Here is a 69283-nt window from a genome sequence, read left to right as displayed (position 1 = left end):
AATTCATTTCAAATCTGGAGACTGTAATTATTAAAAAGGTCCTGAAAACAGGCAAACTGTTGATATCCAAAACACTAATAAGAGTCAGAGGAACCAAATGGGGGTGTACATGGGACAAACATTTGAAATAATCAATGTCTCCATGTAGATAATACCTCTTTATTACTGACATTTGCTATATGAAAAACATCTGTAAAAGCCTCATGTAGCCACTGGTAAACAATGCAAGTGGTATTATGGATATATAGTTAAAGCCTGCAGTAGATATTATAAACCTGAGTAATGACTGAGAACATGTTATCCTCTCGAGAGACTGAAAACTGCACACGCCACGGAATGAAGTTAATTTAATGATAAAGGGCAACATCTGGAATCCCTTTGTTCCTCAATCTTGTTTACACAGTGCCAGTGATAGCAGCTGAATATCAGGTCTGATTTACTTTGTGAGAGATTACATGAGACAAACTATTTACTCTTCCTTAAACCATTAACAAATATCCCTCGGTAAATAAAGATTGACAACATACACAAGTCAGCAGTAACATTATATTTAGGCTTTTTGTCAAACACAAACTATTTTCAAACTACATGCAACTTGTAATCTTATATTTTTCTTATTAGCTTCAAGGTCATTTTTATGCTTATTTGCCCGCAGGAATCAACAAAGTTGCATATCATCTGAAAAGACACTGTCTTCATTCAGCTTTTTATTTTATTCCAGTCGAGAATTGATCTGGTTAATTCCAACACATGACTTCTCTTCAGTCACAAGCTTCTTTTATTTTCTCTCTGCATAGAAAATCTTACCCCTCACCACCTACACACTCCAAAATGATTACCATATCCATCAAACTTGCTATAAAAAGTAGCTTAAAAAAGGGCATCTCCTCCTGAAGACATCATCACACAGCACATTATTCAATAACTTTTATTCTAGAGACATTTTGAGGAAGTCTCTTAAAGGATTTATTTTGGCAATCAGAGCTACAAAGACCACATTTACCAGCGTACATTGCCCGCATGTACAGTGAAAACTTATTTTATGACTCAGCCGTTTTGTTCATCACTGAAGAATCGCTGCAGGGATATGGCCGTATCCTATTTGGATCTTTGGGTACACATTTGTCACAGCCATGAGGTCGACAGTAAGTTAAATAAGTCTTCTGCCAGGGATGTTTAAACTATCCACTCGCTATAATAAGAAACTGGTGAACTTATTCAGCTGTCCTCCTTTTTAATCCTGCCATTAGCCTTCAGTTCCAACAACATGCTAACTTATGACTGTGTAATCATTATTATCATGAGAATTTGGAACCTGGTTTGTACAATCCTTGTGAATAGCTTGGAATTGATAAAAGCATACAAAGAGTGCTTTATTTCACCAAGTGAAGACTGGAAGAGCTTCATTTGGAAGTCAATTTAACTGTCAGCACTGTGGCCAAATCTACTTCCATGCAAACCGAGAGGAGATAAAGTTCAACCTCTGAATTCAACATTTGTTAAACATAGCACGTGAAAAACAGCATGTGGTCATGTCAAATTGTAAATGTATAACACTGAATAATTAGATGACTGTCTCAGTTCATTAATAATTGTGTACGAATGATACAGATAGCAACTTTATGTGGAGATCTCCACCGTGATACTGCAAGACAGGCAGCCTGCAGGGACAACCTTGATTCTAAGTATTGTTTTAAAACGTTTTTTAAAAGATTTGTATTGAGAAAAATTGATTTTCTTTTCAGTTGGATATCTAGTATTCCAACTTGAGCGAATAAAGCAGCTTACATGTGTGACTTAGATTTAACTATCAACAAAAATAATAACACATTTGTGCAGTTCAAGTATAATTACATTACAAGAAAGGACTAAATGCAGGTGATGGGGTGGTCGAGGCCTCCAGTATACTACATTCAGTGTGAAATGAAAAGTAATAATAATAATAGAAGTATTCTTTCATGCAGACTTTGCCAAAAGCTTTGTTTGGCTCTCGTAAAGCAGCGTGGTCCACAGGTATGTCCATTGTTTGTGTCTGCTCCCCTGACCCTCACAGTATGTGTGTGTCTGTGTGTCTGTGTGTGTGTGTGTGTGTGTGTGTGTGTGTGTGTGTGTGTGTGTGTGTGTGTGTGTGCCACTGCTGCAAGTCAGCCTGAATCACAACACAAATATACTGCATGCACTAAATCCATTGCTAAATCCTGTTCCTCTTGCAAAATGTGTTTTATGTCACTGTAGTCTTGCTAAACAGGAAACAAAACATCACAGATATGAACGTAAGGGGGTTGTAACAAACGGTTTGACACAATGAGCTGCATGAATGAAAGTTAAAGAAATGTAACCACTCGTCATGAACGTAAGTAAACACTCATCCACACACTCTCTGTTTGAAGAGCACATTAAGATCCTTTGGTGAAGCAGACTCGTTATTATTTACAATTACTTTCCCTGCACTGCAGTCGACAATTTGACACCACAACACACCGACACCTGCTAGCTGTCAAACTTCCGCTAGCGTTACACACACACTGCTCCTCAATCCTTTTCCTTATGTCTGCAACTCTAGTATCCCTAATACATGGGGAGACAGAGACTAACAGACTGAAGAGAGACATATATTGTAAAGGAAGCGGACAAACTACTTAACATGTTAATTGAATTACGAACCTGCCCCGTGGTGACATAAATGAACGACTCGGTGCACCGTCAGTAAACGCTTCCTGCTCCAGTCACGTGATCCGGCACTGCTCATGCTGCTGCTGGTGGAGGCGTATGTGTTTGTGTATACGAATCGCAAATCTATACAATTGAAAGGATATGAATAGTATATCTGAGTCAAATTGATCCGTGGACTTAAGGCATGTTCCAGTTAAAAGTAGGCTTAGTTTATTTAATTGTAACCATGCATTCAGTAGCAGTGGAGTTTTCTCCTGGAGGCCAAGGGAAGCCAGGCTTCCCCTGTTTTTTCGAATTGTAGTTATAATTTTAATAAATAAATAAAAAACATTTCGTTTAGTTTCGGAAATTCTTCTTTGCTGTGTGTTGCTGCCGGCCCATCTCTCCCCCATTCTCATTGAGTATTTTTACAAAGAGTGAAACAGCGCCCCTCTAGATGTTATGGTAAAATAGTAGATTGCACTAACTGTTGCGAGAGGAGGCCAGCCGAAATTGGCTTCGCTTGGTGAAAAAAAATGGAAGGATTGAGCAATCAGACGAGGCCACGTCATGCCCCTGCCAACCTGTGATTAGTCAGGTCCAGCGCCGTATAGATAGGATATTTTTAGATATCTAGTATTCCAATTTGAGGGAATAAAGCAGTTTACATGTGTGACTTAGATTATCAACAAAAAATAATAACACATTTGTGCAGTTCAAGTATAATTACATTACAAGAAAGGACTACATGCAGGTGATGGGGTGGTCGAAGCCTCCAGTATACTACATTCAGTGTGAAATGAAAAGTAGTAATAATACTGGAAGTATTCTTTCATGCAGACTTTGCCAAAAGCTTTGTTTGGCTCTCGTAAAGCAGCTTAGTTAAATTAGACGTATGGATTTAAGGAATTAAATGAAGTAGTGGATGTGCGTGCCTGTCTTTTTCTGCAAAGTTTAATTGGCCTACAGTCATGTATTACAAGTATTGTTTAAAACAAGCAATATAGCAATTTCTCCGTAAAATAAACATTTATTTTATCATAAATTAAAAGGGTTAGAGTATTATATTATGACACATCTCTACGGTTGTTTGCACAATACCTTAAAAATAACAGATGACCTTTAGCACATTTAAATGAATGTACTTGTGTTTTTTCCTGAATAATTCACCAACTTCAACTCAAGTATTTGATATGATGTATTGTGTGTCTGTCACTGGGGGGCAGCTGTGCACTGCAGGGTTTTGTCCACACAAGAGGGACCTCTGTTGGTGTCAGTGTGCTATAGCTGCTCGTTGCCACTTCAGCCGTTGACTTTTCAGTTTGAAACTCATCAATCAAATGCCATCAGCTCTGAAGCACAGACGCAAACTGGCAAACAACAGCTGTACTCCGAGATGTCAACAACGGCCAATGCATAGAGACTGATCACGACAGGGATACATTAGCTGAGAGGAGCTAAAGTGACTCAGAAATGTGGCTGATTCAGATCCTATAAGTGTGTACCAAACACAACACAAACACTAAAAGTGCTTACAATTATTATTATTATTCTGTCCATTCATAGTCCATTCATAGTTTAGGTTATGATATGTTCAATGTTGTAAACGTATTCAAATGTAAAGCATGCACAAATCAAATGCATTTACAGCTTTTAAATGCAATCAGATTTATTTGTAAAAAAATTGACCTTATTCCAACTGTTGTGCCCAGTCAATTTAGTTAATAAGGTTATAGGTCAGTTCATTTATAAATAAATAATTTGCAGGTTACGGGCCATTCATTTAATCTGCGAACGTTAATGATGATTGTTTATTGACTTGCCCCCTGGCTTGTCATTTTGCAAAACTGGCCTCTTGCAAAACAAAATCACAATAGTACAAACTGCTGACTTTGAGTGGATAAACATTAGCTCCTGTTTGCTCTGCATTGTCCAGCTGTCTCCCTCTGAATCCAGACCTACCTCAAACAAAGCAGGTGCCCTTTTGGCCAAAGAATGATCCGATTGTTGTTGACCACACTGCCAGCCGCCCTCCCTGGTCCTCCCTTTCCTCCTCTGAACAGTTGTGGTCGTTACAGCGCATACCGTGACTCAGCAGCTATGGCCCTTATACACATACATATAGATAAGTGAGCGGCTGAAATTAGACAACCATTTAGAAACGTTGATGCTTTATTTAAGATTGTCAGACCGTAAGCTTTTTTCTTTTCCAGCAATAAGGTTTTGGATTGTTAGGAATTTTATTTATTAGTTAATTTAGCAGGGACAGGGCTCATTAAAAGGCATTTTTGTAAGAGTTAGCCAAGAGGTAACATTTCATCTGTAGGCCCTTGATGTTCTCATTTTATAAGAAAACAATCTTTACAATATGTAAATTACTTGCTAGCTAAACCAAATAATTGTAGGTCTATAAAATGTCAGAAGAAATTTGAAAAATGTCCATCTTATTTTCCCAGTGTCCAAGGCTCAGGTCAAAACTGTTCAACACTTAAATATGTTCAATTTTAATATTATACATAATAGGGGAAATCTCCAAAGAAGAGAGGTTACTTATTTTCTGCTGTTTCAAGAGCGGTTCTTCAGTTACAGCTAGATACTTTTCCAGTTTAGGAATCGAAATATAATTTGATAACTGCTGTTTCTAAGTTTCTAAATGAGTTTAACAGCTTAACAAAATGTTCTTGCCTTTCTAACACTGCTCTTCACACACACATACACAGACACACACAGACACACACACACACACACACACACACACACACACACACACACACACACACACACACACACACACACACACACACACACACACACACACACACACACACACACACACACACACACACAAACAAAAACACCGCTACCTTACAAACAGCTGTAATGCCTGTGATCAAATTGTAGCGCCCTCCCAAGTTGGCTAGTCAGTGTGAAATGTAAACAGTAAACAGGATGGAGCATCCTGTGTGTGAGTGCTTGTTTGAGTGTGTGTCTGCCTCCCTGACTGTGTGTGTGTGTGTGTGTGTGTGTGTGTGTGTGTGTGTGTGTGTGTGTGTGTGTGTGTGTGTGTGTGTGTGTGTGTGTGTGTGTGTGTGTGTGTGTGTGTGTGTGTGTGTGTGTGTGTGTGTGTGTGTGTGTGTGTGTGTGTGTGTGGAGGGAATGGGTTAGCTGCTAAGGGGAGAATGAGCACATGCAGAGCGTGCTACCCCAGCTGTCACTGCTATAACTTCAGACTTGAGAGACCACAGAACACAAGCTGTAGGGCCACAGTGTGTGTGTGTGTGTGTGTGTGTGTGTGTGTGTGTGTGTGTGTGTGTGTGTGTTGTCACCCACACCCCCCAGGCATTCCCCACAGCCCCTGGCTTCCTTCCTCCCCTTTGTTAAGCCTGTGAGGCAGACTTCGTCAAGCTGAGCACACAAACGAATGCATATGAATGTGTGCTGTCATCTTTATTAGGCCCCTTTGCCAACACCCATTACATTTAACACGGGTCTTTACTGAGGAGATTTCACTTTCAGTCTTGGCCTCGTCCCCCCCACTCCTGCCAGACGAGGAGGATTACAGTGACCCCAGCCTGGGATAGAGTTGAATACACAACCTGTTATACGAGAACATAATACTGAGCAATGAACAAAGGCAGATATTTTAAATAGTTTTTTATGACTGGTTATTTGATATGGGACTTTAAAGGGTAAGGTAATTTGTGGTGGTTTTATATTTCAAAGATGAGAAAACCTTTCTTTGGATTCTTACTAAAATATCTGCCTGTACCTGCAGCGTTAACTGCTCTTTGATGAGGTCAGTGCCAATGCAGGCAGCGATGAGTGATCAGGGCGATGCCACACATAGATGAATGTGTGACTAATGCTCCCTGTTTTCAACCACATTCTCACATTTCTTTCCATAATGAGAGAAAAACGTGTCGGAGCTTGTTCTATCTCTTGTTTCTGAACGCTTCACTGCACACAACATATCCCATGTAGACAACAGACACCCACCCCAAATTCCAGTGTAGAGAGGTAGTGTTTTTCACAGGTGTCATGTGGAGCTTTTCAAATGAGATGACTGGGAACATAGAGGGGAAAAAAACAATGGCTTTTCAGTGCAGACAACAGAGCACTGAATGAAGGAGCTTCCTCAACAGCCATCCTGTTTGTGGGGAACATAAAAGGAGGCTGGTTTGGGATTGGTTTTATGGTGTTATAATTATTGGCGCACACTTTTGTTGGCAGATTCTTTACAATGTGTGTTTTATTCAGCTTTGGAGAGATACATTAAGTACCTGTATTGACCTCACAAAGATTAGTGACTTCCTAGTCTCTGTTGTAGTTTATTTGAGTAAAGCTTATCAGTACATGGTTCCATACAGTGTCAATACACGCAGTAAATTGAACAGTGTCCTGTTGTTTGGCTAAGATAACTCATGTTTTTGTCGTCACACACAAGATTGTTTTGACCTTGTGTGATTTGTATGTTATCAGAAGGATTACACACTCCTTGTGGGTTGAATAGCTTTACCTCATAGGCTCCCACCGGATTATCTCAAAAATGCAATGTCTCCTTTAGTGTTGTTCCAGACCTCTGAATCATTTATTTTGTGTTGTTTAAATCCAGTCTGATTATCTGGCTAAAGTCAGATAGACAAGAATGAAAAGCAGAAACCTCCACATTATTTTATTGCAAGCAGACTTTTAAAATATATTATTTATAAAAATAAAAATGAAACCACTCTTTCAAGCAAAGGAATGTTGCTTTATTGAAAGGCCCAAAAGTATGTATTTGTATTTGAGACAAATAGGACTTTTTTAAAACGCTAACAAAATAAATAAGCAACTAATAAAAGCAGTCTAGAAATGTAATGTGAGTACATTTATGTAATTGCCATACTTAAGCACACTTTTGTTTGCTTCCTCTTTTTATTCCAACATCTTTATCTACTAGTTACATTTATTAGTTACTTTATTGGTTAAAAATACAAAATACATGATTATTTTATCAAATACAATACATTGTCATTAATACCAACCCAACATTATATGACATAAATACTTCTGACCTTTAATTAAGTGATAGTACTTGCAGCACATTTACTGGTAAATTATTACTATTGGTGACTGTGGATTTCTATTTTACTTAAGTAAATAATCTGAGTACTTCTTTCTTTACTGATGGTTAGGCCCTAGTCTTCAGAACGAATAAACAAAGGCGTGAATCCGTTAGTTCTTAACAAGGATTTTGGGGGCCTCACTGAGATGGTGGGAAACAGTAGGTGCATTTTGTGTTGGCAGTACACAAAAACTCCCCAGTGCTTTCTTTAATCCACCTCTCTGTTTGCTGATACCACGAGAAGTGTAAGGAAAGCAGGGGGTGTGAGGGGGGCAGGCTCTGAATGACATGGCGTTGCTGCTCCGGGCTGCCATTCACTGACCCACAAAATGCAGACCCAGCCCCCAGTGTGAAGTACTTTTGTGTTGTCATCACCCTCACAAGCCTGCGACCAGAGGAGGAGGGGGTGTTAGGGCGCTGATGTGAGTCTGCTCTCCAGCAGCACGCATGCACAGTTAGGTGGATAAAAAGAAGCCTGTATTGTAATGAAAGCATTTGCATACTTGTGTGTTAGAGAGGGTGTTAACCTTTGACTCCTTTGAGAACTGGGTGACAACAGAAACCACTTCTCAGGACCTAAGCATTAACACACTTGAAAATAACTCCTTAGCGTACCTCGTTGTGTATCAAAACCGTTAAAGTGAGGAGAGAAAGGCAGCGTGAGTGCGTAAGATGGAGAGTTTCCTTCAAGTGTCAGTTCACACTCAAAACAGAGTGTGTCAGACCATTTGCAAGTGAGGATTTCTGGATCTTCAAGCGTTGTGTTGGGCCTTTCTGGGTTTGAAAAACAGATCCCACTTTCTATATCCCGAAGATACAAATTGTGAAATATAGTTAACTAAAATAAGTGATACTTGAACGAGTACAACAGATATTTGTGGAGGCTTAGGTTGACAAACAGCTAAGGAAAATATAATTCAAACAGCCTTTTTTCTGCTGCAGGAACCATGTTTGAAATGTAACCTTTTACCATTGTGAGTAAAAAGTTCACCATGATATTCATTATGTAACATTAAAAAACAAAACAATCTACATGTCATTATGAGGTTAAGGCGCATCTTAATTTGCAGTGCATGATTTATTAAGAAAGGGACAGTTTTGTTCTTCTTTTCCCGATGTGTTGAAATTATCATGTCAAACTACATTTTGTTTTTGTAAGCAGTTTGATTTGAAGGTCAGAAAGCCATAAATCAGCCCACACTTAACTTGTTAATCTATTATTTAACCAACATCTTTCACTCCGTCTGTTGTATGATTAATGTCCGTGTATAGTAACGTTGGAAAAGACAATGTCCGCCTCTTCAGTTGATATTTTGGGAGGTCTTTGTCAGGGTGTCTGGCTGTGTTTGGCTCTCAAATTGAGGGGCTCTTCTTTCCAAGTACGCGGCGCTTCACAGCAAAGACTTGACTCTGAAATTCCTCAAGATAAGAGTTGCTAGGTGATGCTATTGTTAGATCTTCTTTGTGGACACATATTCATACCCAAATTGTAAGGTTCTCTATGAGGAGCGTCTCATTAATAGTCATATATTCATACCAGGCCACCCCCTCCTACTTGACCCCTCCTTTACCAGTCGTGGGAAAGACAAGTCCTGGGCGACATTTGGAGGATTCGGGCAATTACTTGGAGACGGTCGGAAAGATTGTCAAGCTTAAACACGCTTTCATATGGAAAGACTGGTAAAGCTCAAACATATTTGTACTGTAAACGAACACATATTGTTAGCTACATACAGAACTTCCCGTTCCCGTCCCAGCAGAGATAGAGGGTCCCTAAACGTATATTTAAACACCAAGTGCAAATGTACCCGAGCTGGACTGAGTTGGCATCTATGCACTGGTTCAGCTCGGTGCTCTGTTTTCAATTAAATTCCCATGCCATTTGCAAGACACCAAATCTACTGTTAATACAAATAAAATAAAAATCAGAGAGAGAGAGTTGAAGGAAAATCTTTGACATACTCTTTACTGTTTCATCTTTATTATAAACTATTTTTTAAGAAAAAAAATGCCTTTATTACTTTGTTTAAATATAGTCAAAGCTTAACATTTAATAATTGAACAGAGTAAAATTCAGTGTATTGCTCCACATTACTGTGTAGACAGGTCCATTATAACAATGCAAATACTAATTTGTTAAACAATATCAATTATCATTATACTGACCTTCAGAAAATCACATTTCAAAGTTACTACATATAAGTACACAAGTGCAATTTTATGGTACTTATATTTGACTTGCTTACTTACATTTTAATGGCTTTCTTAAATACAAGGTACTTGTACTTTGGTTGAATTGTTCTATACTTTGGTACTTTTATTTATTTCTTGTATTTTTGTTATAATTGTAGTATCTGTAGTTTTTCCCTGAGTGGCATCCTTGAGTCAATTTAAACACTTTACATACTGAAATATTATTAATACCAAATATTATATTTGTTACCACAAAGGTAAGGCCTAAGTGACGAATAAACAAACAAGAGCTGCACCCATTTTAGTTCATTGTACTGTAAATTAGCAAGGTAATGATGTATGTGTATTAGTCAGTATTAGTACATTGTAGTTTGTGTATTGTGTGATGTCTATTTCATTGTATTTTCATATTAGTATTATGGTTTTACGATGGTGTGATGACCCTATAAGCTTTATATTTGAATTACACTTTACTTGTGAATGACAGACATTCAAATTAACAATATGTAAGATTATATGTAGGCCTATAGACTTTGACATGATATGGATCTATTAATTAACAAATATTGATGAATTAAGGGGAAGCATTACAATTAAACAAGGTAAATTCTAACTAATAGATATACACATGAAAGTTACAGTTGATTGCCTATATTAACACAATACTTTTATATTCCAAGAAAACTGAATATACAAATTCGACATTATCTTATCAAATATGTCCTCATTTGAAAACATTTCCAGGACAGAAACCTGAGAACACCTTTGTCAAAATCATCAAAAGAAATCATCAAAAGAAAAAACACATATTGACAGAGTAAACATTAAAAGATTTGGGCATAAAACATACAGTTAACGCTGCAGGTACAGACAGATTTTTTAGTAAGAATCCAAAGAAAATATTTCTAACCTTTGAAATATAAAATCACCACAAATGACCTTACCCTTTAAAGTCCCATATCAAATAACCAGTAATGAATAACTATTACAAACAATCTGCCTTTGTTCATCGCTCAGTATTATGTTCTTGTATAACAGGTTGTGTATTCAACTTTATCCCATGGTCACTGTAAAACACATTTGATCAACACGTTTTCTGAAACTGTGTTTAAATGAGCAAGTGAAGCATTCAGCTAGCTGTTGGTGAATTCAAGAGACATCAAGAGAAGCAATTCGACAATTGAAATAAATAAAGACCCCTGACAAGAAAATAAATATCCAAAAATATTGAAGAGATACAATTTGGAATGTTTCTTTTCACTAATCTGAATGGGAACATGTTTTGGAAACAGAAAACAAACAAAAAAATACCAGTACATGAAAATCATACACACACTTTAAAATCAATACAGTGAGGCTGTTGCAGTACAGTTTATGAATGAAAACAGGTGCGGTCAAATACATCTGGCCCCGCCCCTAAATTACCATATTTTGAGAACTTCAACATTCCAGAGCGTGCGGGGCGGAGCTATGACGCCACCTGTTTGTGAATGGGCTCAGTGAGCCGGTAGAGTGAAGTTAGTGTGGGACAGACCGACGGAGGAGAGACTTCGGGATTTAAAAACACGACTTTTTATAAAAGTTGTGCGGAATCATGGAGTTATGTCGGGTCTACTTGTTTCTCTTTTTATTCTGTCATCACGTCTTTATCAGCCTCCAGTCGAAAGAACGTAAGTAGGCTACTTTTTTACGCGTTGTCTAAAAACTAAAATGAAGCCGAGCTGTTGCGCTCATCGTGAGTCAGGAGGTTGGAATTTGATAGCCGGTTTTAAGTTTTGCTTTTGATTTAAAATGTGTTTAAAATAGCGAATATAGTACCTTTTCTTTGTTGTGTTTTAGTCAGAAAGCCAGTGTAAAACATTATATAGTGCGGGTTGCCTTTTATAATATCCCTTCACGAAGCCTAATTAAACTTTGTCTCTAATTTTCAAATTGTTTTAAATCTTCAAAAAGATCGCATTATCACTTTTTCTTTTATACAGCCTACCAGTCTTTTAACAGAATTACGCTACGTTTAAGTTTGTAATGGCCTTTGCCAATTTAGGGTTAAAGGGCACCTGTGAGTTGCCTTAACATGTCAGACTTTTCTTTTACTTGTGGTTTAGATTCATGTATTTCGCTCGTCATGGCAATTTAAGTGCCCACGCCTTTCTCAGACATTATTAATGCTGTATCCTGGATTTGGAGGACACGGCCAATGAAGTCCTGAATCAGACCGATATGCTCGATTAGACCGTCAAAGGATGGCATGTGCCCTCATAAAACTGCTGTTCCCGGAGATCAAGCCACACCATTTCTTAGTACAGTCAGATCTTAGTCATTTTCTAATCGTTTTATAGCCTATAAGTTCAGGTCTGTAAAATATTTAGATGTCATTTGAAGCGAATATTTTTAGTTTTTTTATTCATTATCATTGTGTCATTTTGTTCTTGTCACTCTGTAATATATGTTTTTCTGTTTGTGTCTGTAGAAGTATTGCTGGATATGAGAGCTTCAGGATCAGAGTTGGGGTGGTTGACGTTGCCATATGAGAACGGAGTGAGTATTTATACCTCAACTGGCATTTTTAAGACTTCAGGTTAAAGACTTCAAACTTTCTTTCTCTGAGTAAGACAACTTATGGAAACAAAATTAGCGCAAGACAAGCCGATGTGAGGAAATCAATAATATTTAGCAAAAGAGGGTTATTTCTTCTCATAGAATAATGAATCCCTCTGAGAAATGTAAGAGTTAAGCTAGTATGTTGACGTTAACCTTTTATGACAGACTTATGAATGCCATTAAAATGCCAAGGTTCAACCTACATTATCACAGGAGCTCATTCCAACAAGGTTTCTGAATCCTCTCTGACTTTAGAGATGACATCAACAGCAAGATGATCTGTACAGTTGTGGTTAGACATAAGTAAAAGAGAAAGAAAGACTGGTCCATGTGTGGAGAACCATCCCTCTATCTATAGTTCAGTGGCTTTCCATCTAAAAAAAGACACAGGACATGGCCACTTCCACTGTGTGGGCCACGTTTCTTCTTACGTTCTCAAAGATCTAAGGGTTCTCCTTTTATCAGATAGGATTTCCCCTTGTCCATCAAACTTTGCTTTGTGTTCATCCAACTTTCTCACACTTCTCACAAACGTTTATTTAAATTTGTTACAGGGACCTGCAATGTGTGGTTTCAGCTAATATTTGATTAGCTAAATGCTGTGTACACTTTCCTAAGTAGGCGATTCAAGTTGGATAGTCATTTCAAGTGATGTCTAATCATTGAAATATAACTGCAAACACACCAGTGCTGCTACTATGAGGTGTTACATCTTAATATTGAATTGCGGCTTTTAATCTTTCTGCTCGTCATTGCTCCCCTCTCTTAAAAAGTCTTAATTGCTGCCAATTTAGCTGCCACTGTGCTTATAAAGCTCATTAAACTGCCATAAATGTTAGTTGGTAGTCTACAGTAGTATATGCTGTGTGTGTGTGTGGCTCACACAACATGCAGCCTCGTGTTAGTGGAAAACCACACACGTCGAGAGCATGGCACATGTCGAGGCCAATAATCTTGATGTGTGGAAAAAAGCTCCAGCTCACTCCTGCTCACTCCTGCTCTTTATGAGCTTCTCAGTCAGCATGAAAGAAGAGGTGTCTCATAAATAAATCCCTCAACAAGAACAAAGCAAACAAACCCTGTACTTACTCCCTAAAAAAAACTCCTTTGATTATTGTAGCTGTGTGACAGTGACTTTTGCCCCTTACACTAATCCATCTCCTCTTTTTTTGTCTTTTTCTTTCCTTAAGTGGGAGATAGTTCAAACGGTGGTGAACGGCTCGCTATTCTACACCTACAGTGTGTGTAGCATTGACTCTACGGAACAGGACAACTGGTTACGCACGACATTCATCCAGCGGCGCCCGGGAGCCACTCGAGTCTCTGTGGAGCTCCGCTTTATTGTGAGAGACTGCAACACCTTTGATGGTGCTTCAGTCGCCTGCAAAGAAACCTTCAACCTTTTCATCTCAGAGGCCGACGCTGACGTCGGAACCAACTTCCGTAAAGGCCAGTTTCGCAAAGTGGCCACCATCGCTCCTGACGAGGTCACACGGGGTCGCGTGCTGAAGGTCAACATGGAGACGAGGGCCATGGGGCCTCTGTCTAGAAAGGGCTTCTACCTGGCTTTTCAGGACATGGGCGCGTGTGTGGCTCTGCTGTCTGTCAGAGTTTACTACAAGACGTGCCCAGCCAAGGTGCAGAGCTTGGCGGACTTCCCGGAGACTGTGGCGGATTCTCTCAGGGAGGTGGAGGGAGCCTGTGTGGAGAATGCCGTCAGCCAGGCCACCCCACGCATCTACTGCACAGCTGAGGGAGAATGGGTGGTTCCCGTGGGGCAGTGCCAATGTCTCGCCGGTTATGAAACCACCGGGGAATCCTGCCAAGGTAAGCACAGCCAAAAAACTGCCACGCGCTCAACTGAGAAGGGTTTACGTTGCCATGTGAGTTGTAGTAAGTGAAGAGCCTCCAACCACTCCTCTGGCAACATGTGAGGAATGAGCGCTGAGGAATGTTAATTGTGTCTGGTTTGTTTGGAAATCTTTCACAAAAGCACTCTATCTCTGGCGTATCTGTGCTGAAGTGGGTCAGGTACGGCAGGAGGGAGCTTAGGAAACGGGGAAGATGACTAAGCCTGTTTGTTGTGTTTTGATATTACAGCAACCACAGATTGCTCCATGATAAATCCACTGAGGGAAATGTCAACAGCCTCCCATCAATGCCTCATCTCTTTACACATTCTTTCCACAGTCTTTTCCTCAGGACTCAGGAATAGGGCTGTTATATGGATAGGTCGATGTCTGGAGGGGATGACACAGTACAAGAAGCTATGTCCAAATTCCACACCACAGACTAATTGTCAGAAGGCTTTGAGTTTGTTGTGCCTTTTTTAAAATAAATAAATCAAGGAAGTATAGTTTTGGTATGTAGAATAGAAAACTTTCCAAACATTTAGATATTAGACTGGTAGTTTTTAAAACAAAGAAAGCCCCAGAGAAGGATCTGTGAATACATATCAGAGCAATAAAATAATGTGTACAGTAAAAGACATAGCTGCGGCTTTTATACAGTAAGTGCTCCTACTGTTCGTGTGGAATTTGTCTCTGGCTTCTCGGGCGTGGTGTGTTGAGCGTCTGGAGGAAGCGTGGGAGGAGAGAGAGGACGGAGAGGAGGAGGGGGAGGAGGGAGAAAGGGCTCAGTCGGCTGCGGGGACTTTTGAAAGGAATTCTTTCGCCCTCGCGTCACCTCCAGCACTGATTGACTGAAGGAAGAAGCCGTGTGAATGTGTCAGAATAACTACCTGAGTGCTATGTCTTCTGCTCGCAAGTATTTGTTTTGGGCCAGTTGCTAAGGCGACAGGGGCCACAATTACAGGGAAGAGGCCGACACGCCTGCCAGAGGTTAGACTGAGTAAGGCTGCGGTTTATGACTCCTGAGAAAGTCACCTTGACTGGCAGAGCTGGCTTTTTCCAGACATTTCTTTTAACACAACTGATCCCTCGAACCAGCTTAAAGAATTAAGCAATTAGTTGATTGACAAAAGAGTAATTGAAAACTCTTTTGATAATTGTTACTTCGTTTACTTCTTATTTTCTTCCAAAATTTCAAAGATAATTGTAGCTTTTCAGTTGAGATGATTTACTGCTTGAATTATATTTGGACTGGTTGGACAAAACAACATATTTGAAAACTATTTTGTGACAGGATATAGACCAAACATCTATTAGTTGCAAGTCTAAAAGTTTATGTAAGTTATTGTAAGCGCTACATACCTTTTTGATAGATAAGTGGTTCATAGAGTGAATCTTGTACTGGGGTTGTAAAAATGAAGAAAGAATAAAGAGGAAGGCGGGGAGGAAGTCATGGCAGAGGAATGCTTAAGTCTTTGAGGTTTCTGACCACAGTGGACTCTGAGCCCAGCACCTGAATCGGAAGTTGGCTGGGAAAGATAGGAAATATTATGACGGGGAAAATCTGTGATTCCAAAGTCTGGAGGATGACCTGAGTATTAGAATGTTTTTATACACAAATTAAAAAAACAATTATAATGCTGTAGTTTGTTCCAACTCCCTATTTTCAAGTACACCAGAGAAAGTGATATCCTCGAGGCTAATGGCCTGCATTCCCCTAAAGAGAACAACTGTTGTGGGAACAGGAAGTAAAGGGAGAAGAGGAGGAATGCTGACACAAATGAGAAGGTTGTCCTGTGCCCAGTCGGAGGGTGGGGAGTCAGTCAACAGTTGGTGCATTCGGGTGGTTAGTTTCGTGGCTGCTTAGTTAGGTGTGGAGTGTAATTTAGTCAAGAGGATTAGTGGAGCAACAGGACAGCTGTTAGCCAATGACATGCCCCGCTTTGCCTCCCTTTGCTCTTTCATCCGGTTGTTAACACACGCAACGAGCTCCCTAATCCGTGTTCCTACTCATTAGAACAATGGGCCTACACAAAGAGCAGAAAACAGATCCAATTAACAGATGCACCGGTGCAGAACACAAGTCCTTTTCACATGTGTGCAGTAGTCAGAAAGGAGCGTGAGAAGATTTCATCAAGAAGGGGACAATTAAAGTCAGCTGACGAAACGTTTTGAATTGAATGGAGAGCTGCAACCAACAATTATTTTTCATTGACAACTCAAATCAGGATTTTGAATTTTTGACTACTTAAAAAAAACAAAGGAAAAATGATTGAATAATCAAATCCGTTTTTATTTAAATAATTAAATAGTTGACAACTAATCTGTTAATCACCGCAGCTTTAATCAAATAAAAACTGTATTTCAACGCTTTTTGATGACTCACAAAAAGACGCTCAGACTTTAATTCAATGTAATTATGAGAATCCATCGTTGCCTAAGTTAGCGTTTACAATGTTTGCAGACATTGCACGAATGCCGCCATTTGCGAGTTGTTTAATGAGAAAAGCAACATATTTATGGCCCCGCTCCGTCCAATCTCAGAGACAATGGATGAATAGGGCTGGAGTTTCTTTGGTACGTGACAGACGTCCTGCTGCTGCAGCTCAGGATGAAATGGACTGGCCCCCTTTTCTTATTTGAAAAGACCTCTGCTGCACCCCCACTGCCGCCAAGTGACTCCCCAGGGAGAACTTCTGTTGGTGCTTCAGACCTTTGCCCCCATCCCCCATCCATCTATTCATCTTTATCCCTCCTACTCAAAATCAACCTGCTCCTTCTCCTCCACTGCGGCATTACTTGGAGTGCAAAGGTCCTTCTGCCTGAATGGTGAAGTAAGGCGACCGCGTCTTAAATCCAGGGTTCACTCGACCTCTTCTCACGGCCACCAGCACAGGGGCCAGATGAAAGGCTCCACCCGGGGGGAGGCGGCAGAATGAAAGCAGAGAGAGGATATCTTTTCTAAGATCCTCTTTTAAAGTTATTAAAGTTTATATTGTGCTGGAGCCCTTTATCACCTCAGAAAGTATGTTTGTGTATTTCCATAAACAAACTGAAAATCATACTCGTTCCTGTCAGTTTTTCCTATTTCCTGCTTCTAACTCTTCAACATTGGGTGCTGTAATTTGCCACTGGTGTCAGGGGTTAGAGGAAGGAAGGAAGGAAGAAGGAAAGGAAACATCAGCCTCAGGCTGGATTGCAGCTCTGGCGCTGTACTTTCTGTCCACTCTGCACGTTCATTAACCTCTCATGCCCTGGAAGGCTGTTTATCAGTGAGCTCAAATGTCACATCATCATCATCATCTCTTTCAAAAGTGTCCAAGATTCCATTTCCTTTGGCAAAAACATAAATATCATCTGCCAGAGAACATGATCTGAGGGTTCACAGGGGAACGGCAGATCAGATCACCTGATGGATTTAATGCTCCTCTGTCGTCCGGTTCACACTGTCGGTGTGACCTGAGATTAGGCCTTCAGGCCAAATAGGCGAGTGGAGGCAGATCGTCCGGGAAATCCCTTTTCATTCCTCCAGATACAAAGGCTCAGTGATTATAGGTTACTCACAATATGCTTCCTGTAGGGTGGAGCGGGCTGGTATTACAGAGACGGCTTCATTGTTTGCATTTACATCATTCATTCTTCCTGTGTTTGTCTGTTTTTATAGTTAGTCCTAAAGACAACCTTAAACTAACACACACCTTTTTTTTTAATCTCACACAGAATGCAAACCAGGTTACTTCAAGCCATCTGTATCAGGCGACTTGTGTCAAGTGTGTCCCGATAACACAACGCCGTCCGCAGCTGGGGCCACCGACTGTCAATGTGAGGAGGGTTTCTTCCGCTCCCCTTCAGACCCCCCTACGTCCCCCTGCTCTGGTAACAACCACACTCAATTTCATTTGACTCATAAAGTAAACTAATAGCTCATTACTGAAGATCAGGCTAACTGTTCTGTGTCATGTACTTCCTCCCTTAGCTCCACCCAGTGCCCCTCGAGACCTGACCTCCACCACCCTCTCAGCAGAGGGCAGGCTGCATCTGTCCTGGAGCCTGCCGCTGGTGACCGGGGGCCGCATGGACCTCACCTACAGTGTGGAGTGTAAACACTGTGAGGGGGCCGTGTGTGTCCCATGTGGCGAGAAGATCCGCTTCGAGACGGGTCCGACAGACCTGCAGGACACTGAGGTTGTGATTAGTGACCTGGACTCTCATCTGAACTACACCTTCACCGTGGAGACTCACAGCGGCGTGTCCCAGTTCGGTATGGAGAGGCCCATCGCCAGCATCACCACCGCTCTGGACTACAACGGTGAGCTCAAACACAAGAAAAGCTCTTCTTTTTGCTCTTTTGTGTTATGCTCTAATTGGCTTTACTTTAAGTATGTGTGAAAATAATAATGAAAATCAAAAAGAAAACTATTGAAAGTAGAAATGATAACAACTTTCTATGATACCCTTGTGTATAATGCTTTCGAATAAATAGTTGTGAGCACCAGTCTATATACACTATGATTCTTAACATTAATCATAACGATAAAACAATGTGTAAAAAAGTGGTAAAACTAATCAAATGTTTTAAACTGTTGAAAGAGGTCTATTGTCCTCACAACCCCAAACAGTCATTTTTAAATATTTAGAATTGTATTTCTCAGTACAAACCATCATCCAAGAAGAAGGGCTTACTACACAACGAGGAATGTGACACAGAATCCCAAAGGCTCTCATTTCCAAATGTGCTTTCCAAAGTCTATGATTAGTCACTAACCATTATTTTGCTTTCTGTCCCTCACCGACCGTTAGATCCCCCCAAGGTGACGTTGATCCATCTGGATGATCGCAGCCCTACCAGTCTGTCTCTGTCCTGGACTCTGTCTCGCAGGGCTCCAGCCCACATCAATCACCGCTACGAGCTCATGTACCGCAGAAAAGTAAGACACACTGCTCCTTTGTCCCTCCTTCACTCGTTCAAAGTTGTGGCTGTAAATGGTTTCTAAAATGACTCCTCCTGTTTTCCTTATTGCGCAGGATGATGAGGGCGAGCGTGATGTGACCACCTACACAGTCCTGATTTTGGAGAAAAGTTCCGTTTTGATCAGTGACCTCACCCCAGACACTACGTACATGTTCAGGGTCCAGGCACTGAGGCCTGGACCTCAGTCCTCAGAAGGAAACCCCGGCAGCTACAGTGTGGAGCACGAGTTCCCTACTTTACCTCTAGGTAACGGGAACCTTTAAATCATTTCTCAAAATGTGTTCTGTATAATCTTTTATTTCTCGTTCTTGAGTTGTTAAATGTGTCTCTTTCTGTGTTTTGCACAGCCGAGTCTCTGACCCAGAACAGCTCCACCATGGTGATGGGAGCAGTCGCTGGCGTCGCGGTTATTCTGCTCGTTGTGGTGGCCGTCCTGCTGCTGCGTAAACGGTTGGTAACAACATGCTTCTGATCCCCGTCCAACGCCTGTGTCATTCAGATAAATGTTATCTTCAGAGCTGCAGACTGTGTGATTATGTGCCACAAGCTCGAGTAAATTAAAGATATTCGGGTATGACAGCTCAAGGAGGATTTATCGGTAATAGCCGGTGTAGCTATTGAATACAGCCTTGGTCTTTTCAGCTGAGACTGACCTGCAATTAGTTCAAAGCTGTTTTCTGTTTAGTAATCCCTCATGTTTTCCTTTCAGGAGAATGAACTCTCGTGGCAGGGGAGGACATGAAGATCCTTACTTCTCAAACGGTTAGAAAACCATTCTGTACATTCAAAAATAATATCACCAGTTTATTCGGTTATCATTAAGACTAAAAATCTGGTCTTCATTTCTATCCTAGATCAACTGAAGCCTCTGAAGACATACGTTGATCCACACATGTATGAGGACCCTAACATTGCCATCGCGAAGTTTGTCACAGAAATTGACCCCAGTGCCATTAGCAAACAGAAAGTCATCGGTGTTGGTGAGTGTATTTCTTTTTAAAACACGATTTGATTTAATGAAAAAGTTAAAGCATAGTTCCTAAAGTTTTCTCCTGCTGTGTGTCTGCCAATCAGGAGAGTTCGGGGAAGTGTTTTGGGGCGTAATGAAGACTCCTGGGCGAGGGGAGGTGCCCGTCGCGATCAAGACCCTGAAGCCGGGGTACTCTGAGAAACAAAGGCAGGACTTTTTGAGCGAGGCCAGCATCATGGGTCAGTTCTCGCACCCCAATATCATCCGCCTGGAGGGAGTCGTCACCAAATGTGAGTCCAGAAAGAAATCAAATAAATCACTCTAATTTCATTTGCATCAGCTGCTTGCTGTGGTTTTCTTTCTCTAAACCTATATTTTCTGTTTCTAATTTCAGTCAAACACTTAATGATAGTGACCGAATACATGGAGAACGGAGCCCTCGACACATATCTGAAGGTACGTGCAATATGTCAAGACCTGAGCTCCAGACATAAACATAATTTTTAAAGTCTTTATTATTTGTTAAGGGTGCAAACTAAAACCCACTCGTCTAATGATCTCGTCTTGCCTTAAATCTATGTTTTCTGTTTATTTCTTTATTTTCGATAACATTAAATTGATGGTATTGTTTTTTTTCTTCAAGTCTAAGCAAGACAGCATATAATATGTTTCCCAAGATGTTGAACTATTCCTTAAATACAGTTAACAATTCCATAAAAGAAAGGAAGTTGTGTTTGACTTACATTTATGTCAAGATGAAAATGTTTAAACAATTAAGTGTAAGAAAAGGTTATTTCATATTGTTTTCCTTTTAGGACAGAGATGGGGAGATTCATTCATATCAGCTGGTGGGTATGCTGCGGGGAATAGCTGCTGGCATGAAATACCTCGCCGACATGAACTACGTCCACCGTGACCTGGCAGCCAGAAACTGTCTGGTTAACAGCCTCCTGGAGTGCAAAGTCTCTGATTTTGGGCTGTCACGTGTGCTGGAGGATGATGCTGAGGGCACTTACACAACCAGGGTAAGTCTACATTTTACAGCCTGAAAGCATAGAGAGAACCACCCTTGTTTTATTTCTTTCTCAAGCGTCCAATCCAAAGTGCTTTTCTTTCAGCGCCTTGTGTTTGCACTCTCTGCACCAATTAAATATGATTTCTTACTGTTTCTCTTCTATCAGGGAGGTAAAATCCCCATTCGCTGGACGGCCCCTGAGGCCATCGCTTACAGGAAATTCACTTCAGCTAGCGACGTGTGGAGCTTCGGCATTGTTATGTGGGAAGTCATGGCATTTGGAGAACGGCCCTACTGGGACATGAGCAACCATGAGGTATGTTTCCAACTGTTATGGTTGAGATGAGGGATTGTTTTAGGCTGTGTAGGTTCAACTTTATTATGTATAACCACTGAGAGTCTCAGCTGGGTATCTGGTGATAAAAAGCTGCCTGACATCCAGAGCAGTTTCTCACCATCCTTTTCAAATTAACTGTTTAAGTCAACATACGAACAAAGCACCTTTTCAGACTGTCTGTCACCGCTCTCATAAATATACTTTAGATCTAAGCACTGGTTTTTCTCTTCCTCAGGTCATGAAGGCTATCAACGAGGCGTTCAGGCTTCCTGCTCCGATGGACTGCCCCTCCGCTATCTACCAGCTCATGCTCCAGTGTTGGCAGAACGACCGCTCCAAACGGCCTCGCTTCACTGACGCTGTCACCATGTTGGACAAACTGCTCCGGTGCCCAGAGTCTCTGAAGACCATCGCTGACTTTGATCCACGGTATGAACATTATTTTATGATTTGGTACAAAAAGTAAAACTGTAAAAGACACTAATCCTCTCAGAGGTATAATTAATCCTACAGACCAGTTTTAGGGCGAGGGGAAAGTTTGTTTCTTTGCATTTCCGAAAATAAAGTCTAATTGTTGAGAATAAATGTTGAGGTTTAACATTTTTCATTCACGAACCTTTGAAAATCAAAGCTGTTTGCATTAGGGCATATGCTTTAATCTCTGATTGCCGTAATGCTTAGCTAAAACAAATGTTGTTCTTTTAGCATGAGCCTGGCCCTAATACTCTTCCATAGATTCTGAGGAGAATTACTAAACTTAGACATACGGCATTTATAAACCCTAATTTAGTGTTAATAGTTGAGACAGATATTAATCAATGAATGTATTATTTCTAAGATCTGTCTCCATTCTTTCCTTTAATTAGAGCAGTATTTGTCTTTGACATTAGAAAATTACACTTGCAAACCTGTTTCCTATTGTTCAGCTTCATGATGTGCAATCAGTGTACATGTATCAGTTAATGATGATTAACTCAAATATATCTGTTGTTTTTCACAGCGTGTCCATCCGCCTGCCCAGCACCAGCGGCTGTGACGGCACCACCTTCAGGTCGGTGGCCGAGTGGCTGGAGTCCATCAAGATGAACCAGTACAACGAAAGCTTCGCTCGTGCGGGGATCACGACCATGGAGCAGGTGCTCGCATTGAGGCATGAGTAAGTGCACACATGGCACAGGTGCAGCTCTGGTTCATCTGGCACCAGGCCACATTCTTTAGTAACACAGAGAAAGTATTGAGCACTCAGCCCGAACATTTGTTATCCAATTTGTGCAGAAATACTCCACTCCGCCTCTGCCCATGTCATTCCTCTCATTCTCTACCAACACAGCTTCAACAGCAGTGGCCTTTTTTTAAATCCGACATACCCTAACAGCTCTGTCACATTAACAAGTTATTTCACCGGCTTGTATTACTTAAAGCTCACTGTTTGAAAACATATTTACATACATTCTTTTAAAACACTTATTAACAGCCTTTAGCTGCAATACATGGATATATTTATTTCCGATCAAAACATAATTGATATTGTTTTTCAACGAGATGACACACTCCACCATGTTAAATGCTGCCCTACAAGAACCACTGCAGTCTCGCAGAGTCCATATTGTTTTCAGCACACTTTTAAAACTATATATTTTCTCTCGTCCTTTCAGAGACATCAGGAACATTGGAGTGCGGTTGCCCGGTCACATGAAGAGGATAGCGTACAGTATCCTGGGTCTGAAAGACGAGACCAGCTCGCTCAGCGTGTTTACAGTGTGATCTAAAGCATTCCTCCAAATCAAAGTGCACTGACCGACCACGCCATTTCACTCACGGACAGGGAGGACTGAAGGGGGGGTGAAACTGAGCTACACTGCAGGGTTTTTTTTAGTCTGGCGCGACTGAAGAGGAGCCTCTACGCCACTCAGAAAGGACTTAGCTCCAAAACACTTATGTACTTTATAATAACAGAAGACAATTAATTTATCTTTATGTAAAAAAAATGTTTTATATGTTGAAAATGAACACATGATGAAATTTTGTAATTATAAATGCGAAATGTGAGAAAATGTGAGATTGCTTGGTCTGTTTTTACTGAATGACTGAAATATTTAATGTTGTTTATTATTATGGGCATTCTCTTCCAAGCACTCACTTTATCCTGCCAGAGTTTCTGGATCTTTATATTTGTTTGTTTTTCTACATTTCCATTCATGATCAATGAGACTTACTTTAAAAAAGTCAACTCAGGGCAAATTATCACACATTCTGTAGTTAGTCTGTATCATACGATGCATTTTCCTCAGTCTTTTGTTTGTTTACATTGTGTCTTAAACGAACTGTTCATTTTTATTTAATATTTATTTTATTTTGTATTTATGTCATTTGTTACATGAGAAATAACTCTGATCTGGCGCATATTTGCCAGGTGTTGTGTTTTTGTGATTTTCAATAAAATCCGTGTTTCCTTGTGACTGGATCACTATCTGTACTCTGTAGTCAACGTGTTTTTGTTTGTTATGGGCTTAGACTGAAATATCTCAGCAACAGTTTGATGGATTACTATGAACTTTGAAACAGACATTAATGGTCCCCAGAGGATGAACCCTGCTGACTTTGGTGATCCCCTGACTTCTCCTGTAGTGCCAACAGCAAGTTGACATTTTTGTTTAGAAGTCAAATGTGTCATGGATTACATGGATTACCGTGAAATTTGGTCCAGACATTCACACCCTTTGTGAACTCAGGTGATCCCCGACTTTTCATCTAGCCCCACCATGAGGTCTAAAATGTATTTTATGCATTGCTTAGGTTATGATCAATACGTAAAACATTCCCATCAGCCATAGCTGCACTTTGTGTATAAAAAAATATAGCAAATATAATCTCGGAAAACTAGAATAGTAACTGTGAGACCATTGCAAAAATAAATAATAAAAATATACATTTTACACATGTCAAACTCAAATGTTCATTCAAGAAACTATTTATCAAATATCTCTAGCTAACCTTTCATATTTTTGCTAGATTTAAGATCCTAAAACCTCAAAAGTGACTTGATTACTTGATTAACATTTTCTGCTTACAACCTCTTCACAAAAGAAACTCTGCAATGCTGTCACAAATGGCTCTTAAAACATTAAGAATAAAGTAAATCAAGACTTACTTTAAAAATGTGAGAATAAAGTTTAAATAAAAGTATAGAAGAAATTAAAAACCTTTGAGAATTAATCAAACTACTATTGATTTATATAAACTGTACATTTTACTTTGTTTTCAACTTGAATCTTTATCGTGGAAATGCACAATTAAAAAGACCTTCCTCCTCTCCCTTTCTTCTGCTTTATGTATTCTATACTTAAAATGTAAGTGTTCAAAACATGATAAACTCTCCTGATATAGGTTGTTAACCTCTGGTGGCACTTTTCTTCTGCCACCATCCCCTGGTCAGAAAGTATATGTTCTCTTTGCCCTGACTGGTGAAAATCAGAACAGATCTGACCTCAACTTTGAACTATATTTACAGTTTTGTTTTGTTAACAAGAATTGCTCGAGAAGTGCTTGTTTTGGTGGAACATGTCATCCAGACGGAGTTGATCAACCTCAATGACTTTGCCAAGTTGAAGCAGAATGTTACATCTACACACAACTGTGCTCAATCCTTTCACCGTGACTCACTCCGACATGTTAACCTCCCCCTCTGCTAGGTTTCACTGGAAATTCATTTGAACAGTGTGACAAATCTTAGAAGCACAATAAGATTAAACATTTGATTTAGGGCTGAATGTTGATACATGTTCTGACTATTTTCTCTTTTGAACATTTACTCTACAAAATGTGAGAAAAAATATGAAAATGTCCATCTCCAAGTCCAAGGTGATGTCTTTCAATCTTTAGGTTGTTTTCAGTACAAAAGTCAAAGATATGCAATTTAACAGTGTTGAGAGAAAATGAATACTAAACAACGTCTATCGTTGACTATACAATATGTGTGTCTTTTGATTTCCAGCTAAACACTAAACAGGTGGGAACAGTTACTGACAACACTCTGTTTCCATGGTAGCACACTGACACCGTCCAACTGTTACGTAAAACAACTCAGAAAAGGTACATAAAAAACGCAATAAATCCACATATTTGAGAGGCTGAAAACAACATGTTCTGCAATTTCTGGATGAATAATGAATTCAATGATTAATAACTTATCAAAAATAATTGTTGATCTACCAAGATATGAGTCGACTAATTGTTTAAGATCCCATTTTAAAAGCTATTTGATGGCGCAATTTTGACACTTTTATAATAAGCTGTGAATGAGAGTTCATTAAATATCACACCTGATAATTAAAGTTTATTCTGTCACAGTGTAATAACAGCTCCACGCCCTTTCCCACATGAACACAAAGACTCATATGCTCCAAGTCCGGGGTGCGGCTAGAAAATGTGGTCCTCTGACAACAGTTCAACAAATGATGTGACACATTGAAAATCTACAATCTGTGTCATGTTCCAGCTGATTCACACACACACACACACACACACACACACACACACACACACACACACACACACACACACACACACACACACACACACACACACACACACACACACACACACACACACACACACACACACACACACACATATATAGACACACTAGAATGGCCTCTCTTTATACATTCGGCAGATAGAGAGCTTCTTATTTCAATCAGGAGACTTCATTTCTTCTGTTTAAAGAACATTTATTGACACATGCCTGATAAATGTAAAGTTTTTGGTGAAAGGAGGTGGATGGGGAGGAGGCAGTGAAAACCTGAAAACACAGCTGACTGCAGGAGAGAAGAGAACCATTTTAAAGTTTGTCTGCAGCATGGTGATTGGCTGCTGGAGATTGAGGTGAAAAGTAATAGGTTAAAAAGAACACCCAGTCATTCCAGAATTGGAGGACAATTTAGACACTAACACTTTTGAAAAATAAACCTTTTATTTTCATTATTTCTTGTTATGTATTTAGGAAAAACTGACAGTAAACCATCAAAAAAAGGGATTTGCCCAGCTAAGGCATCAAATGTACACTTTTGATTAGATGTTTTATTTGTTGTGTGCCATACTTTGTGCAACCCAGTTACAAATACTCATTAAGCAGAACAAAGTATTAAAAAAAATATTCTTCAATAAATTCTTTACTATTAAGTAAAGAAAGTCAGATTTACATTAAATACTGATGTCGTTTTTGGATAAAACTGGTTGTTTTTGATTATTGTAATAGAAAAATGATACAGTAACAGGGTTGAAATTAGAGTAACAGGGTTGCATAAAGTAACAGGGTTGAATGGCTACATTACTTTTGATTGTAGATCATGACATAAATGAGACAAATGAATAGTCAGGACCACAGAAATGTTGTTTTATAATATATATATATATTTTTCAATGAAGAATTAACCCTGTTACTCTAGTAACAGGGTTGCAAATCAAAGCTAATTGTAGCATTTACCTCAGGAATGAATGCTAGCTGCACAATGTAATGCTATTGTCAATGAATGGACACACTTAGATATTTAACTAAAGAAAGACACATTTGAAATTAATTTTTTTTAGTCTCATAATGTGAGTAACAGGGTTGCGTTTGTACAGGGGTGCCGCCAGGGAATTTGGGCCCCGTGAAAATATATCACATTGGGCCCCACCACCAGGCACAGGCCACGCCAACCAACCACAATTGCTGTAAACACACCTCCAGAACCCAACCGACTCATTTATGCTTTAAATAAAGGGGACCTATCATGCAAAATGCACCTTTGTACGTCTTTTATACATGAATATGTGTCCCCGGTGTTCCAGGGAACTCACCAAGTGTCAGAAAACACAACCCTCTTTATTTTCCTCCTTAGCCAAATCTCTAAAAAAGGGTCTGCAACGGATCTGATAAAAACGGATCCAGATTTCAACAGTTTTCTACGTCACAAAGAGGTGCTCCGCTTATTGGTCAACTCTCCACCTATCAGGGGAATGAGCCACGGCCACGTGCATTGTTGCCAAACCTCTCATTCGCATATACTGTAGGACGGATTTCCGTCCATTTGCCTATTCAAATGTTAACGAAACGGACAGACTTCCGTGCACATCAGCGGCTGTCGGACTAAAACAATTTAATGCACTTTTAACACTCACGTACCCAGGATTCCTGCTCCTTTCCTGGGTTACAAAGTGAGGTGACGCAGCCTGTCCTCTGGGTGCGCTCTCTGGGGGGGGGGGGGGGGAACGGAATAAGTAGCAAGCATCGTAACAAACAGAGTAAAATAAATAGGGACAACAGCTTGTCAACTAACCATTCAGAAACGTCCTGCTGCAACCGAGATGTTTGCACCTCCACCAAAACCTCCGCTGCTTCAGGGTCAGTTTCTGGATCAAATTGATAATATGCTTGAACACATGCATTGCTCTGAGATGACATGTTTATTCTACACTCGTAATCACAGCAAACATGTTAACGTGACTCTCGCCGGCTCATGCCCCCCTCTTTTGCAGGGGGGCGTGGTCAGCTGCTGCTCAGAATTTTCAAAGACAGGCTTGGAATAGAGCAAAAATGAGCGAAACGAGGCATGGCCAAAAAATGATCTGTTTGGTATTTTGAAAAATAAAATGTATAAATATACCTTATATAGGTATGGTCATACACTATATCATTTAAATATAGCATGATAGGTCTCCTTTAAATAACTCTACCTGTACAGGCTTGCATCTATCTTGTAGTCCAATACTAACTGCACAATATTTACTGACACTGAGCGGTGAAAATATAACACTATGCAGACTGCAAATTCTACTGCAACATTCTGCTACATTCTACATTCATATAACACAAACATGCCTGACAACAGATCTCAATAGTCATCTTTTATGGTGTATATGCCTTTTTAATCGAAAGGTGGGTCAGGCCGATTGTCGAACCTCAGATTGAGGAGGAACAATGCGGATTCCGTCCTGGTCGTGGAACGACGGATCAGCTTTTTACTCTCGCAAGGATCCTGGAGGGGGCCTGGGAGTACGCTTATCCAGTCTACATGTGTTTTGTAGACTTGGAGAAGGTGTATGACCGGGTTCCACAGGGAGTTACTGTGGGAGGTGCTGCAGGAGTATGGGGTGAGGGGGTCTCTACTCAGGGCCATCCAATCTCTGTACTCCCAAAGCGAGAGCTGTGTCCGGGTCGTCGGCAGTAAGTCGGACCCATTTCCGGTGAGGGTCGGCCTCGTTGGCCTCCGCCAAGGCTGCGCTTTGTCACCAATCCTGTTTGTAATATACATGGATCGGATTTCGAGGCGTAGTCGTGGGGGAGGGGTCTGCAGTTCGGTGGACTAAGGATTGCACCACTGCTTTTTGCAGATGATGTGGTTCTGATGGCTTCAATGGTCTGCGACCTTCAGCACTCACTGGATCGGTTCGCAACCGAGTGTGAAGCGGCTGGGATGAGGATCAGCACCTCCAAATCTGAGGCCATGGTTCTCAGCAGGAAATCGATGCACTGTCCACTCCGAGTAGGGAATGAGTCCTTACCCCAAGTGAAGGAGTTCAAGTATCTCGTGGTCTTGTTCTTGAGTGAGGGAACAATGGAGCGTGAGATGGGTCGGAGAATCGGAGCAGCGGGAGCGGTACTGCAGTCGCTTTAACGCACTGTTGTGACGAAAAGGGAGCTGAGCCAGAAGGCAAAGCTCTCTGTCTACCGGGCCATTTTCGTTCCTACCCTCACCTATGGTCATGAAGGATGGGTCATGACCGAAAGAACGAGATCGCGGGTACAAGCGGCCGAGATGGGTTTTCTCCGCAGGGTGGCTGGTGTCTCCCTTAGGGATAAGGTGAGAAGTTCAGTCATCCAGGAGGGACTCAGAGTTGAACCGCTCCTTCTTCGGGTTGAAAGGAGCCAGTTGAGGTGGTTCGGGCACCTAATAAGGATGCCACCTGGGCGCCTCCCTAGGGAGGTGATCCAGGCACGTCAAGCTTGGAAGAGACCGAGGGGTAGACCTAGGACCAGGTGGAGGGATTATATCTCCTCGCTGGCCTGGGAACGCCTTGGGATCCACCATTCAGAGCTGGTTGATGTGGCCAGGGAAAAGAAAGTTTGGGGCTCTCTGCTGGAACTGCTACCTCCGCGACCCGACCACGGATAAGTGGGAGAAGATGGATGGATGGATGGACATTCATAAATCTAAATAAATACAACATTAAATATACATGACCTCTTAAATTAAAATAAAGTGAACATTAACACCAATATTATCATTTATAAAATGCTATAAAAAAAAAAATAACATAAGCAGCAGATTTTTTAATTAAATATACATACCAACTACAAAATAAGCAGGTATTAAAGTGTAAACGGACAACAAAACGGAAATGCCTGATGGTGGTGCTAAATCAGAGCCTATTACCTGTTCTCAGTCATTTTCTCATCATGCATCTTCTGTGTAGTGATCCAATATCGTTCCCATAGCCTTGCCCTTTAACAGTTATTACGAGCCCTGGCTCAGCCTTACTCACCAAGAGCCCAGCGCCTAGCCTTCTTACAGGCAAAGTCACCGATCAAGTCCTTGAAGTCCAGCTTTCTAGCCAACTGGCTTTCTATGGGATTAGTTTTGTATCATAAAGATAAAGCAACACTTTTTCAGAATAAAGCAAAAGACTGCAAAGCCTTATGGGGGGACAGGGCGGCTGAGCCTAAATATGGATCTGTTGGTCCTGGCACCAGGGGGAGGGACAACTGATTTAGTATGAATAGCTGCTAAAAATGTACCTGCATTTATTAAAAGTCAGCTAAAAGAGGAGTGAAATGAAAAACCTCCAAACAATTATTATTGACAATGGACGCTTATCTAACAGACTCATTTCCACCACTCATAGACCACACCCACCTTTTCTCTTGAAAAACTGGGTGACATACTGTCACCCTATAGTCCCTGTCTCTTGTCTTTCTCTCATTTTTTTTTTTTGAAAGCCTTACTTTGTTAGTCGTTGAGACATTGTACACACTTAAGTACTAGCATCCCTACTCACATGCTCTCACTCTGCTGCTAGAAAGTGCGGTGCCGCACAGCGTTTGGAGGCAGGACCAAACCATTACATGTAAATAGAGGGGGGTGTTCAGAGGCTTTGGATAATTAACTTTTGGAAGAAAACAAGTTAAATTAATCGTAAGTTTAGTGAGTACATTATCAATATGACTTTATATTAATGTTAATTATTGATGATTGATGAAACGTTACTTAAACATTTTTTTCTGAATGTTCTAAAAATGTTTGGGGCCCCTGTCAGTCACGGGCCCTTAGAATCGTCCTAACTTTTCACCCCCTTACGGTGGCCCTGCGTTTGTATGAGTGTTGCTACACTCCTTCAAGAGTGACAAGATTGGAAATATATTAAAAATAAAAGAGAGGACTTACTTTTGGTCTACCCATGGTATTGGTAGCACATGGCTTGCTGATGTGTGACAAACAGTTTTTTCACTTGCCAAGCTAAAAAGATTTCGGTAACAGGGTTGGGCGCATGTTGTGGGACACACTTTCAGTGTAAAATTACTGTTATTTAAAATGTGTTTATGATTTAACAAATTGATTTTACCATTACATGAGACATATATCAATAGAATAATACCAACAAAAGTAAATAAAAACCCTATTTTAAATGTTATATTTGACATGCAAGTTGGTCACCAAGAAGCTGGGACAAGAGAAAAATGCCATTATAAGGGATGTTCAAGAGCTATTTGATATTTTAAATAATATTTTGAAACCACTTTTTCTACAACTTTATATGCATCTTGTCTCAAGACAATTATTTAACACAACAAGTGCATGCTTTAGCTTTTTGGGCATGGACTACTTGATTTTGTATATGTGGGACATGAAATGTCCTCCAATTCTGGAATGACCTGAATGGGTATGGTATATACCCAGTCTTCCTGAAAAGAACTTGCGCTGAGAAAGAGAAGGATGGAGGCTCTCAGCAGACCTATAGAAACAACATAAGGTCTGATAAACAAAGACTGATCATATTTGTACTACTTTTTTGTTTGATTCACCTAGTTTTTAATAAGATGAGTAATTGTTAGATTGTTGTTGTTAGTAATTATTGTGTTTTGTTTTAGGGCACTCATATCCAACAGGGAAGATCCAGGTCATGGGAGACATTTTTCAGTTCACCCTCGATGTGAGTGGATTTTCTCCAGAAGATGTTGTCATCACAACTTCGAACAACCGGATAAAGGTGGAAGCGGAGAAGGTGAGCCACACAGTCGGCCTAGCTATAAAATACCTGTAAGGTGGTCGTTCAAGTATTTTGTATTGCACTGTAGATTGTTCTTTTAAGCCTTAATACATGCTGATCAAGATTAATTCAAAAATAATAAAGTTAAAATAATTGCTTTAATGCAATAGATTACTGGAAATGGGCTACAGAACATCTCCACATTTGAAATCCTTTTTGTTTGACCATGTACATTTGAAATAGGAAAAGAATGTTAATACATTTCAATTTAGAAGCATGGTAAGCCTCTCATACTTAAGAGATATGATTAAAGAAATGTGTAAAATTAAACAATGGTTTGAGTACAACTCATTAATTTCTGTCCTCATTCTCTCTGCAGCTGCGAAGATGGTGCAGTCCCACACACTTCCTGTCATCGTTGCAAACTGCCATCGAGTGTGGACCCCATATCTGTGACCATGAGCATGGAGATTGGAGCAGCGGGGCCCTGACTGTCAGAGCTCACAGACTGTTTTCATCTCCTCCCTGTGTTTAACGTCTCAACGCTGGGGTTTAGTGAACTCTGGTGGTGGACGAGAAGTACTACTGAACATATTAAAGATCCCTAATACTGGTCAATGCACTCTATTATAAAAAAGAGTGATTTTCAATGATAACTATGTAGGTCAAACATGTCAATCGCGGTTGAAATAAATACGCACAACTTTTGTTAACTGTATGTCTGCTAAAACAACTTTATTAATCCCAAATTGGGAAATTTAGAAATGTTCCCAATTTGGGATTAATAAAGTATGTATTATTGTATCTTAACTATCTATCTTACCCTATGTTTAAATTAGTAACCAAAAGTAATACAAAGTCAGCCTATATAGTTGATATGACAAAAAAAAGGCAAAAAAGAAATGAAATAAAGACTTATGAAAAGGGTCTTGATCACCTTTTTTACATCAACATCTTTCAGGGAAAAAAAATCTAAATATGAATGAAAAATGTTGCCAACAACTTTTTCAAATGTATAATTAAAACACAACTGTCTAATTTTTTTGTTTTGTTTTTGTCATGGTTTTTCTAAAACCCGAACACTAAATGACAAATAATCAAAAAGTTATCCTATTGTTCAAAAAATATAAAAACTGTGTTGATAAAAAAAAATGTATTTAGTGTTTCATGCAGCGTAACATTTATTAATTATCCTAAGGTCTGCTAAAACTTTATAATAATAATAATAATCCTTATATTTATTATAGCGCTTTTTCAATGACTCTCAAAGTGCTCCTTACAAATATAAGGTTAATTTATGAGGTTAACCTTAGCATACTCAAAAGCAGTGCCTGCTTTGTTTAAGGCACTACTCTTTATCTTGTCCCAAAACACATGTTAGTGGCAGATAAAGCCCAAAGACACGATTTATCGAAGCACCTGAAGGAGACATCCTAAACTACATGGGGAACGGAAGTGACGTCAAGCGGTTGTCAAGGGATGTTTTAGTTTACGGAAGTTCTAATCGATTGGCTGCACTTTAAGATTAAAACATGTTGTTTGTCGGCTCTACTTGCAAGTTTTAAAGCGCTTCGGTGTGAGGAAAGACTGTTTGCATTTATTTGATTGCGTCTCCGGTTTCACGAGTTGTCTTTCGCTACAGTTCGTCCTTTTTGGATGATAAACTGAACATAGCAATGTGATGCTAACTCTAGCAGCAACAACAACAACATGGCACAAGTTTCTCCTTCCTCCGGATCAATCATTGTGGCAGACTGGCATCGGTGTAAAGACAGCAAAGAATATTTCAGCAAAATACTGCACAAGAAGAGGCGCAAAAACTTTGGTAGGACAAATAAACTTTAGCATTTTAGTTGAAATGTTTTTTTTTTAAAGCAGCATGTCATTTGTGTAACCAGCGTTTGATTATACAACACAAGGAATTATTTCTACAGTACATTTTTGTGACTAAGAAAACACATGCTGTCTGACATTTTACAGACATAACCAGAAACAATAATTTTCATTTCATACTAAACAAATGAGCTGTACAATCTAACAAAGTGGCTGGCAGATACAGTTGCCTTCTCTTTTTTAAATCTACACTTTGGCTACCAAAATAAGGTGTCCATGAAGTGTTAATAATACAATGCAACAACAAAGTACACAGTAAGGTTTGAATTACCGGGCAAGCAGAAGGAAAAAAGAATAAAACACTTAAAGGATGTTACAAGACACACTAAAAAGTGCTTAAGTGTACTATTTTATTTGGCATATGAACTTTATCACTCAAAACCAGATGAAAAAACGTACATGCTGTCCTGTGGAATATTATAAAAAGTGACACACCAATTCAACAGTGAAAGTAAACAAAATGGACATAAACCTGCAACATAACACAATTATTGATCCATGTATGTAAGTATAATAAATACAATTGAAAGTAGGAATATCAGTATCTTACAAATGTAAGTATTTAGATGTTTCTTTTATAAATGATTTGACAGGCCTGTTGGAGTCTCCGGTGATGCCCCCACATGTAGCCGTGGACACCGTTCACTATAAAATCTTCCTGTCCGGCAAGAGTGGAGTGGGGAAGACTGCTCTGGCTGCATTTCTTGCAGGCTTGAATATTCCTAACATGCACTATGAAACCACAGGTAGACCCAGATCAATGCGAGTCAGTTGTTTTTTTAAGAATAATTTACACATGTAAAGGGTTGATCAGGTGAGACCACACATTTTATTTTACTTATGTTTTGTTCAAGGTATTGAGACAACGGTGGTGTACTGGCCGGTAAAACTTAGAGAAAATGGCAGAGTGCTTTTCTTCCGTCTGCAGCTGTGGGACTGTGGGGAGAATGCCTTGCGTAGATTCGACCATCTGCTGCCGGTGTGTTGGTGATATAGTGTGTTTGCACACTACGCTCACATTATTCTGTAATAGACTAAACATGCATTCCTGATGTCTTCTGTCAGACATTATGTTAAATCACACTTTCCTGTCTCCAGGCCTGTAAGGAGCAGGTGGACGCCATCCTCTTCCTGTTCTCCTTCACTGACAGGACCTCCTTTGATGATCTGTCAAACCAAATCGCTAAATGGACTGGGGCTCCTGTGGGTCGTGTTGTGAAATTGGTGGTTGGCACCAAGTATCCTCTAACATTCTTTAAAGAAAAATATGAATGTTATGAAAGTTAATCTGAATACTTACTCTATAACTGCTATATCTATTCAGAGATTGGCCTTAATGTCTTCTTCAGATTTGACCTTTTCATGCACTGTGACGTGGCTGAGAGAGACGTGAGGAACTTCGAGGAGACGTGGAGCGTACCAGTGCTGCGTGTGGGGGGGGAGGTCAGTGACGGACTTGGGGACGTGGCCTCTCTCCTCAACTGCCTGGCGGAGCACCTGTGGCATCAGGACTGTGTATCAGCCAGACGCCATTCACAGCAGGAGACCAGGACTGTACTTTAATCCTGACTTAGTTAATCCTGTTTTAGTAGGCAGTTTAGGTGACCTGCACTCGAGGTGAGGTCCCTGCAGTGTGCCTGTCTATTGAGAGCTGATCTGGGAGAGCTTTAGATCCCCCGGGATGAGATGAAGGAAACTTATTTGGGGCCGATTTAATTATTTCATATAATTCTATTATCACTGCAATACATTTGATTTGTACTCGCCCTTTCGTCAGCAGGGTGTTGTATCAATATCGTGAGACCAGATAAGCTTATCTAATTGTTCCATTATGTGCCTCGTTGTCTCGTCTGTCCTCCTGCCTGTGAACGATGCACGCCATGTTAAAGGATGATTACATTCCTAAAATGCTTCTCAAGGAGAATACGCTCAGTGGAGGAGCCATGAGCAAGGATGCACATGCATGACAATGTACTGATACAGCGTTTCAATTCTTTAATATGACAACTTGAATCACGTCTCATTATGCTTTATGCCTGTTGCCTCTACTCCTCCCACCTTCCATCGCTCACGTTTCAGGTCGGAGGAACATAAGGAGAATTTTTAAACTGAGAAATAATAGATTGTCTGAGACTATGGTTATATTAACCTGCAGACGTGTCTATTATTTTGTGTTCTTCATGACACTGGATGTCTGTTTGAGCACATACAGTTCTCAATTTTAAAATTATAGCTCGTATTTCTTTGCTTTTTTACCGATGATATTACAGATTTCCTTTATACATGTACTTAAAACACCTACACTGAGTCAAAATAATGTCTGCTTGGTATTGGGTTAAATGTTTGATCAATATTTCACAGTGAGAAGATCAGTGGCCATTTTTTCCTCAGACTCTATTCTTACCTTCTTTATTCATTTGAAGTGTTTTTGTCAGAATAGGGCTACACTTGTTTATAATAAAGTGAAAGACAAATTGATTAAAAGTTTCCAGCATTTTAATACAAGTGAATAAATACATTCTCAAGAAGTAATACAAAAAGTGTCCCTTTACTTGCCTTGTGTCAAATTGTGAACAACAAGTGCGTGTTTAAATCCTTTTGCCATATGTTGCCCTTATTAAGATTCTAAAAAGGTGCAGTTAAGTGGAAGAAATCTAAAAAGTCATACAATAATTGTTATCATCAAATGTTTATATTAGAAATGTGCAATTTAAAAAACAACCACAATTAGAAGTTTAAAATGAGTTTGCAGAATCATGAATCCTCTACTGTTCACACTGCAGCAACTTCATCCACACCTCTGTATCCGACCTGCAATACAATCATAAAAAGCCAATAATAAATTAATCATCAACTACAGGATATTTATTAGTATTAAAGACATATACAAAATGTCCACTTGTACCTTGTTTCTGCAGCAAGTTTCATTGTGGTGGGTTGTCCGGTGTGACTTTTAGAGAGATGCAACAGGAAGGAGTCTGGGGGCGGACCCAGGAGCTCGGTCTGAACATGCTCCACTTTCACATGTTTGGGGAATTCAGCATGATCCATAACTGTGAACCCCGCGTGTTGGAAATAATACTTCTTTGATGAGATGACCAAAAGGTCATTAAAGAGGTGGAGGTATACACTTGAGAAGCCACTCTGTCTCATGGGACCCTGGTGCAGCAGAACACGCCCGCTTACAACCAGAGGGACAGACTGCAACGAGGAAGAGACATTCAGTCAGATTTTATAAACAATGTGATCCTGTTTTTAGTAACCTGTGTTAAGAAACTCGCCACCTTCATTTTGCCAAAATCCAGCAGCCTATCCAGATGAACCAGCTCCTCAATGTGTTCCATTTTTCGGACCCCTTTATCACACTCCGTTACAACCTGTGGGTCAGAGAAGATGCATAACATTTCAAATTAGTTGAGTCTATTTGCTAATCACATGCCTTCGATTGCTCATAGATCCTGTAAAACTCTTACCTCGTGGATGGCTGCTATTGCTTTTTCGAGATTGGATATAGAGTCAGCGTCTGGTTTGGTCTGTTTCAGGATGCTCTGAAATGAAAGACAACCAAACACAAACCTTAGAAGTATGTATATGCATGCAAACAATTCAAATATCATGAGACGCTAACCTGAAGGAGGAGTTTAATACGTGTGATTCTTTGGAAAGGAAGGGCAAGGAATGACTTCAGGTCCTGCCTTTGACACTCTTTGTGACTCTCAATGTTCTTGATTAAATGCAGAAAATCTCTGTTCTGCTGCCTTGGAAATGGAACAGATTGAATGTATAGTTATTGGTGTTGTGGAGCTCCAGCAGTAATGTAATGTACAGAGACTTACAGCAGCTGGTTGAACATCGTCTCCTGGTAGCTCATGTTGGTCACATACGGCACATAGACCCTGTGAAACTCAGGGCAGTGCTGCAGCACAATGTCTTCCACCTGAGAAATCAACACACTCTCCTCCAGTTGACCCTCCAGTTGACCTTCCAGATCCATAAGGAACCTACAAGGGACAAAAACTCAAATTTAGCAGACGTAAACACTTAAAAATAAAAGATGTAGTGATATGTGGAGTTCTCACTTTTTACTGGCTGCCATTATTTGACAAATGTTGGAAAACAAATTGTGATGCTCCATTGGAGTCAGGGACTGTTTCAGTTCCTTCGAAGAATAGAAGTGTTTGACAGCAATAGTAAGGCTGTTAAGGTAAGACACTTCAGAGCCAATCAACTCAAAGATCGACTTCAGAGGGAGAAAAAGAGAATAATTCATTATTTATACATTTCTGTGACAATTTCTGTGCAAAAGTAGGAGGATATTTTGGTTTCTTACTGTCAGCAAAACTAATAAACCTCAATAACACATTTGCATAGTTTCACAGTTTAAATAATTCCCTGGAAATAGTATATTTAATCCCGTTTTGGGAACATTTCCAATAAACTAAAGTGTCCAACGGAGCCTTTAACAATAATCTGTGAGCTGCTTCTAAAGAGGATTGGATGCAAAACATTTTCCACTCACCTCCTGAAGGTGGATCTCTCCGTCTGGCAACCTTCTGAGCAGGCCAGACGCCTTCACCTGCTCCAGATCTTGCCAAAGGGTCGAACACCTGACTGGGGGAGCCTTAGCCAAGCGTGTATTCGCAGCAATGGATAGTTGTTGAAAGCTTTTATCCGCGCTGCTGAGATAGGCAATAATAGGAGTCTGTAGCTCCTGGGGGATTGTCAGTGCGCTCAAATAACCTGTGTTGGGTGTGTTCAAATCATCGCTCTCCGCCTGCACACAGTATTCCTGGTAGTCCTGGTACAGAGGGTCTTCAGAGCAAACAAGGAAATGAAGGAAATTCACATGACATGGCTGTAGGTTACACTATTAAACCACTCAATAGCACAGAGAAAGATACACTTACATAAATTGAAGTACTTTAACAGGAAGGACACACTCAGCTCTTCCTCCTCGGCTGTGTCTGCTGCCCTGCGTTTAATAAGCAGTTCAGTTAGTTAAAACGTTTACAATGTTAATAACAGACAACTCTGGATAGTCCTCCTCTAACTAGTTTGCTGAGAAAAAGGTTGGGCTATAGGTTTCAAATCCCAAGTTAAAGATACATCTATGGGAGGGATCTAAAAGAAAAAAGATATTACATCGTCACAATCCTACAAATAAAGTTCACTTAGTTTTCGAAGTGAAGTGCACCATGCGGTCCTTACCTTGAATCCTGAAGCTCTTCCAGGGATTCACTGCTCCCATCATGGTCTCCAATGTCTTCATTTGTGCAGTCACATTGATCCATAGCGCATTAGTCTCTCACACAGACTCTTTGTTTTAAAACTCTGACCAAGGTGCAAATGTGGATGTGTTTGTCTACTGAGGGATCCTTTATTTGACCCAGAGACACTCAGATTGAGTGAGCGCAGGCTGATGCAGTCTGAACTGAGCAGCAATCACAATAACTGGAACCAGGTGTGTGTTTCTTTTCAAGCCTCTGGTGATCTCTCTAGCTGTGTCCCAGTTCAATACAAACTAGTTCAAATCGGAACAAGTGGTTGTATGTTTGTCGTTTCTTTCAGTTTCAGACAGTTTTCTGAACAAATCTAGCAATTTTTCAACATCAGCGCTCTGGGAAATTGAGATTCTTAACTTTTTTCATTGATCAATTCAGAAAAAAAGTATTAACTGATATATATCATATTTCGTAAGTTGGGTTATTCATTTAGCTAAGTCATTTTTACAAACACATTTAAAAAAAGTATATTTAAAGAAATCAGTAGGCCTATGCATTCCTTAGAACCACCATTTTCCCATAATGCATTGTACAAAGGAAATTAAGGCTTCTCAGAGCTGGGGGGAAAAACAGATAATTGTTTGAGAGCTAAAAAAAACATCAAGATAGTCTTTCCACAGTTTTGGTGCACAAACTGCGTTCCCCATTTGTCTCCCGTTGTATTAAAGTTGACATAGTTGAGTACCTTGATTTGATTAGCGGTTTTGTATGACTTGATTATAAAAATGCAGAAGTAAAAATTAAATCCACACAGTGTACAAATACTATTTCCATTTTATTTGCAATTTAAAATTTCATACAAGATAAAAGTAGATAATTCAATCTGCCTGAACATTGTTTGTATATGACCCAAATAAAGGCATTCAAATCCATCCTTGATATATGATGCACCGACATGAAAATATCTTAACAGATTACAAAATGAAAATGTGTGTTTTTAAAAAGGGCATGAACACAAACTGAAGATTTGACACAAAATAAAAAGGAATTTCTAAACAGGAGCTACAACGAACAGGTTTGTAATCTACACATGGAAATGCTTTTTAACTGTAGAAATAACAAATACCGTAAAAGATACCTTCTGAAATACACATACTGACTTGGGAAATGCCATCTATGATACGTCAACAAACTATAGCCCAATTGATATTTCTGTGATAATAACCGTGGATAAAGGGGACTTTCACTTATCTAGAGAAATTGTAAACTTGATCAACACTGATCAAACCTTCTTAACTGCAGCAATTCCCACAATGACCATTTTCCACCTTCAGGTTCTAATTTGTGAGCCAAAGAGTCTAGGTGGGCACAGTGATGCTGCGGGCTAGTAGCGCCAGCAGAGCGAGCTCCACGACCCCCCTGGGCTTGTTCCAGCGCCTCTGCGGCCTCCCGGGTAGAAACATAAAAACAATTCATCACAACATTGTTTCAAATATTCGTGTTTGTGCTGAATGGTCTAAAGCTCAGCAGACAGAGGAGTAACGCTAATCTATTTTGAGATTTTATTTCATTTTAATGATGCTTCACAACTTAAACAACAGTTTTATGAGGTATCAAAGGGGAAATCATAATAACGTTTAAAGAATCAATCATACATTGGGCATTTCATAATGTGTCAACATTGGACAACAGAAAAAGAAGAAAATCAATCTACCATACCAACTGTCTAAAAACCAATGAAATGGGTGGCCACCCAAAACATCTGCATGCAAACACACCTCACATATCAGCAGGATCCGGAAAAGTTTGACCAGTTGTCCTGTTTGTCTGGGATATTCTGTAGGACACACAGAGAGAGACAGCATTTCCCTGTTTAAACGTGCTCCCTGATAAGAAGAGACATCTGGGTCAGTATCAAGGTATAAATCAGAGAGACGCTGAGGGGAGGGGGGGACTCGTAGGACTGGGTGTGAGTCTAGGTGGGCACAGTGATGCTGCGGGCTAGTAGCGCCAGCAGAGCGAGCTCCACGACCCCCTGGGCTTGTTCCAGCGCCTCTGCGGCCTCCCGGGCAGAAAACCCTGCTGCCTGGATCCTCTGGATGTGTTCAGATGGAAATTGTTCTCTTAAAGGATGTGGAGAAGGGACAGGAGGGGCCGGAGATGTCAGCTGGGGGGCAAGAGGAGAGGAGAGGGTTGAGGTGCTTGAGACTTCCTCAGGTGAGCCCACTGCCATGGACAGGGGGCTGAGGAAAGTGTGCTCAGTCTGGAGGCCGAGAGAGTCTGGGGTGTTGGTGCCAGAGGCCCGTCCGTCTGCGACCCCCCTCCCCTGCTGGCCCTCCGGGGGCTCCCTGACCTCCAGGTCCCCTGTGGGGTCAGGAGCATCCTCTGGCTCAGTCTGAAAACTGCTGATGTTATTCACTTCACCTCGCCCACATTTATCTGCCCTCCTCTCCGGACGCTGCGGGGGTTTTTGACCCACCGCAGTCTCCAATGTGTCCCCATTCAGTCGCTCCTCCTGTTCAGAGAGGACAGGCGCGAGACCCTTAGAGGGTCCCTCATCAGACACAGCAGCAGCAGCATGGTGGGCTTTGGCATCGCTTGATTCTGCACCGGCTGGGATGGCAGTAGAGGGGATCCGGGGGGGGTCTTCGGGTGTTTCCTGGGTGAATGGATTTGAGGGGGAGCAGGAGGTGCTGCGGTTCTGGGACTGGGCGCGGTTGTTGGACACCAGCAGCTCGTGGAGCTCCATCAGAGCGGCCGCCAGGGAGGGGATATTGCCGGAGCCGTGCTCTCCTTCGGGCTGGTCCCTCTCGGGGGACGCCACGCCCTGGGAGGCAGGGGGGGACTCCATCTCCACCGAGTCCACCGGTTGGTTAAGAGCACTCGGACGGGGTTCTGGGGCATCAGTGGTGTCACCCCCCGTCGCCTCCTGCTCCATGGGTTGAGTTGGGGAAAGTTCCTCTGCATGGGAGAGCACGGGGCTGCTCATCACCTCATCTGATTCAGACCCCCCCTCCGGACCCTGGGCTGCTGTAGTCATGTCCACAGGAGGTGAACGGGGGACGTCTGTTGAGGGACAGGGTACTGGGGACACCCTGGGGTTGCTTTGGACAGGCAGAGGGGGAGGGGGGACCTGATGAGATGAAGGACCAGCATCCTCTGCTGAGGACGCCGGCCGAGGATGATCCTGGGGGACAGGCTGGTCCTGGATCAGCCCTGGTGCTGAGGCCTGCTCCAAGGCGACCGGGGCAGACTGAGAGTGGTCCAAGGTTTGGGGCGGGCCAGAAGAAGGGCTTTGTGAAGGGGAGGGGGATGAGGACCTTTGGTCTAAGGTTCTGGGTAATGTTAATGGTGGGGGGGGCTGCGGTGAGGTAGTTTGTCCATCTGCAGTGTCTATTGTAAGAAAAGATACAACTTGGAATGAAACAGTGAACGAGTCTGGAGGTATTACTTTGGATAATAAGGAAACAACTAAAACAAACATTTCCTTGCTCACATTTCTTAAATACCCGCTAGACGTGTCATGATAACTCATTTTGCTGGACTACATATTATCCCATAATTGCGATTAATATAACTATTATTCTTTAGGAGCCACTGATATGTTGATAACAGCATACTAATGGGAGTAAATCATTTTAAAGAGCAATACAATTTAATTTCTAATAATATCGTTCAGGATTGGAATGTGAAAAATATATTAAAATATACTCATTCATTAAACCAAACCAAAATAAAATAGACTCAATCAGAATTATTTTCTCAAAAAATGCTTAATGACTGCTGTTTATTCCTATTTATGTTGGTTTCAATGTTGGCGAAATGACTTTTTTTTTTTTTTTTTAAATCGAGACCATTTTAATTAATGATAAGTCGAAAAAGTAATTATCATGACAGGCCTAACACTCGCTGCATATTAAGTGGTTAACACTTTCTTTTTTTTTCCTACTTAATTTTTACAGTTATATGTATCCAGAATAAATACATACAGACATTGAAACAAATGTGCAACATCAATTAACCAATCCAGTAGCAAAATAACGGCAAAATAAAAGACACACATAGCAATGGGCTTAGCCTCGCAATGGACTTGTGAAGTGACAGTACCTGGTTGGTAGGGCCCTCTCCAGCTGTCTCCAAATGCATCAGTGCTGTCCTGCTCAGGGTTAGAGCGCACACCACACACATCATGCAAAGGGATGGAGAAAGTTAGCAGTCACACACAGAGCATGCACCAACCTATCAGCCTTTTCACACACAGATGTGAAAAGTGTCATCCAAAAAAAACGTGAGCCTTTGTTCTAACACACAGAGTAATCACATAACCCGTCACTGAACCTCAGAAAACTCGGTTACATCAGTAGCACATTTGGTCAGAAACCATTAGTCACGATATGAATCAAATTGCTTCAACTGCTGATCGATTCCTCTTATCTCTAGATGGATGCCTCATTCCACAACATGGCTGCTGTACGGAAGAGAATCCAATGTAACTCTACTGACGCTGCTTTTGTGTGAGTCCATTTTGCAATGTGCAGCCATTACTGGTCATGACTGGCATTAAAGGGAAACACTTTTGTGATTATGTTTTGAATAAGAATATTTACTATGTAAAACATGTATTTCATAATGATAACGATCTATGTGTATCTTGGCCCAGGATGTCATTTTCAGTTTGTCTTTGCGGGAAGCTTTAAGTGCTGATCTCTCACTCCTTCAGACAACACAATGTGATGCTCAGTGCTGCGATACTGCATTAGCCCACACTTTACTGTGGTTTAGCACTGATGGCTCCATTACACATTGGAGCCATTGGGGCTTTAAGTGTTTTTTGCAAGGCTTCTGTCAACAGTTAAAGCTACAACATCATACCCGTACAGGGCAACTCAAAACTAGTGGAGTATTAGCCCAATTCATCGTCATATACAACTCAGTAACGGCCATATACAAATGGTTTCTAATCGCAATATAAATGCGGCTTAAAGTTCCGTTCACATAGCCCAGGGGTCACCAACTACATTTGTCCAAGGGCCAAAATTAATCCAAGAAACACTTTCGGGGGCCAGAGATTTTTATATATATAAATATATATATATATATATATATATATATATGTAATTGATTAATATGTTCATTTTATTGATTTTTTTTTTTTTTTTTTTTAATAAGCCTGTATCCGGGGTAATAAAACGGAAAGCAGTCCTGATTGGACTTTTTTATTAATACCGTGTCCTGATTGGTGGGAAACAGTTGCAGGAATAAAAAAAATTGTTTGCCAGGCACGCATATCTCAAATAATGTATGCGCTGCCATTTCCCCACATAAACATAACAGTCTGCAATGAAACGGTTGTCTCCTGTGTGCTCCACTTCCTCCTTGGCGAACCGGTAACTTTCTTGTTAACCCGTTTTGGTTTAATAACAGAATAAGGTCGGTTTTTTGGTTTTCCGTTTTGGTTTTCAAACAGAAAAACGGCTATTCGGTTATGAAACGGAAAAACCAAAGAACGAACCATACACGGATTAAACAAACTTCTCCTCATATTTTTCTAAATAATAAAAAAAAAAAAATTAAATCATCTTTATATATATATCATATATCACCTATACAGCACATTTGGGAATGTAGTGTCTTGATCAAGGACACAACGACGTTTTTTGACGAGCGTGGGGCTCGTACCCGTGTAACTCGAGGTGACATGAGTGGGGGGCGAAAGCACTAACCACTCCGCCAACGCCACAGTCACCCCCACTGTGCGGGCCGTATGAGAGTGTCTGGCGGGCCGGATGTGGCCCGCGGGCCACCAGTTGATGGTCACTGACATAGACCACGGTTACTTAACAACCCTAGTCACAAGTGTTTCCCTTTAAGCCTAAAAAGCTTGATCTTAGTCAGGAACTCTTATTGTTTTTTCTCATAAATGCTTATATTTTGCTGACAGACATCTCTCAATTTCCTGACGCCATCATATTCTATAGCACATGTAATTTGCTGAGGTGATGACATGAAGTGATCATGTGACTGGAAATTCAGATGACTGCATAGATGGGGTTGAGAGTAAAAAGCTTTAAATGGCGCATGCAGATATGGTTCTAAGTTAGCTGAAACCAGCCCAATGAAACACAGGCCAAAGAGCAGAGATGGGCGGCTGATTCTTACCGCTTTCCTGTATGGACCTCTGAAGAGCCTCCGCCAGTTCTCTGTCCCCTGTCTCATCTGGACGGTTGTCTTCACGGCTCTCTGGTCCGTATGCCAGCCGAGCGCACTCTGGCAGCTCCGCCTCAGACAGGAAGCTAGTCTCAGTGTTTGTGGTGCCTATCAGAAGCAAGTTCCTCTTCAGGTCGATCGAACACTACAAGAAAACACAAAAAATGATGCTCACGGATATAGTTCATAATATAAAAGAAAATGGAAATCCCTGAATTGTGTGATTCATTCCTATAGCATACTGCAGACTAAGCACAAATTAAAAAGGGGCTCGCACCTGATGTCTCTTCAGCATATCCAGGCCGAGCAGCATGTCCATTGGCTGGTCCTCCAAGATGGAGAAAGAACAAGGGAGGAAGATGCCCTCTATCTGGACCTGAGCTACATGAGTGCAACAACAGAACACAATATAAACTACCGACATCTTATTCAGAGACTTTAACATGGATGCAGTTCAAAGAAATAGATCCAGTTTGGAAACATTATTCTAACTACCAAGTCAGACCATCTCAGACACCGTTTTATATCTCTGCATACAGTTAAAAGAAAAGGTTTAGAACAATGGTCAGGTTAGCTGGTTTAAGTGTTAATTTGTCAACCTAGTTTCAACTGTTACAAAGCCATTTTACAACCACACACTGCCTAACAGGAAGCTCCTCATCAGTACTTATTTGAAGCTATAACTATGTCTGAGAGTAGATAGGAAGTTGACTCAAAGATATCCGGTAATTCTGCCAAGCCAGGCTTTATAACCATACGGCACATTTTCAAACAGCAGGAGGAGTTTGTATGACCGCACAAATTGAAATAACACGCCTTACGTTTTTCTTTTCTTATGGAAACTACTCTGGACTCTTTAAATACACTTAAAAAAACGCACCCAAATGAACTCTTCCAATGATCTTCTGGGTGCCCACGCCCTTTGCGATCCCGGCCCAGCGACGGTCCACCAGCCTCATGATGTTACAGCGCTCAGCACATGCTTGGCTCATGATGGTCATCTGGGCTCCTAAAAACAAAACAATAGCAAAATCGAAATCAAGGAATAAAAAAGGCCTGTGCAAGGAAGAGGCGGTACAACGCAGTGTAAATCCAGTCCACCGTTCGGTGATCCGTTCACAAGCGGACAGCATGATCAGACCAAATTATTACTTTGATCAGAAAAAACACATTCTCAATCAGTCTTTTATTTGAGCACAGTAAATGCAGATACTGATGTTTTTTCAAATCAGAGAACTTTATACTTTTTTTATCTGTCAGGCCACAAACCAAAACATGACATAGCAAGTTGAACCTGTTAAAGTACAACAGATATGATCAGGATGTAATGCTTATTACCTGAGTCAACAAAAGCTTTCACAGGGTGTCCATTGGCTTTGCAGTTAATGTAGAGCATAACCACCTGCCCAAAGCTTTCTGGGGCCTCCTCCATTGCAATTGTCATGTTTTCTTCAACATTGTGCTGCCTGGAATATGCAAAAACACAAAAGGTACAAGGTTTGCATTATTATAAAGACTGAAAACATGCTTCTCATGTTAATGAGTAAGCTGCTTTGCCTTATGCTATCTCTAAATAGTACATTCCAATAATACAAAGGAATAATAACATTATATTGCAGTAAAACTGAGCTGCACGATGCTGGAGACAAGGGGTTATAAATCTAAATGTTCTGCACCATACCTGATGTCCTCCGCAATCTTTGCTTGGGCATCAATATCAAAAGGATCAGCAGTCAGAAGTCTGATCCTCTCTTGCTCTCTCTTGGCTCGATCCTGCTGTTGCTCCAGCAGCACTTTGGTGAAGCGCTCTGAGGAGATGGGAATATACAAATACATAACTGGTTTAGATCTGATAATGTAAGAAAAACATAAACAGAGAGTGTGGCACTTGTCATAATCTGCTCTTTTGTTTACCAATATCTCCGCTCAGCAGAGCATCGGCGAGTGGCGGGTTTCGCTCCTTAAGGAGTGAAAGCTCGTGTGGATTGGATAATAGCATCTGCTGGAGTAAGGCAGGGTCATCCATCCCCTGAGGAGAGGACGTAGAAGATTGTGAGGCGCGCTGCAGCTGCTGTTGAGGCTGCGGCTGTGAAGCCTGTTGCTGCTGCGGCCTTATGGCACCACGCTGACCAGAAGAAGATGAGGTGCCGGGGATTGTGATGGAACGAAAGTCAATATGGGGCAGACCTTAGGAGCACAAGAGATACAGAGTGAGAGGTAAGCACTTTACATGGACACAAACTGACATTAATGATTATAGTTGATGAATACATCTTTGCTGTAGTTAGTTTACGGGTGTTTCCTTCTTGTGTCCCTAGACATATAACCCTTTTTTTCCAACTTTAATGTTTTTTGGCCTGGTCAATGCTTTTTTGAAAGGGTTTTTGGTTAGTTGCCTGAAATAACGTCCATAGTTCACACAAGCCTAAGATACTTTTATGTTTGTTTAGACATCAACTATCTAAGTAAATACCCAATTGGTAAATGGCTAAAGCTTCATCGCATCATAAAAGAGGCGGTTTCAAAGAAGCAACTACATGACTATTAAATGTCAGCACGCTGAACAGGAGTCCACCTTTAGCTTTGAGGTGGTGGCGTGAAGTCATACAATCGTGATGTTTGTTTTTAGCCAAACGTTATAAATGTACTTCTGGCAATAGCATTCACTATTCATAAATGATCAAAATGGTGTTCAAATATGTAGATAGTCCTGCTTAACAAAACCTCTGAGTTCATTTACTATAATATTCTGAAATCTAACTGAAAAATGTTAAAATTGTCTGAGGAGCTGTTATGATGCTATCTTCATGCTATCTTCAGGGTTAGACCTACACGTCATACCTGCACCTCTTTAAACGTGTCTTACCTGGAAAGGCTGGCTGACTTGGTGGTGGCCTTCTGTCAACTTGCCTGAGAACCACCACATCTCCATCCTTAACACCATATGTCCCCAAGGCACGAGTTGGGTCTTTTAGGGTCTGTTCTATATATGTGACCTGTTTACGGAAAAATACAGAATTCAAATTGATATCATGGCACAAAAGATACAGGTTATTGTTTTGGTTGAATGTAATGATATTGTATTATATTATAAAATACACAACTGAATTAGCTAAGCACACCCAACACAGAAAATATATTTTATTATTTCAAATTGTACAATTGTTAAAAAAAAGAAAATGCAGTCATTAGGTCCATTTGCAAACTCTTTTTAGAAAGTACACTTGACTGTATATAATATATATTTCCACTGGCTAAACATTTCAGTGGTCTGTCTGACTTCAACAACTACTTTCCAAGCCAGATGTACAACGTTATTTGAATAGCTATCATTGCATCTGTTTTCAGCATTCCCCTAAAAAGACATTCATAACAGACCAAGCTGTTTTAATTAAGAAAGGAAAGTGAATTTTGAAGCCTGTTATCTACCACAATTTAGAGTCTGCACATGTTTCAACATGTTCAAAAAAAGGAAGCAAATCATCACTTTAGAAAGTGAAATCAGAGAACATTTCACGTTTTCAGTTGAGAATGGTCTCATTATCAAAACTGTTGAAGATTACATTTCTGTGAACTGACACGACCAATCAAGTATTCAACTGATACCTAATCATTTCAGGTATCTAGCTACATTTTTAGAACATCGTATCAATATATATATATATATATATATATATATATATATATATATATATATATATATATATATATATATATTAACAAGGACACCCTCCTTGGTACAGGATTCAGTCAGTGCTCTTTTTAATGCAGCTCCCCATCTTTTGTTCTTTCTTTGAATGTGTTTTAATGTGTCCCGTCTTGGTGTGATGTGTTGTGTTATAATGAACTCTTATTCTTTTTAGATTTTGCACATGCCAACTATAAACAAATGTCAGCCTTTGGCTTGGAAAAAAAGAATACAATAAAGTGTTTGGTACTCTAACATTACTGGAGCACAATGTGTCTCGATAAGAGAAAAGAAAGCAGATGGTTTTGTTAACTTCGTGTAACAGTTAGCCTCAGTCTTTCTACCAGTTGACAGCAGCTAGCTTATTTAGTTTTACTTCCACCCTCAGCTAAAGCCTTCTGTTTGTTAATAACTGCTGGAAAAACATAAAAATAACCAATGGCACGTGTCGGTGTTATGTGTGTTGTTGATAAATGACGTTTCGCAACACACCGTCCATCAAAACAGCAAACGTCCGATTCATGCTAGCCAGTCAGCTAGCTAGCTAGCTCTTAGCTACGTTAGCTCTCTGGCTACAGCTAGCCTGGCTCTTACCTGGATTTCCCCAGCTGGGATTCCTGATTCCAGTTCACAAAGTGCTATAAAGTCTCTCAGCTCCAGCTCTGGGGAAACATCGAGGCCGAAGGTGGTTTCTGGGCTATCCCTCGGCGCACAGAAAACGGTGACCAGCATCGTTTTTTTTTAAAAGGCAGGATCACTAGACAGACCCGCTGCAACAGAATGTGAAGTTCCTTGTTTCACAGAGAAAACCCCCAATTATTATTAGTTTTTCTAACAGTTTAAACATGTGTTTCAGTAAAAAACGCGTCAAATTGGGAAGTTATATTACAACGAAAGACAGTGACTGCTTTACACTTACTGGGTAAACGCCTGGTGTGACAGTTTCTCTTTTAACAACAACTAAACAACATCAAGTAGTATTGTTGCTCAGTAGTGCCGCATTTCATCTGGCTTGCTTTTCGACATGTCGCATTACAGATTTGCAGTCGTGAGTAGTTTCTTCTTCTAATCTGAACATAGCAGGCATGTTACCACCACCTACTGAATCTGTTGGGTATTACAGACAGCCAAGAACAAAGCAGAACCAAACCAACGCCTAGGAACCTTTATATATACAGTCTATGCTATGAACCCACTTCAAGACAATTCAACAGTGGTGAAAGAAGTATTCAGATGCTTTACTTGAATACAAGTGCCAATGTATTATTGTAAAAATACTTTAAAATATTTAAAAAGTAATCATTGTGCAGAAAATTGATCTTTATTGTTGTGGACAAAGAAAGTTCGGATTTACGTTTTGTAAAATATTTAAATAATTTGACCCCTTTGTGACTTATAGAGTAACTAATTTAAGTTGTTAAATAAGTGTAGTGGAGGAACATTACTATTTCCCCTTTGAATATTAGGAGAAGAAGTATAAAGTGGCATTAAATGGAAATACTAAAGTAAAGTACAATTACCTCAACATTTTACTTAAGTATAGTACTGGGTAAGGACGGTCTTTGTTTAATACAGTCTGCCAGTGACAAGGAAAAGAAAACATTTCAATATGTAAATATTACTTTTCAGGTGCAGTATCTTTAAAGACATCACACAACCTACGTATTTTGTTCGTTTCCATGCTGTTAATATATTTTTCGACTGGTAAAAAGACCTAACAAAAATCTGACAGCCACCAAAAACGTATCTTCTGGTAAACATGAAACCACTTCCTGTACACCTGAATATGTTCGCTAACAAGTGGAACCAGTTCAGTGAAACTGGCTCATGTACAATTTTCTTAGTCTCATGTCTTAATGTCAATTTTAAGCTCTGTAAAACCTTTTCAAATCAAGGGGCAGGGCACTGTAATAGAAAAATATTATACTTACTTACTTTAATAATATCAGTGTGATTCTTATTTGCTAATGTTTCTATCTATATTTACTACTTCTCACACTTCGTAGCTAAGCTTGGGGAAATTACTTGATGTTAGTTACACTCTTTGTGCACCAACAGTATGACTTTCAACTCAGTTGAACTGAGAACTTCCTGACATGGCCTCCCTACCTGCCTAACTTCCAGAATGCTCCTTTGTTATCATCTAGCTATACCCCTCCCTTTCTCCTCTCTCTGTGTTTAAATATGCAACCCAAACTCTATTCTTCGTCTTTCACTCTGTAGACTTTATGCTCTCTGTATGACTGACTGAACTTTCTTGCAAGAATTCAAAAAACAACAAAGACAGCTGAATGGTTTGATTCTCTATCCACATTTGATAAATAAATTCCCGCCACAGGCACCAAATAATAACCTCCTTCTGTTTTTGTGTGTCTGCAAAAATCAAATGAATTCGACATAGCAAAAGAGTAGACCCATGAGAAAGCATCTAATACTTTCTTTATTAAAGCCCCTACAAACAGACGTTCCGCCAACATAACCTGAACCCCTTTTCAAGATTGTGTTATACAGACGGGGCTGGATTGACATCTTAATCTCCAGTTAGTTTTTGTTGCACCAGACAAGGTCCTACTTGGTAGTCCACAGTGTCTGGTGATGCCGCATGTCTCCTGCATCTCCTGCCAGTTTCTGTAAGGAGTTCGAGTCATTTCTGTAAGAACAAATAAAAGAAAAGAAAACGTATTTGATTCATTGATATATGCTTATTCGGAAACATGTAGCGCTGAATAGTCACAATGGGAAGTTGTCTTTGAGCACCTCTGAGCACCTTAGCTTCTATTGTTTTTCTACCTTTGTGTTGTCCAAACTTTACAAGGAGCACATTAAATACTGGGCTGAGGATCCAGAACACTTTGTAAAGTTCTACTTACCTTACATGCTATGAAACCTGCCTTGGAGTTTGTTTGCGTTCGAAGCTGCCTGGCAGAGCAGAATTTTTCTCAAGAGAAAGATTCCTGTAAACTATTTTTAGTGACGCTAACTCTCCTTCAAGTAGCAGCCTGAGTAAAAGTCCTGTCATGTCGAGACAAACACTTCTCTCCTGACAAATATCAGGGAAAATCTAGAATTTCATTTTGTGCTAAACAGCTCAACCTGATTCATTCAATCATTGTACTTCCCCTTTTCAACTTGTTTAATTGGTTTTATGTTAATATTGTAACAATATTGATTTTTTTTGATGGCTTTGTTTTCTAGTTTTTTATTTCACTGCCAGCTCAAACTCAGGCGGAGGTGTATGTTAAACATCAGTTTTGAAGAAGCGAGCTTGCATTGGTGTGGTTGTATCTTGCAGACGATCAAGAATATGGTTATTTTTCCATCTGCCATGTGCAAAGGTACTATGTCACGTTGTCACTGGCACAATAACGTAACGCTGCATAGTTTCCGGTATGTAAACCGCTGATTTCTTATATATTTTCCTATTTTTTCTGAAACTATAAAAATAGCTCAAGTAAAGGTCATAAAATGCCAAAAAAGCCCGAGGCTGTTTTGATAATAACATTACGTTTTATAAAATATTTTATAATTGAGCAGGCTGATGAATATGGAAAATGATTATTACTTTTAACTGCATCTAATTATGTGTATGACAATTATTCATGTATCTATCCGATTAAGGTATTACCATCTAAATGTACATTTTAGCTCAAGTTAAGTAAAAAATACATGAATGTTGAAATACATGACTGTTGGAATTACTGAATAATTCAACAGTGGAGTTTATAACAGTGTCTGAGAGAAAGAAGCACAACCTTCCTTTATCATGGCAGACTCGTCAAAAAGAGGGGAAACATTACGTCACAAATTGTTGTAGCTAAAATGCATATCCATCTATTTTTGGGGATTTAAGATCACTGCGTTAGCAATTTATTGTGTGTATACGCATAAACATATTTTGAAACATGTAGTACTAAATATAACATTGTGAAAAAAACTCAAGGTCTAGTTGCTTGCTTTCCCCCAGTTTATGCTGCAATATTAAATATTTTGGTTTTAGACTTTTTATTGATTTAACATCCTAAAACACTGAATGAATAATGCATGCGTGCTAACTTGCATACTGTAACTTACTATTGTTATTATTTCCATGTTTTTTGTTGTTGTAATTCTCATGTAAAGTATTAGGTCATAAAAAAGACATAAAATACACTAACGCTTTCAGCTTACAGTATATGTGTATCCATTCATATTTATGTCATCAAACCTAAATGTTTCCAGCTTAAGAAAAAAATTAAGTTGTGGATCAATTAATAGGAGTGAGTCAGTCTCAAAAAAAAGAGTGGGTTTTGGCACGTCTATATAAGATATGGTGATTTCCATATCCCGGTATCTCTCTCACTCTGTGGTATTTCACACATGCAGGAAACAGAGCGGCAATTGCCGGCAGTGAACTTTTGAACATGGTCCTGCTCAAACTGCTCATATTCACTTTAACTTTTTATGAACTTGTTTTTTATTTGGATGCCGAGAAGATTTGCCGTAAAGGTAAAGTGTGACTTTCTTACTAAACTGTGACTGCATAATGCCATAGAATACTAATGTTTTTTTGCTTACAACTTTCTCATATTCCTCGTGTGCTTTTGAAATACTCAAAGGTCAGAAAGTAAAGAGAGTTGGCAGTGTGGAGTTCTGTGAAAGCTGCCCGGTCGACAACTATCAGGCTGAAGAGAATACTTCCCAAAACTGCAAAGCTTGTATAAAGTGTGATGCCAGTAAGTGTAGAGGATTGGGTATGATGTATTTGACAAAAAACTAAACAATAATGTGAAACTTCATATTCTTTTACATACTTTGGCTTCATCATTTCAAATGAGGTTGGAATAGTACCAACTTTGCAATAAATTGATTAATTAATCAATGTGGATACATTTTTGTTAAACAAGAACGTTTCTTTTTCGCTTCCATGTGATATGATGTTGATTTTCTTTTTTTGTAGCGACGGGAAGTGTTCTTAAAAAGAAGTGCACAAAAGAGACAAACACTGATTGTCAGTGCCGTAAGGGATTTGTTCGCTACGATGATTCCAGTTGCAAATGTAACAAGGGATTTGGACTAAAACGTGGAGGTACATTTCACCCAAGACTGCATTCCAAATCTAAAAAAAACCAATATATTTGATATGTTTTACATGTTTTATGTATTATTTCTCCAGAGAAACCAGAATGTTCAGAATGTGAAGAGGGATTTTTCAGCTCAAGTATCAACTCACAGTGTCAAAAATGGAAAGAGTACGTGTATTATAATGTTTCAAATCTTTACACGCATTTTATTCAAAAATAAGTAATGTTAACTACATTGATGTTGACAGCTGCATAATTTATCCTTCATTCTAGATGTAAATCAGGAGTGAAGTTTGCTGGAAAGAAGATCTCAGATGTCATATGTAATGTGGATAGTTACACTACACCCACCACATCAAACGAAAGAGTTTCTCTACTCACAAGATTAACATCCCACCATTCACACAAAGCTCAGAATCCTGCCACTAACATCAAGACCACCACTTCCAGCATCAGCACCACAGCTGGTCCAGGACACACAAGGGACAAAGGGCCCCATTTACATCCATTTGCTGGTGCAGGTGAACAATTTGTTGCTATCTATTTTAACACAACCTCATATAAGCTAAAAATGAAGTAACCTTTCACTTGCTTTTTTAGGTATGGTCCTCATCATAATTGGAATGATTGGATTGCTTGTACTGACCGCTGTGACCTGCAAGCTGCGCTTTAATCCTAAACCTGCAGTAACAAGTATGTCACTGGATTCAAAGTAATGCGATACTGAACTTAAAGAATAGTTTGGGGAGAGTCATTTGAGAACATTGACTGAAAAAGCCTGTCTGTGGTCATTGTGCATGCTCAAGTCAAAGTGAAGTAAAAGTAGTTGAAACACGTCGTTACAACGAGGATTTATGTTTTTCATTGTTGTAGGAAACACATTTTAGTTATTTTGTAATGGTTAACATCATGTTGCCCCAGAAACATGTCTGGCTTTGTGTTTTGTACCATGTGTCATGATTTCAATGTGCCATATATCTGTTCAAAGACAAGGAATATGTATACTTATTGTGTATAATTATAATAATTGTACTTTGATGTTTGTTTGCAGAAAGTGACTCATTGTGTCGGAGCCCAGTGGAAGAAAGCGGGGATGACAGTCAGTCTTCTCTCAAACTGAATCCAGAGGAGCCCTGAGGACTCAAATGAATCCGCATACTTGACTGTGAACTTTTACGATCAGATAAAACGTAGGAATCATTGCAAACTGATCACTTTTAAGTATTATTGGTACTAGGAATACATCAGAAAATCTATTACTGTATCTTTATTGTAGCGTTCACAATCTGAAGTATGGTATATATATTTGACTTTCATTGGTTAGATCTTGTAATTTGATTGAAAGATTTATATAAATCTATACAGGGTTGATCATCCATACCTAATCAATTTATAGATAAATAGTAACAGGTAGTTTTTACTTGGATAAATACCTCACAAAATACGTTATAGTATTTTGTATTATCAACCTCTGTTGTTTCATTCTAAACTGCATGTTTTAATGTTTTCATAAACTGTATCGTGATATGCAACGTTTTTGAATGGGGCAAGTGACAAGTGTCTGAGAAATATACACTATGAACATTGATTTTGAACTGCTGGAGAGCCATAGGAAAATAAATACTGTTTTCGTGCTGTTTTTCTTGTCTATTTTTGTCATACTTTGTTAATTCAGATCTGTTCCACCTGTATAGCTTTGCAAAGCTGAGAACAGTCAAAACGTGCAGTGTGTGGGGGTTGGGGGAATTCCCCTTGTGGATCATAATGCACCTCTTTTTCCCACTAAGAGATACTTCCTGTCATGTTTTAGTTTCAGCTGTTGGAAAGACTGTTGTAAATGTAAATGTGAAAACGTTCATGTCTTTTATACCTCACTGGAGACTTTCCCCAATACAGTGCAGTCAGAGGAGTATTGAAAGCATATTCTCAATATTTCTATTCACTTTGCTATGAAATCAGATAAACTACTTTGCTGGCTTTATGACTAGTAGCATACTTGAGAATAGTTGCAGTTTGGTTACAACAGCGCCCTCAGGTAGAATACCATTATAAGTGTACTAACATTTACAGTAAACTCAATGATGGTCAATGTTTCCAAATCCTTTACTTATTAAGTACAGGTATCAGTACAACAAAGTGAAAATACTCATGTGCCTGGCATAAGCGCTGTTTGTGTACACTAGCTACATTAGTGATTGAGCTGCTTTCTAATGGTCACCCGATTCACTTTAGGGGTTGTTAGATTATTATGGGTTTATAGTTTGTTGTTCACTGCTTGAACAAAAAACATCAAGTTGCTATCAGACTCTTATTATAAATCAAGTTTTATTGTCAAAATAATTTGACCACTGTCTTGTGCAATGAGATGCCCTGAGAGTGTGAGAATAAAGAGCTTTTGAACAACTAAACTATCTAATTGAATCTGTGGATTGGTAACACTATATATAACATAAGATAAGAGGCGTGTGGCGCAGTGGGTTGTGCGTAGCTGTTCGGATCAGGGGGTCACAGGTTCAAACCCCACTGCAGTCAGCATGTCGTTGTGTCCCTGGGAAAGACACTTCACCCCAAATTGCTCCTGTGGGGATTGTCCACAGTATTGAGTATGTAAGTTGCTTTGGATAAAAGCGTCTGACAAGCAACATCTAATAATAATAAGAAGGACCTTTATTAATCCCCGTGGGGAAATTCAGTTGTTTAAACAGCAACAGGGTAAGAGTGAAAAACAGGATAGCACAGATTAATAAAATCAAAAATAAGATCAGCGATACAAATAATAATAATGAGAAAATATGAAATAAGAAATGAATACAATTAAAATGAGCATACACATTTGGTCATATAAACTATATAGGTAAGAAATGAATGAAAATAAAAATGGACACATAGAGTTATATATATTACATATTAGATATATTAACATGGGTTGTGGAAACAGTGTGTATTTATGTCTACTAATATTTTCACATTATTGGACTGACCGAGGCGCTTGGTACTGTGTCGTGGAGGGATGAGTCTGTGGCTGAACGTACTCCTCATCGTACTCCTCATCTTCACTAGCTCTGCATGGATATATGCAAAACAGTTGACTGGAAAGAGGCCTGCCGATTAGGGGTGGGCGATACCACAAAATCTGGATTCGATCCGATACCAACTATTTCAGAGCCAGTAACGCCGATACCGATACTTTTTTAAATGAAAAGTGTCTTATGTACTTCCATATAGGGGGAGCTGCATGACATGATTTTTGAGCTGAAAGCATCACAAATAGACTAAATCTGAATTCATTTTCATGAATTAAGACAGGACAGTTTTTATAGACAAATAAACGTTTTACTTTTGCAAATTTAAAGTGCAAACATGAAAAATAACAATACAAATTGGCCAGAGTAGCGAACTGTCTTCTTGCACACATCACAGTTCGCTAAGTTTTAATTGCCAGTTGTGAAATTGCTCCACACAACGCTGCTCTTTCTCTCAGCCATCATGCGCGTGTGTGTTGCACTCGCGATTCGCCGGCTGCTGTCAGTCAGCTTGATAATTGACGTTCAGGCAGGGAGCGCGCTGCGCGTGCGCGAGCCTCGAGGAGAGGAGGACAGCAGTGGAGAGAGAAGAAAAGAGCATATACTTGTGTTCGTCTGCACATCGTTTTTTGAAGAAATTGAAGAATAGAGGAGACAGGAAAAAAAGCATAAAAGTATCGATCCTATTGGCTCTAGTATCGATATTTTGAAACGTAACGTAATATCGGAAGTATCGATATTTTGGGATCGATCCGCCCACCGATACTTTCAATAAATGTCAGAGATCCAGGATGTTCTGTGTGGTTTGAAAGAAACCATTTCATTTACAACATGCTAGCAAAGCTGTTTGTCACACACACACACACACACACACACACACACACACACACACACACACACACACACACACACACACACACACACACCAAAAGTGAACCACACGCTGACACACACCAAAAGTGAACCACACGCTGACTTACTTACTTACTTACTTACTTACTTACTTACTTACTTACTTACAACAACAGAGTCGGTCTTCTCATGTTGGAACTATCGCTACAATCACTTGGAGGAAAGTTAGCAGTTAGCTGACAGCAGAGTTTGGCTAACAGAACCAACAGCTAACGGAGCTAATCACATAGCATAGTAATAATTGTGATATGCAGTTTAACGTGACAACACATACATTTAAGAGTGAATGAATGTACAACAGTGTAAAAATAAAAACACCTTTGAGTTTTGCCTCAAGTGATGAGTCAATTATTTATCAGGTATTGCACAGCTCTCTAGGGAGCCAGTAAAAACTTTTATCAACTTCCCCCTCTCATTTGCAGAAGTAGCCTACTGCACAAGACCTGTTAACAGACATTGATGTGCAATTTTGGTGGAGTTCCCCTCTAGAGTCTACGTTAAGGACATGTTGGTCTCTGTTTTTTTCTGTGGTTGCCTGGTTTCAAAGAAGAGAAAGATGGTGTTGGGCAATTTCTTCCTTACCCTTCTTCTTTATTCAGTTCTTATTTTTCTTACATTGAAAGCTCAGCAACAAACGACTGTAAATGTCTTCCACCCACCCTTACCACTACCCTCATATTGTCCTTTGAGGCAACGCAATGACGATACACACTGCTGAGAACTACGTATACCTACGTCTATGGTTATCTCTCACATCCTTCCAAAGGTTTCAAATGTGTGAGCGTATGGGTGAGTGAATGTGAGTGATCGAGAGAGGTAACTGTATTTGATAACATGGGAAATATTGATGAGGTTTTGATTTGTAGTATTGAAGCTGATAATTGAGGAAGGGAGGTGTGTGGCGTAGTGGGTTGTCTATAGGCGTTCGGACCAGGGGGTCACAGGTTCAATCCCCACTGCAGTCAGCATGTCGTTGTGTCCCTGGGCAAGACACTTCACCCCAAATTGCTCCTGTCGGGATTGCCCGCACTATTGAGTATGTAAGTTGCTTTGGATAAAAGTGTCTAAGTAACGTGTAATGTAAGTGTGGACACATAAGATTTAGCAGACATTATTTATTTAAATGTTCTTTTAGAGCCGACACCTTGCTTAATAATAATATATATTATTTTAAATGTGCAGAAGATAATGTATCTGCTGGTTCTGAGCAATCAACTGTTCCAAAGCCAAGGATATTCAAATAAAAAAATATTACATAGAAGAAACCAAAAATATTACTTTTTGTCCAGTTGGAAGGGACAAATGTTTGGCATGTTTGCCTGATAACTCAAATTCAGTTAGAAAAGCTTAAAGAGCATCTTGCAGGTTTTTATTTTTTCTACATTTATGCTTAAACTTGCTTGAAAATTACACTTAAAAAAGTGAATGCGGGATTTGATATGTTTCACGAGACATAAGGGCAGGAATTCAGAGGGAAAGGAGCAATTTTGAGCTCTGCTCTTAAAAACTGCTTTTTTTTAAGGTCATACGTCAAACGCGTCATATTACATCACGCAGGGGACACATCTCCGCTCTCTGACCGCGGGTATAGTGGAGTTGCGTTGAGTAGAGCGGTTGTGTTTTAAGGAGCTGGTATTTTTCGGTAGTTTTACATTGCATTTCACAATTTGTAATCATGGTGCAGTATTGTGTTTGTGCAGGTTGCACAAATACCAGCCTGTCAGGACATCGAGTCCACAGTAAAAAGGACCGGAGCTAGAGTTCGTTCCTGGGTGCGTTGTGCATCCACCTCCCTGCAGCACATACTCTCCACAGCTTTATCAGGAAACCGTATTACTTCTATCTCCCCCCCCCTTCGCTGCTCTCTCTCTCTCCCCTCCGGTACTGTGTTGTTTGTGTGTGCGTGGTGGCTGTCACTCCTGGCTCCCGGCTCAACCTCCACTCACCTGCTGCAGTCAGCTGTGCACCCTCCCCGACTACACACCTGCTTTCCATCAAGCCATTTACAACGACATATCAACGGAGGCTCCACAAACTTTCTCAGCCAGATCGTCAAGTATCAGCCGTATCTCGCGTCTCCCCTCCGGTACACAGCACCGTAGTGTGGAGTTGCATTAGGTAACGCGAGATACGGCTGATACTGTACTTGCGCATTAGTTTCTGTTATGGATCAGTATCAACAGTCCTGCCAGTAACGTTACTATATTATCAATGCTACTTTAGTTATAGCCTGATATATGATAGCTAACTTCACAATGTTGTGATGTGACGTTAGCTAACATTCTGTAGCTAACGCCGGTCACTCACCAAGATAGCTGCCCAGTTCTCCACTGGTTCTCCAAACACCACAGCTCAATTTCTCTCCGATGGCCGTTATTTCTTCTAATCCTTGGCTGCTCCTGGTCTCTTGGACGCCTAGCAGGCTCATAATTATAAGGTTGTGGTCCGTCATATGCATTCGAATATTCATGTTCAACTTCTTCTGTGTCTTCTGTGTCGAAACTAGCATTGGGATCCATGTATATTAATACGTTACACTGGCCGCTCTCCCCCTTGTGTCCCCCGTGTTACGTCACGCGGGAGGTCACGTGCCGAGGCTTTTTTATGCGGAAGTGAAAATTTCTTACAAAAACGACGCCAGATGTCACTGTAGTGTATATTTCTGTATATTTTTTTGAAAATCTAGTGTATTCATCATTTTCCTACACATTTATTCACAGGTGTCTTTAACCTGGAAGTTGCTCTTTAAATTATTTAAATTGAAAAACTGCTGATGATTTAGTTTCTGTCTATTTTATCCTCTCATCATTTCAACAATACTTAACAATGTTTTGCATTTGCCAGGAAATTCCCCGCCTCCACTACCAAATGTCAACAAACCCAATCAAACCGACACCTCCAGTAAGTAGACTGCTGTACATTCTTTACACATCATAATGCTTTTCTGTGTGTATTCCAGCATCATAGAAGCTTTGTAATCACAATGCAATTTCACATGCCTACGTGCTTTATATGAGTGCTAAACACAGCAGAATGCTAGCCAAAAAACCCACTGCAAGCATAGTCACGTTTCAATCCTTTTTTTTGTAACCACGGCTTTCAAAAAGACAGGAGTATAAATTCACACTAAAAAGAAGAGTCCAGGGTTAACGTTTATTTTGAAATACCAACAGCATTATGACTAACTAAGATTTGATTGTTGTAACCCTTAACCTATTGAGGTGAATTTCTTATGGATGCTGCAACTTAAGTCACAAAACCCCTCGTTGCAGGGAAGTTTAGTTGGCCAAGGGAAGTTTGAGTGTAGAATTTATTCAGGTGTTTGTTTAAAATAAAATGATCGTGTTGTTTTTAATGTTTCCACGAGTTTCCCAGGAACCAAACTGAGTCTTATTCAGAATATTATGATGCATGTGTTTTCAATGTAATGGCTTTTTCATCATTAATGCCCCTATGACTACTGTTAATTTCTGTCCCATGTCATTTTGAAAGCGCAGCTGTGTCAAAGTGAACCAGCAGCCGGTTAGGTTTACCATTTCACAGAACATATTTTTTAGTTTGGGATGTTTTTGGCCTTAACTTTGGTTGACTATATATCAAAGGGTCGTTTACGGACATAAAGTAATATAATATAGACCAATATGTCCACCTTTGATGAACAAACACCCAGCTCCTCTCAAGTCCAATTTCCTAATAAAATCAAATTACAAGGGTCATCTAGTATATACAGGAAATAAACAAAACTAAAAACAAACCCAAAACAAAAGGCGGCATACATCATATGTTGTTAAACACGCAAGTGGTCTTTCACTTCCTGAGCGAGACAGAGACATCTCACACAATATCTCTCAGCAAGCTAACCACATACTGACGTCATCAAACAGCCAATATAAAACCCTGAAGGCAAGGGAAGAGCATTGGTCATAATGATTTCTCTGAAACTTTCCTTGGCAGTAATATCTGCATTACGTTTTTGGACTATAGTGCACGCTGCAGGCTGTGGGGAACGTCAGTGTCAGGTAGATGGGCGATGCTGTAATAAGTGTCCTCCAGGTAAAACACTTAATTTATCTTTTAATTATTAGATAATATGTGTTTGAAATAGTTTTGTCTACTTGTCTGTTATGTATGTTCATGTAAATGACTGGTTTTATTGTTTCTTATCATTAAAGGTACATATATGAAGGACTATTGCACAGAGAAACAACAAACTGTCTGTAGACCCTGTGAGGAAGGTTTCTACTCAGACCAATATAACATGTTCGACAGATGTGAGGAATGCCGATCATGCCTATATGGTAAGACTGAAATTAATGTTTGTAAAAGTTTGATTTAGACAAAATGAATAGTCCTCCTCTCTTTTGGGATATCTATAGTGAAAAACCTGTTGATATGTGCAATACATTTAATAATGCATTTTAGTGGAAACAACACAACACTGTTGTTCCTGGGAGTCCTGTGGTTTGAATTCTTGTCTGTCAACAGAATATGCTGAGAAATGTCAGAAAACCGCAAATGCAAACTGCTCGTGCCACAATGGTTTCCTGTGCTCCAACAATGTTTGTTCAGAGTGTCAGGAAAACAAATGCGTCACGGGGGAAAAACCAAAGAAAACAGGTGAGAGTGGACATTTCTCTTTTCAAATGAATGCTGAGTTTACACAAAGCAGGTTTGAATAACTTACATTTGAGTTTTTTTATTTTATATTTGAATATCATGTCATTGGATGTCAAGGGTGGCAAATTGAAATAAATGTGGGTTCGACACAGCCTTGGAATATAGGTTGGATTAATGCTCCAACCTACTCTTATGTAACCACAATAACAAATGACGGTATCTTTACATCTCAAATCACGCTCACAGAATTGATGGGGATTTCCCAAATCGTTGTCACATCGGTCATTTAGTCATAGAAAGCTGAGTGTCAAGAACTGTGCAAAAGTGTTTGCTAACTTTTAAGCAATAGGAAATGCAGGGAGTGGGCTGCTGACTGGCATTTGTGTCTGTACCGTGATCAGAAGAAAATATTAATAATGATCTTTAGGAGCATTTGGAAGTCAAAACACTTGACAACACAATACTTTTACACCAGTAATGCCATCTATGGGTTGACTTGAAGAATTACTTTCGTCGTGATGTTCTGGGGCTTTGTCTGAAAGTGTTTATCGATAAATTATATGTAAGTTATCTATCAAATATATCTAACTCTTCTAATTATTTTGTTTCTTGTCGTCAATGTTCAGCTTTTCAGATATGATAATGCTTTGATCTAAATGCAAATGATAAAATGTTAATATATTAATAATAATAACGATAGCCTAGACCACATTTAAAATAAATCTAAATCATCATTTAACAATCTGCCATCTCTTTCTGCAGAGATAGCCTTGGACGCCAAGATGATAAATTATACGTATCAGTGTGAGCTTTTAAAAGAAGAAAGTGCCAGTAAGTTGATGCAAAATGATTGTTTTTATTTGATGACTTAGCTGACTTAAACTAACATGACAATGATTTTATGTTTCACCAGATCTTAACAGTGAACTAAGTCCAGAGAGACGCAGAGATGGTGTAGACTACGTTCATGTGATCCTTGGCATCAGCTTTGTTCTGGTTTCTCTCATCCTCCTTGTGTTTCTCTCTAATGCCTGTGTAAAGAACCTAAAGAAGTATAGAGCACGTAAGTGGGCCTTAAAGATAACACTTATTTAACTATCAAATTACATTTCATTTAGCTGACCCTTTTATCCAAAACAACTTATAAGTGCAATCAATGATGAATGTACAAACTCAAGGAACAACAATCCTGCAAGTACTTTTTCTTAAAATCTGCCAAATCTGCTACTAACAGAAATGACCCTTCAATACAAAAAAAACATTTAATTCACTGAAAATGGATCTTGTCAAAAAATGTAAAAACAGAATTATAAAGAGCTTATTCGAAAAAAGTTGCTGAAAGAAATGTAAAAAATACATTCAACTTATGTTTGTAGTGTTTGCACTGCTCATTTCTAATTTCATTGGAATTTTACTCAAGAGATAACACCGTTGATAACATAGAAAACATATTATGTTTTAGATGAAACATGTACACATTATATACACATTTAAGAATAAGCAGCATTAGCATTGAGGAGCCTCAATGGAGAACAATATCATAGACTATTATTTTTAAACTATGTATCATACATGAAATCACGGTATCAAATTGTAGGGAAAGTGTAGTGTAGTTGAGTGTATAGAGTATTTTAACATGACTTTGTTCGTATTTACCCTAGATAACTATCCTAAAGAGGTCTTAGCGGTCTCCATCAACACAAGTGACCCTCGCCTGTCGAAGGAGGAGAGTGGGAGCGTGCTCATCATGCAGGACGAATCCAAGAACAACAGTATTGGCCCCCTGTGTCTGGAAGAAGTCGAGTTGCAGTTTATTCAGTCTGTTGGATAATATAATATTGATGTAATTGTACAAATCATCTTGTTTGTTATTAGCAGACATTTACATATAAACCTGTTCGGGTTACAGAAGCACACTTCCCGGTTTCCATCAGCAGCAGGGAAGTGAAAGACCAGGATTTGTCTTACGAACATGTGAAGGTATTTTAACTGGAAACCTTGTTCAAAAGTATGTTATTTAGAAGAACTAAGTTCATAGGTCCGACATTCAGCCGTTTTAAAGTGAGTTGTTCTTATTTTGAAGGATTTGTTTAAAAAACCTAACAAACCAAAAGGCTTATGGCCATACTAATGGTAATTTCTAAACATTGCATACTTGCATTAAAGCAAAGTATTATATAGGATGTATTATACAGTTAAGTGTATTCAGCTAATATAACACCATATACACCAAAGCACACAGCATCCTGGAAGCAAGACCTGTAGTTTGTGGTCGCAGATGATGAATCCTGGCAGACTTACTTATGTGTAATATATTATGTATTTATTTCCCTTTGTGATTTTGTTTGTTATGTAATGTACAGTATGCATGTATTCATGCTGTGACAGCAGTAAAATTATAGTTTTATTGTGTATTTTAATCTCTTGACTTGTTCTCTTATTTAAAAATTAAGAATGAAATGAAAAGGGGCCCTGGTCCTGGTCTGTTTTGAATTTCTCCCTAGGCTTCAGATAAATCGTCTCTTAGTTTCTTTTTTAAAGGCAACATTTATTCTCTTTTTTATTTGTATAACTCTATTTTTTACTGGATGAGTAGGGGTATATTTACACTACATTAAAGATTTCAACATGACACCAAAAGGTTAATTAGCTCAAAAATGTTATAGAAAACAACAGTTAGTGGAAATGGTGGTCATTAAGTTATATTTCATCCCCACTCATGCTTTCAAAACAAGCAAACATGCAATGACAACAAAACACAAGTAGCACCCACCCACCTCCCCCACCAGACTGACACATCACTGCTATAGTGGAGGACAGCTTCAAAATCAAAAATCTCAAACCTGTTAGAAATCCAAACCCTTACACTCCTGTTGCTGACTTTTAGGTAGCAAAACCTTTAATAGCAACACAATTTTGGACACAAATAAACATTTATATATGGCTCTTGAGGGCTCTGAAGTGAAGTGTACTTCTTAAGCTGAATCCATCAATCAAAGTCAATCAAAGTTTCTTGTTCTTTTGTCTCAGAGGGCTTTACAGTTGATCCAGAACATGAATACGTCGGAGATTCCCGGAGCTGTAAGCTTTTAAAAATATTTATTGAAGAGAGAACAGTCACTGTGTTTCTCCTTGTAGGGGAGAGCGGGGTAATGTGAGACATTTTTTACATTTGCTCTCCTGTAGGCGAGCTAAAATGATATATCAGTAAAATTTACACATTTCCCATTAATTCAGGATGTTTCCTAGCACTGGAAATGATCAGAATGTCTTCAGGACAAAGGGCAGTGAAAATATGATTGTTTTTTAAAAAGTGGTCTTGTGTCTCACTTTACCCCAGCTAAGGGGTGAACTGAGACAGACTAGAGAAATCAAGGGGGTAAAGTGAACCACTTACCTTTTCCACTTTTAAACTACCAAAACAACACATGTTGTAACAGTTAGAATCCTGACAGATAGATTGACAACCACACATTCCAAAACTAATGTCGGATGCGCAACATAATCATGGGGATTGGTCAATTTAGCACATTTTTTAAACAAAGTAACTCCAAACAAAGTCAAATACAACATAATATATTTCAAAGTGCTTTAATAAACATTCAATTAACCCTTTAACCAGTTAGATTAGAACACGATATGATATGAACATCAGCCGCATATTTAAACAAGGCCTACTCTACATTCCAGCCCTGAAGGTTACAGGGAAAGGTGAAGAGTTGCTCTCTCCGTGTTGTTCCTCGAGGCCTATTAGGTTGAGGCAGCTTCTTCACCACATCACCTTTAGGAACATGTGCCACATCCTTTTCTTTCATAGCAAACGTGGGTCTCTCCCACTCTCTGTTGTTTCCCTGGGTTTTTCTGAGGAATTGGGTTAGTATTTCGTCCCCCTCAACCTTCTCAACCATGCCAACATAACGTATACTTCGGTGTTTTGTGGCAAAGTTGACGAGGACGAAGTCACCCACGGACAGATCTTTGTTTCCGGGGTCACTCCTCTCATCTTCAGAGCTCTCAAAATCATCCTCAAATGGGACAGGGTCATCACTCTCCTCCGAGCTGCTATCTATGATTTTCTTCTTGGGTGCCTTCTTTTTCGGTTTTCCCTTTTCTTTGCTATTTTGCTTTTTCCCTGCCAGTTTCTTTTGTCTCTCTTCATAAGCCTGTTCTATGATTTGCTTCTCTGGAGTATCTGTTAAGATGGCTGTCTTCACACACTTTCGTTTTGTTTGTCCTCTGGGGGGACATTTTGGAAGTGGTATGATTTCCTGAGGAGACACATATCCAGATCGTGAGACAGCTGGCGAGGCACATCCATGTGGACCATGCAAAGTGGATGGAATAGCATCAGCGAGTGGAATAGCATCTGCAGCAGGTGGTTCATCTGCAGGGGGTGGATAATCTGCAGGCCGTGGACCATCCGGATCATCTGAAGTGGATGGACCAGTGGATGCAGGCCGCAGCTCAGGGTTTGGCCGGTCTGACACCATGGATGGTGCAAACGCCTCCTCAGGGAAAATATCTCTGTTATATGGGAAGATCCCAGTGGACTTGAAGCCAGAGGTGATATTGCGTGTGTCACTGCTGACAAGAAGGCCTCGTTCACAAATCCTGCAATCTGATAGATGGAGACTGTTTTGCCAGGGTTAGATCTCATCCACCCATCAAGAGCTCGGCTGTATATGGTCTTGAACGGGCCATACACCGTCACGTCGAGAGGCTGCAAGCGATGGGATGTGTGGGGTGGGAGGGTGAGCAGAACAATACCATTACTCTTTGCTTTCTCCACTGCCTTGAGTGAGATGTGAGCTCTCAGATTATCCAGGATTAGCAGCATGGGATGGTCAGGAGTGCACTTAGTGTGCTTTATCAAGTGATCGAGGAACTCAGGCCAGGTGTCTTCGTTCATCCATCCTGTTCTGGTGGAGGCACCTTTGGCTCCTGGAGGTGCTCCTATCATGAAGTCGTCCTTAAACCTAACTCTGGGGAAGACAAACATGGGAGGTATGGCATTCCCAGCAGCATTCACTGCACACACCACAGTCACCAGTTCTCCTCTCTCAGCTGATGTGATAGAACCAACTTGCTTTTTCCCTTTCTCTGTCACAACCTGAATCAAGTAGAAAGTTTAGAATCAATGGCATGTGCAATCAGTAGGCTACTATTGGTCTAAAGGTACATTTTATTTTGTTGCAGTCCATTCATTTTTTTCTAGTTCACAGGCTCACAACATTACTAATAGCATTAGTTTCAGCATTCTGCCAATAGCTAGCTGGTCATTATCACAAGCCACTCAGTATCAGTCTGCTGCTCTCTAGTAGCTTACCTGCCGTGGCTTTTGTACTGTAAAGACGCCTGTTTCATCCACATTGTAAATCATGTGTGGAGGAAATGTGTGTCTGTTAAAGAAGAGAGGCAATGGAAGAACCTTATCAGAATCAAAACCAAATCTTACAGGTAAAGCCTCCATAAAACATTTGCAACTAAAGAATTAATTCTGTCACCTGTCCATCACTACAGCCAGATTTGTAAAGAACTCCCCCACTGTAGTCTTATTGAAGGCTGTAGCCCTTCCCAGGGATGTTGCCTCCGGAGTTCGGACAGAGAGATGGCGACGGGCTAGAAAGCTGCCAAACCACTCTACTCCTAAAGAGTGGACAATTCGTTATTATAAGATAAGCTTTGTGGCAAGATCAGTTGGCCTAAGTTGACCTACAGAATCATGTGATCTCTTGCGCACCCTAGCCTACCTGCACATTGTTTCTCCATCCAATTGGCAGGGACAGGGATATGGTTTTTGTCTGCATATTCAAATGCCAGTTCACGGCACTTAACTGGAGCAAGGCCATGGAACTGGTCAGCCAGTTGTTTTAAATGTTGGGCAAGCTCCTCCTCCATCTCATCTGTCAGTATTCTTTTTGCCTCAGCTACTGCACCCCAGGCTACTGATTTAACTCTCCCTTTCTCTATTTTCTTAATGAATCTTTGGAGGGTTGTCTTGTCGATATTTCGTTCCTTTCCTGCTTGTCTTAAGGACTTCTTTCCTTGCATGACCTCTGCAGCTGCACTCTCCATCTCTGTGAGGGGTGTTTGGCCCCAAGCTGTCTTCCTGATGTATCGTCTTGGCATGATGACTTTTCTACAATGTTTATGACATTAAAATTAAAACATATGTATTGTAATATTAGACTAAAATATATATAAGACTAAACTTAACTTGTGCTTCATGTCGGGGTAAAGTGAGTCAGCGTCTCACTTTACCCCACAGCATCTGTCTCACTTTACCCCACAGCCACCATTTTAGAAAAAACAACATCTCTAGGCAATTCAGGCTAATCTTTAACTAGCATCAATCACATGGTTTTATATGTTGGAAGTTCATCAACATGTATGATATAAGTTTTTCAACCTGAATCAATGTGCTTTGATACTACAGTTGATTACGTTCGCAGTAAGAAAATTTACTTTTACATGCAACAAACACATTTTTGTGAAAAAAAATACTTACCACAGAACCAGCACCAAGTTCTCCTTCATGACAAGTGGGGGGTGGGAAGGGGTTGAAAACATTATGGTCACATGACCGCAAATTTGTTTCTTTGCCTAGTTACAGCGGGTGTCTCACATTACCCGGTGTCCCACATTACCCCGCTCTCCCCTACTGTCTACAACGTGACACAAAGCTTCCAAATAAAAGTGGGACTGGTCAGAGGAAGTCA

The 69283-nt window shown here is 40.0% G+C and overlaps 8 protein-coding genes across 10 annotated transcripts in view; 4 read left to right on the top strand and 4 right to left on the bottom strand.

Annotated features, from left to right (window-relative positions):
- h6pd (hexose-6-phosphate dehydrogenase (glucose 1-dehydrogenase)) overlaps window positions 1-2737 on the bottom strand; it is a 10966-nt gene extending 8229 nt beyond the window's left edge. The window contains exon 1 of the mRNA XM_079684332.1: window positions 2665-2737. The gene's annotated coding sequence lies outside the window, so the exon portion shown is untranslated. The remainder of the gene's footprint in view (window positions 1-2664) is intronic.
- Window positions 2738-11416: 8679 nt separating this feature from the next.
- epha2a (eph receptor A2 a) lies at window positions 11417-24170 on the top strand. The gene is made up of 17 exons (XM_079681274.1): window positions 11417-11619; window positions 12420-12487; window positions 13741-14377; window positions 18121-18276; window positions 18377-18709; window positions 19201-19328; window positions 19426-19618; window positions 19720-19822; window positions 20082-20134; window positions 20227-20352; window positions 20447-20632; window positions 20737-20798; window positions 21158-21367; window positions 21524-21673; window positions 21930-22123; window positions 22695-22850; window positions 23350-24170. Exons 1-17 carry the CDS (start codon window positions 11544-11546, stop codon window positions 23456-23458), a joined length of 2940 nt encoding a protein of 979 aa, XP_079537400.1. The 5' UTR covers window positions 11417-11543; the 3' UTR covers window positions 23459-24170.
- Window positions 24171-33424: 9254 nt separating this feature from the next.
- cplane2 (ciliogenesis and planar polarity effector 2) lies at window positions 33425-36537 on the top strand. The gene is made up of 5 exons (XM_079685328.1): window positions 33425-33767; window positions 34429-34581; window positions 34690-34814; window positions 34934-35073; window positions 35185-36537. The coding sequence occupies exons 1-5, from the start codon at window positions 33653-33655 to the stop codon at window positions 35396-35398; spliced, it is 747 nt and encodes a 248-aa protein (XP_079541454.1). The 5' UTR covers window positions 33425-33652; the 3' UTR covers window positions 35399-36537.
- Window positions 36314-39272, bottom strand: LOC307041787 (rho guanine nucleotide exchange factor 19). 2 transcript variants are annotated; one of them, XM_079685326.1, is made up of 10 exons: window positions 39044-39272; window positions 38743-38807; window positions 38355-38647; window positions 37915-38075; window positions 37672-37836; window positions 37464-37593; window positions 37309-37383; window positions 37117-37212; window positions 36741-37036; window positions 36314-36646 (listed from the first exon to the last, which is right to left on the bottom strand). In XM_079685326.1, exons 1-10 carry the CDS (start codon window positions 39124-39126, stop codon window positions 36601-36603), a joined length of 1410 nt encoding a protein of 469 aa, XP_079541452.1. In that variant the 5' UTR covers window positions 39127-39272; the 3' UTR covers window positions 36314-36600. The 2 variants fall into 2 exon arrangements, with proteins under 2 accessions (XP_079541452.1, XP_079541453.1); XM_079685327.1 differs by having other exon boundaries at window positions 37120-37212; window positions 39044-39270.
- A 601-nt stretch (window positions 39273-39873) lies between these two features.
- Window positions 39874-50048, bottom strand: ddi2 (DNA-damage inducible protein 2). Of its 2 annotated transcripts, XM_079684330.1 has the most exons (11): window positions 49872-50044; window positions 49547-49743; window positions 48131-48260; window positions 47179-47451; window positions 46946-47072; window positions 46603-46730; window positions 46145-46273; window positions 45542-45645; window positions 45217-45409; window positions 43165-43213; window positions 42351-42450 (listed from the first exon to the last, which is right to left on the bottom strand). In XM_079684330.1, exons 2-10 carry the CDS (start codon window positions 49682-49684, stop codon window positions 43203-43205), a joined length of 1233 nt encoding a protein of 410 aa, XP_079540456.1. In that variant the 5' UTR covers window positions 49685-49743; window positions 49872-50044; the 3' UTR covers window positions 42351-42450; window positions 43165-43202. The 2 variants fall into 2 exon arrangements, with proteins under 2 accessions (XP_079540455.1, XP_079540456.1); XM_079684329.1 differs by lacking the exon at window positions 43165-43213 and having other exon boundaries at window positions 39874-42450; window positions 49872-50048.
- Window positions 50049-53300: 3252 nt separating this feature from the next.
- Window positions 53301-55651, top strand: LOC307041882 (uncharacterized protein). The gene is made up of 7 exons (XM_079685441.1): window positions 53301-53437; window positions 53548-53664; window positions 53889-54017; window positions 54105-54180; window positions 54286-54533; window positions 54613-54705; window positions 55064-55651. Exons 1-7 carry the CDS (start codon window positions 53353-53355, stop codon window positions 55147-55149), a joined length of 834 nt encoding a protein of 277 aa, XP_079541567.1. The 5' UTR covers window positions 53301-53352; the 3' UTR covers window positions 55150-55651.
- Window positions 55652-58717: 3066 nt separating this feature from the next.
- On the top strand, window positions 58718-64984 carry LOC307040328 (uncharacterized protein). Its single transcript, XM_079683047.1, has 8 exons — window positions 58718-58736; window positions 60792-60848; window positions 61932-62000; window positions 62120-62245; window positions 62433-62564; window positions 63327-63395; window positions 63478-63627; window positions 64226-64984. Exons 1-8 carry the CDS (start codon window positions 58721-58723, stop codon window positions 64393-64395), a joined length of 789 nt encoding a protein of 262 aa, XP_079539173.1. The 5' UTR covers window positions 58718-58720; the 3' UTR covers window positions 64396-64984.
- Window positions 64985-65699: 715 nt separating this feature from the next.
- On the bottom strand, window positions 65700-69042 carry LOC307040327 (uncharacterized protein). The gene is made up of 4 exons (XM_079683046.1): window positions 68315-69042; window positions 68069-68210; window positions 67891-67963; window positions 65700-67674 (listed from the first exon to the last, which is right to left on the bottom strand). Exons 1-4 carry the CDS (start codon window positions 68691-68693, stop codon window positions 66775-66777), a joined length of 1494 nt encoding a protein of 497 aa, XP_079539172.1. The 5' UTR covers window positions 68694-69042; the 3' UTR covers window positions 65700-66774.
- Window positions 69043-69283: the final 241 nt, after the last annotated feature.

Source organism: Notothenia rossii, assembly GCF_949606895.1.
Source record: "Notothenia rossii genome assembly, chromosome: 5".
NCBI lineage: Eukaryota > Metazoa > Chordata > Actinopteri > Perciformes > Nototheniidae > Notothenia > Notothenia rossii.
Note: the sequence above shows the minus strand (reverse complement) of the source record. Positions and strands in the feature narration are given on the sequence as shown.

Excerpts from the sequence above, each read along its gene's own strand:
- LOC307040327 (XM_079683046.1), bottom strand. The coding sequence starts at position 68,693 with ATGCCAAGACGATACATCAGGAAGACAGCTTGGGGCCAAACACCCCTC. Across the intron at positions 68,211-68,314 it reads GATGGAGAAACAATGTGCAG|GAGTAGAGTGGTTTGGCAGC; the intron begins GTAGGCTAGGGT and ends TCCACTCTTTAG. Across the intron at positions 67,675-67,890 it reads CAGTACAAAAGCCACGGCAG|GTTGTGACAGAGAAAGGGAA; the intron begins GTAAGCTACTAG and ends TACTTGATTCAG.
- LOC307041882 (XM_079685441.1), top strand. The coding sequence starts at position 53,353 with ATGGTCCTGCTCAAACTGCTCATATTCACTTTAACTTTTTATGAACTT. Across the intron at positions 53,665-53,888 it reads TTGTATAAAGTGTGATGCCA|CGACGGGAAGTGTTCTTAAA; the intron begins GTAAGTGTAGAG and ends CTTTTTTTGTAG. Across the intron at positions 54,181-54,285 it reads CAGTGTCAAAAATGGAAAGA|ATGTAAATCAGGAGTGAAGT; the intron begins GTACGTGTATTA and ends CCTTCATTCTAG.
- cplane2 (XM_079685328.1), top strand. The coding sequence starts at position 33,653 with ATGGCACAAGTTTCTCCTTCCTCCGGATCAATCATTGTGGCAGACTGG. Across the intron at positions 34,582-34,689 it reads CATGCACTATGAAACCACAG|GTATTGAGACAACGGTGGTG; the intron begins GTAGACCCAGAT and ends GTTTTGTTCAAG. Across the intron at positions 35,074-35,184 it reads AAATTGGTGGTTGGCACCAA|ATTTGACCTTTTCATGCACT; the intron begins GTATCCTCTAAC and ends TGTCTTCTTCAG.
- ddi2 (XM_079684329.1), bottom strand. The coding sequence starts at position 49,684 with ATGCTGGTCACCGTTTTCTGTGCGCCGAGGGATAGCCCAGAAACCACC. Across the intron at positions 46,731-46,945 it reads AAGATTGCGGAGGACATCAG|GCAGCACAATGTTGAAGAAA; the intron begins GTATGGTGCAGA and ends TGCATATTCCAG. Across the intron at positions 42,451-45,216 it reads GAGGTCCATACAGGAAAGCG|ACACTGCAGATGGACAAACT; the intron begins GTAAGAATCAGC and ends TTCTTACAATAG.
- LOC307041787 (XM_079685326.1), bottom strand. The coding sequence starts at position 39,126 with ATGGATCAATGTGACTGCACAAATGAAGACATTGGAGACCATGATGGG. Across the intron at positions 37,594-37,671 it reads ACGATGTTCAACCAGCTGCT|GCAGCAGAACAGAGATTTTC; the intron begins GTAAGTCTCTGT and ends TCCATTTCCAAG. Across the intron at positions 36,647-36,740 it reads AAACTTGCTGCAGAAACAAG|GTCGGATACAGAGGTGTGGA; the intron begins GTACAAGTGGAC and ends ATTGTATTGCAG.
- epha2a (XM_079681274.1), top strand. The coding sequence starts at position 11,544 with ATGGAGTTATGTCGGGTCTACTTGTTTCTCTTTTTATTCTGTCATCAC. Across the intron at positions 19,329-19,425 it reads AGCTCATGTACCGCAGAAAA|GATGATGAGGGCGAGCGTGA; the intron begins GTAAGACACACT and ends CTTATTGCGCAG. Across the intron at positions 21,368-21,523 it reads AGGGCACTTACACAACCAGG|GGAGGTAAAATCCCCATTCG; the intron begins GTAAGTCTACAT and ends CTCTTCTATCAG.
- LOC307040328 (XM_079683047.1), top strand. Across the intron at positions 62,001-62,119 it reads CTGTAATAAGTGTCCTCCAG|GTACATATATGAAGGACTAT; the intron begins GTAAAACACTTA and ends TTATCATTAAAG. Across the intron at positions 63,396-63,477 it reads TTTAAAAGAAGAAAGTGCCA|ATCTTAACAGTGAACTAAGT; the intron begins GTAAGTTGATGC and ends ATGTTTCACCAG.